At 41.9% G+C, this 71,703-nt stretch overlaps 3 protein-coding genes and 1 long non-coding RNA gene across 5 annotated transcripts; 1 reads left to right on the top strand and 3 right to left on the bottom strand.

The window, feature by feature from the left end:
- Positions 1-19,679: 19,679 nt before the first annotated feature.
- On the bottom strand, positions 19,680-24,001 carry LOC146507051 (uncharacterized). The gene is made up of 3 exons (XR_014877215.1): positions 23,439-24,001; positions 22,494-22,967; positions 19,680-21,958 (listed from the first exon to the last, which is right to left on the bottom strand). It is a non-coding gene; the product is annotated as an uncharacterized LOC146507051 (long non-coding RNA).
- A 1,100-nt stretch (positions 24,002-25,101) lies between these two features.
- Positions 25,102-27,180, top strand: LOC146507050 (dual specificity protein phosphatase 18). The gene has a single exon (XM_085180344.1). It carries the CDS (start codon positions 26,061-26,063, stop codon positions 26,604-26,606), a length of 546 nt encoding a protein of 181 aa, XP_085036470.1. The 5' UTR covers positions 25,102-26,060; the 3' UTR covers positions 26,607-27,180.
- Positions 27,181-29,520: 2,340 nt separating this feature from the next.
- On the bottom strand, positions 29,521-34,878 carry tgoln2 (trans-golgi network protein 2). Its single transcript, XM_085180343.1, has 4 exons — positions 34,654-34,878; positions 31,963-32,708; positions 31,423-31,506; positions 29,521-31,332 (listed from the first exon to the last, which is right to left on the bottom strand). The coding sequence occupies exons 1-4, from the start codon at positions 34,715-34,717 to the stop codon at positions 31,327-31,329; spliced, it is 900 nt and encodes a 299-aa protein (XP_085036469.1). The 5' UTR covers positions 34,718-34,878; the 3' UTR covers positions 29,521-31,326.
- Positions 34,879-36,287: 1,409 nt separating this feature from the next.
- On the bottom strand, positions 36,288-69,645 carry tcf7l1b (transcription factor 7 like 1b). Of its 2 annotated transcripts, none has more exons than XM_085180340.1 (12): positions 68,605-69,645; positions 68,406-68,478; positions 68,161-68,288; positions 51,169-51,252; positions 44,217-44,352; positions 43,877-43,979; positions 43,194-43,277; positions 41,288-41,428; positions 41,014-41,176; positions 40,812-40,919; positions 40,570-40,621; positions 36,288-39,956 (listed from the first exon to the last, which is right to left on the bottom strand). In XM_085180340.1, exons 1-12 carry the CDS (start codon positions 68,788-68,790, stop codon positions 39,466-39,468), a joined length of 1,749 nt encoding a protein of 582 aa, XP_085036466.1. In that variant the 5' UTR covers positions 68,791-69,645; the 3' UTR covers positions 36,288-39,465. The 2 variants fall into 2 exon arrangements, with proteins under 2 accessions (XP_085036466.1, XP_085036467.1); XM_085180341.1 differs by having other exon boundaries at positions 36,291-39,956; positions 41,014-41,173.
- Between the last annotated feature and the right edge of the window lie 2,058 nt (positions 69,646-71,703).

Genomic DNA, 71,703 nt, shown 5'->3' with positions numbered 1-71,703 from the left:
GCTGATTTCTGGAACTGTGATTGGAGGACTTGTTACTGTTAAGTTATTTCATGTAAACACATTGTGAATACGTGTAGCATTTTTCTGTTACGCTTAGTAGCTAGGTGCCAACTTCACCCATCTGCTATTTGATGCTAAGTATTGCAGTTTGCACTTTAAGGAACTGCCTTCTGCAGCTAAAGCAGTGCTCATGAAAGTAGTAAGAACAAATCACATAACTTTTCCGAAACCCAAATTAAAGAGCTGAATTTCTGAAATAATCATTAGCAGCTGTTTAACATGAGTTCAGAAATTTTAAAAACAAGAAAATCTGCAAGATAAAATGATCAGTTTGCTCCCATCCAATTTAAGATTTTATCCCCCCGAAAAAAGCCAGTAAACTCCTACTGTTCATTATTTTCTAATGTTTGTCAGTTATTACTGAACGAGCTTGAATTAAACAGGCGCTGTTATAATTGTAACTGTCGCTGTTAACTGCTCTTTTTTTCATTAAACTGTCTCACTAGTTTCAAGGCTGCTAGAAAACAATTTATGCATTAAACCGAAGTAGAAGCACGCACGCATACATACACATTGTGAAAATGATTTAGGATGCTGACTTGTTGGTCAGGTTAAATGCCCCCCTCCCCACTGTATGTTTCCCATGAAGGATATTGAAAATGGCTCGTGGAAATAAGAAGGTTTGAGGAATTCTATTATTTCTCACTCTCCCTTTCCTTCTCACGGTGATTAATGTGTGTCATGTGTGCCTGTATGAATTTCTGCCCCCACATTTCAGTGCACAGCCCTCCTTCTACAGTGGCTTCAGGCCAGCCTCTCAACAACACCATCACAGGTCGCTCCACAAGACCTGCCATGCAGGAAGTGAGATCATCACTACTGTGAAACTGTCTCATTTGCTTCAAATGCTTCAGGTTCCTCCTTCCTACTCCCCTGGACAAAGCCTTCACCTTAGGACCAGTCAACCATGAGTGGCCTCAGCTCCCTGACTCAGTCGCTAAATATAGTTTCTGCTTTTGTTCAAATGGTGGCAGGTTGGGGTGGAGGAGTTGTCAGGTGCAGCAGCTCTAAAAAAGGAAAGAGTGTACCTGGGAAATACTATGTGATGTGCTCAGAAGAATATTTTTCTCAGTCCTAGATTACATTTGCCGAGGTAATGAGACAGAACAAAAGCTGTGTAATATCAAGCTGTTCTAATGCATTCCTCGTGTACTTAACACTGCTTTTTCCAGATGTTCCTGCCCAGAGGCTGCATGAAGACTCACAGTGATTATAGTTTTCTTCTCTGAGTAACGTTGGCAAATTTGCTGTTTGTGAAGTTGCATTAAAATGACAACACCCTCCTTTATAAAATATAAGGACACTTATACTAACATGGCTAGAATACCGCAAACTGTAACTTAAAAATAACATTTTTTAATGCATCTGGACAGACAAATACTTGCTTTACTAAACAGAGAGTGGATAGAGTGATAAAATTATTATCATTAAAATGATTATTTACAATGTTTGCTCGTTTCTCCAGAGATTTTCTTTATGTATTTAGTCTGGTGAGGAAGAATAGTTCATCAAATTATTTTTATTTTATTTTTTTAATGGCTAAAGTTTGAGTGACACCAATATGAACACTTGCCATCTTGCCCTTGCTTCACGTTCCCCTCCCTGTGTGCAGCTCGCCATGCACATGGGCATGGGAGCATGGCATGAGGAGTGACATGTGTAATGGGAAGTGGCATGACAATTAGGAGGCTTATGTGGTACTGAAGGTGGGCTGGGTGTGGAAATGCAGTCTGCTGTACTACAGACTGCTATGACAGGTAACTAACAACATTTGGAACAAATTGCTTAAAATAGCAAATGAATAAACTCCATCACTAATGGCTCAGTCTGAAGTAGAAAATCTCAAAAAGGTTGTTTATCTAGATTAAAATGTTACATAAAAATTGCTTCTATTTAAAAAATCTGAACTTCAGTCAAATGTAAACTTACAACTTGCTAGCTTTGCCCTGGCTTCATTTTCATTTGTAGTTTTACTAAATTTCTCCTATGCAGGTAGTTCTTGGCACTTGCATGGTTTTCATGTTTGCATGGAGACATCTGAACTTTACCACTCTACATTTTAGCAGCCCAGCGCCCAGTTATTATTAAGACCTTTTTCTAATTTTGTTTTTCAATACTGGTTGGCAAACAGTCTGTAGGTGTATTAACACCACCACCTGCCAGTATTAGCACATGACATCCTATCAGACGATGGCAGACAAGTAAGAATATATTTATTAATATATTTAATATTTATTTGAATAAGAATGTAAGTAGTTTCTTCTTTGTCTGAACAGACAATAGGGTTAAACTGTTACTGAGATTAAGACTCTTCTAATAAAGGTATGTGAGTCTACACCTTTAGGCTTTACACCTTTAGTTTTATTTACTGTGACTGATGACTGACGGGTTTCTTGGTATTTGTTTCCAAACAGTTCTGTTTCAGCTCATCCAAACTCGAACAGGGTCAGAAGCATTACCAATGTTTCTGTTCTAGGGGACTAGGAGAGTCATGGATAATGTTGATCAAGGTTAACAATTTTCCCCCTCTATTCCTTGCAGAAATTATTTGTGCCATAAACTTAAGAATGTGTCAACATGGAGTTTTTGTCAAAGCCAGATTAAACACATCTGCTGTGGAAAAATCACTGGTTCCAACAGGATCACATGAGATAGTATATGAGAAGGTCAGGAAGTCAGATAGAGGACTGGCACAGAATCCAGTCAATTTTTAGAGTAAAAGATCTGTCCAACTTTCATAAGTTTGATCTGCAGACCAAACTTTCATAAGTTTGGTCTGCAGCTTAGATATAAACTAGCTTCAACACAGAAAACTTGCACTTTGTTCATTGAAAAAATTGGCAAAAACCTTTTTTGTTCGTCAATAACTTAGTGTAATAAAATGCTCCAAAATCGCTGCTGCTTCAATCTGCATCACACACAGATCGTTTAAATAAGATCAGCGTTTATGGGTATTTCCCACAATAAAGACTTACAGTGTAGAGACTATTTCTTGAGGTAGTGGAGCCTGTTTTCTTCCCTTAAACTAAAAATATTTGGCTGTTACAATAAGGAAAGTTACCGAAATGTTAAGAGCAAAGCAAAGACTTGATGCACAGCAGATGAGGTTTTTGCTTTGGTAATGTTACTGCTTCTGTGATTTATTTTTACATAATCTCTTCATGATTCTATTAAAATTAAAATTCTGCGGTACAAATTTGGTCTCGTAGGTTCAACATCTAGAGCTCTTGAGAAAACAACCAACGTGTCTGTTCTGGTATTACTGCTTTGAACAGATTAGATGGTTATTTAAAAATGAGTGTTGACTCGTTTAATTAATTTCATTCATTCAGTTTCATTAATTCTGATTCCCATCTAATATTTCCATGCTATTCCAATTGTGAAGAACCAAATTATTCACTGAAATAAGTGATTATTCAAAGAAAAAATGTCATTTTACAACAAACGTTCTACCAGAATGGCCCAAGACTGACCTTCAAGTGAAACCAAGTGAAAAACTGGACATACACCATTCATCAGGAAAATCTCCCCTTTTGCTCAGAGAGACGCCTACAATAAATCTGAATGACTACAAAATTTGCAGCCTTGAAAAAGTTGGAATTAGTTTTAACACAGTTTCTCTCTTCTTGATTGTTCACTGGAACATTTCATATGTGTTAATCTTTATTTGCCTTTCTATGTTAAAAGATTGAAAAATAAATTCCAGATTTCCTTTTGTAATGAAGCAAACTGTGGGAACAATTATGAGCTTCTGACCTGTAGAGCACAGGCATCACCTTCCTTCATTAGCCATGACTAAATCTATAATGTAGGTACAAGCAAATCTATTAAGGCTTTAGAATTAATGAATAAAAGTTGAAAATCAATTCTGATTCAATTTGACAAATAGCCAGTGCAGTGTAGTGAGGCTGGGGGCGATGTGGTTTTGCTTGCTATAGTAGCTGAGTTTTGAATGAGTTGGAGGCATGAGATAGACGTGTGACTGGGACCCAATTACAATAGTTCAAACATGATCAGATGAAAGGAAATAACATTTACCAAACTCCAGGCAATGTCTCAGTAAGTCAAAATAAAGAATGATGACGACATCCTCTCTAGCGTCACATCCTTTTACAGTATCTTTTAGTGCTTTTACAGATACTAATTTCATTTATTAAATGAGATAGATGTACTTTTGCATTAAGTACTCTCCAAGTTTATTTTATCAAGTAAACTTTTGTCTCACTTAATGTGCAAATATCTGTTTTTGAACAAGGTAAAGTACTTGACATCATGTACAGCAGCTTGGACAGATAACATCTGCTTCCTTGCAAATCTCTGTTTGCCTTAGAAACCAATACCACACAGCTGTGGCCCATCTAAACCTGCTCCTTGCTTTCAAAACGTTCTGCTGCATCCACAGATAATCCTTCCTTTGGGAACATGGTGTGATAAAGATGTACAAAATAGAATTAATTTTACTATTTGTCATGACCAAAATCAGCGATTAAGCCCATAAACTCAGCAGAAAAGTGGTTACAGAGGTCCCAAAAGGTTGATTCTGTTCATCTAGATGTAGCGTTTTAAGTGGGAGAAACGCTTCGTCACTCATCCAAGTGACTTCTTCAGTCTCAGCTGGCAGGCAGGTTTCCCCAACCTTATAAAAGGTTCATTCGCACAGTAACTGAACCTAGCCCACTGAATGAACAATGGGCTCTGAGGTCAGTTCTTTGATCATTAATATGGAAACTGGTTACAGAGGTCAGGACAGAAAACTGTTTTTCTATATATTTCTATAGGACCAGAAGTCTTTCTACAACCTTAACAATCACCATCTACTGGCTTTCAAACAAAGTGCTATTCTTTTTCTGCTTCAGCAAGTAAGGATAGATTAGAACTCTTGCATGTGTACCTCCTTCAGTCTCAATTAAGTTTCACTTGACTTTGCTTAGTCATTGATAACTTAGACCCACATCTTACCATCCAGAATTACTTAAACAGTCACAGTACTACTCTAAAACCATCATCTGCATACAACGTATTTTCTGCTACATGCTGTCCTGCATCATTTCACTGAATTTCTGTCCACAGTCAGCTCCACTAAAATGGTCTGAAAGTATAGTCATATGCATATATCTACATTATAAGTATAACTGAAGCATATCTGTCAACACCGAGATTAGAAAATATGAGAAAATTTCTAGTGCCTTACCCTGTGGCCATCCCACCACTCTACCAGTGGTACACTCAATAAATCTCCAAATCAGCACCAGGCAGCCAGTTTCTTTAAAAAAGAGATTGAATTAACTAGTTCCAGAGCTGGTCCTGACCCTCCTGGGGGCCTAAGCAATATTCTGCTAAGGGGCCCTCCTACCTGACCTGTGAGCCATGTAAACCATTTGCCGCTGCCTCACAGTTACACATGATAGCCCAGTCGTCTCACTGTAATCCTCACTCCTGTAAAACCGTCTCCTCTATGAGTGAGTCTCAGAATAATACAGCCATAATATCAATCCGTGTTTTGAATCTGTGGAAGTGAGAAGAAACTGAAAAGTAAAGAAAGAAAAAAAAATATTAAAAATAAAATGAATTATGTATAATTTAGTCGAAAGAAACAGCAGATTACAGTTAGTAAAGTCTCTGGACTGGTCTCCATATAGCTGCTGGAGAGCTAGCTGGAGAGCATGAACAAGTTTTCTAGCTTCAGTTTAAAAAAATACTTCTAATAATTGTATTAATTCATAATAATTTGTGATTAATTCATAACTAAAGTCTCTAAACAATAAATACCTGAGTGTTGTGCGCCGTTTACCCACTAAGTAAGCTAGGCAAAGAGTGCAAGAATAGCACATTAAGCTAACATTTGATGACATCAAACTAGAAGGAAATATGACAGAGGTTTACCAGACTGCTGTTCATGTGAGCCAACCTCGTTGTATTTGACCTGTTTTGTGACCAGAAGGGTAATTCTTCTTCCTCCTTACACCAAAGTTCATCTCACAGTGGCTCCCCTGAGTAGAAACTGTAAATAATGAGTAGCCACCATTTGCTACTAGCAAAAACTTGATTTACTTATGTATGGCACAGACGTGTGTGAATCATTCATGTTGTTATTCTTAATATCAGATAAAAAGAAATATTATTAAAGTTATATTAGAATTAATCAAAAAGAACTAATAACACAATTATTGCTGTGCTGTTTCTTCCCATTGTTGTTGTTGTTGTTGTTTTTTAAAAAGAGGTGCTTTAAATATCTTAGTTTATTTCATTTAAATTAATAATTTTATGGAAATCTGGTGAAATGAAACAGTAAAGTCTTTTTACAGCTTCTGTGGAGCACAAATCCATTATGAAGAGAAAAGTAGTAGTAGTGGAGTTGGTAACAAGCAAGCATACTAGACCAGTTTAGCCTCCCCTACTCGTCGCTGCTTGAGGCAAGTGGCTTGAGGCTACATTGGCTGCTACTCGCATAAAGTCATGTTGCAGGAAGTCTAGAAGGAATCCAGTGCTGCAGTTCGGCGATGGCCTGCTCTTTTAACATAAACTGTGATTGCAGTGGAAATTTAGCACATGAAAGATGTCTCAGATTTTATACATTTCAAAAGCCTCCACTGACTTTGCTGCAGCCATATTTCAACAAGCAACAAAGAAAATGAATACGTGGATAAAACATGGAAAATAAATGATTAAAACATTACTTGATAGGTGAGCTTGCTGTTAATGGTCAAAGGTTAAAAAATGGCATTTTTTTTAAAAGTAATATTCTACTGCCACTTAAAGCAGTTTTAATCTATCCATGTTAAAACTGTACAATATGGGGTCCATGCTGTTCTTTAGACAGCAGAGCAGAATGGGAGGTTACGGTACAAAGGCCTCACTCTAGGGGTCTAGGGTTTTGGCAGCGGTATGTGTTTACATTGTAATTAGGATTTAATTGTCCTAATTAGAATCCCCAAACCCTGATTACTCAGAGCCTTGCAACCTGCTGGGCCAAACGACCTGACTCCGCTTCAGTCGTCAACCTAGACACCCTGCATAATGCCTGCTCCTGGTGTAATATTCATATAATTTTGCAAAAAGGCTCTGATGACTGTGAAGGGACTGCTCAAGACTGCCCGGGGAGTTTTGAGAAAAATAGATTTCCTGGAAGTGTGTTTCTTGCCTTAGGGTGGGAATATGTTAGCATAGGAAACCATATGCACAGGCCTGTACACAAAAGGAAAGCCTCTGTCACAAACTGCATCCTACAGGACTTTCCTATCGATTTTTATTGAGCAGATTTTATTAAACTAGTTTTCATTCCATCACATCATCATGGCCCTTTATTGCCCTCCAAGCCATACCCTCTGTGGTTTGTTTTTCTTTCCCCTTTTCTGATTTTTCTCCAGTTTTCTGCAGAAATCAATGGCGGGGCATGTGTGTGTGCAGAGGCGGGTGAGGAGGTGGGGGCAACAAGTGGAACATAAAAACACCTGTCTCCCTCACCCTTTCTACCTGCCCTCGTGGGGCTGATGGGCAGAAGGCACCATCAGCAATCCATTTGAGCCCTGTAACCAGGACTGCCAAGCCCAGGTCCCACAGAGCACACCGGGCTGACACGCCAAAAGGTGTGCGGGGAAGCTGGGCAGCCTGGCTGGCTGCTGCTGCTGTGCTGGAAGAAAGCATGGAGCATGTCAAACCACAGCCAGTCTCTCCGGGGGTTCTGCACGGCTGGACAGGCCTGACGTTTTCAGACACAGGGGGATGCATCGATCCACAGCCAAGTCATGAGAGGCTATCCAGCGTCAATGATAGGGAGAAAGAAAGGAGCATAGCCCAGTGTGCTTGCTGCCTTTAAGGTGTCAGTTTTGAAATTCCATACGTGCTTCATACTTTTATTTTCTAAAGAACTCAGAGGTTGAAGATGCTGATTGTATCTTTAAAGTTTAGCTAAATTATAAATGTATTTTGGCTAAAAATCAATATCCTGTGTTGGTCCAAACTTGCAACAGAGAAGAAATTCCACCTTTTTTTGTATTACATGCATAAAACCGAATGTTTAGTCCCACTTATGGAAATGCAAAACATACATCTACATGGTGACTTGCTAAAATACCCTTCATTACATACATGCAAATATATTTTTTACTCAGGTGTGAAAAATGAACCCAGCTTGCAATGTCATATTCCATGCCGAGGTGTGTGAGACCAACATTTGGGCCGCTTCTCAGTGTGTGAGCTGCGCTTAGCCCACACCACTCACTCACATCATTTAATGAACCCAGTCCTCTCACTAATGAGGCTAGTAAAGGACTCAAGGGTCAAGTTTTCTGTCTCTCTCGCTCTCACACACACACACACACACACACACAGACACGCACACAGTTCCCGTTTACACTCTCTTTTGAAGCTCTATTAAAAATGTGGGGATACAAAATTTAAAGGCTCTTAGTTAATTAGTAAGGACAGGTCAGAGTGTGTTCATTTAACTCAAGTTCATTAACCTCCAATGACACCTGAATGATGAGGAGCCACTTTTATGATATTGTTGAAGGAAATCATAGACGACTCCATCTGCTTTTTTTATAATCCCATCAAGTATAAAAATGGATTGTTACATGTTTTGATGTTCGAGGCTGCTATAAAAAATATCCCCGTCATTTTAACAAACCTCTGTTGTTATTATCAATTACTCTTGTTGCTATTATGCTTCGTGATCTGCCTGGAAACATGAAGAAATTTGGCTCGTTGTTAGCGTTTTTGTCCAAATATCTGATGCTGTGCAGCCTCAAAGCAATAAGTATGAAAGTGGATTTAGACAGCCAATCAGCGTTACAGGAACTTTGTGTTGGCAGTAGTCTTGTAACTTTGAAGAAGATTATTTTGAATATAATGCAAATAAACATAGCTGTTCTGCAGTCTGAGGCAGACACTCTGGTGATGAATCTCGTATCTGTACATCTAAAGGCATCCTTCACTGAGAGGCGCACACAATCACAAGAAAATAATGCCTACATGCCCGCACACACACACGTAAGCACATGCACATGCGCGTACACACACACACAAAATCAGATTCTCCATCTCTGCAGGTGCTGTCATGGGCCCACTCTTCAGCCTCCCATCTTTCCTCCCAGCTCGCCTCTTCTTCCTTTGTTCCCAGACTGCACACCGTCATGTCCAGGTCTTGCCTCTGGGGAGTTCAGCCTGGCAGGAGGCTTGTTTTTAGAGCTTTGCTCTTTTTTTTTTTTTTTTTACTTCTCTCCTTTCTCCTTCTTGGGTTTTTCGTTTGTACCGGTGCTGGCTAATTACCGGCGCATTCTCCTCCTGCCAGCAGCGTGCTGCTGCTGTCGAAACCCCCCCCCCCCCCCAACACACACACACACACACACACTATCACTTCTAACACCACCTCCACCCCCACTCCTCTGTTTCTCTCTTCCTCCTCTTTAGGAGTGAGCGGAGGAAGGAGGCGGAGGGGAGGGCCAGGTTACAGATGTGTATTAATGAAGCAGTGAAGGGCAGGGGGTGACTCATAGAGAGGGAGAGAGCGAGGGAGTGAAAGAGGAGCAAGAGGCGATTTGCATGCAGAGACGAGATTCACCGCTTCTACAATGCCTCGCTCTCTCTCGCTCTCTCTCTCTCTCTCTCTCCTCCTCTGTCTCTGTCTGCTTCTCTCTCCCTCCAAATCCTCCTCCCATCATCCTGCATTCTCTTACTGTTTTAGCTCTCTCACCCTCTCTCTCCACTACTTCCTTGCCTCTCTCCTTTGCTCTCCGGCTTGCTGCCACTGCTGATTTGAATAATTCAGCACAAGCCGGTATTCTCCAGGGCCCCATTGTCTGCGCGCGGCAGGAGAATGAGAAGGAGAGAGATAGGGGAAGAGGGAGAGAAGAGATAGGTGGAATTGCAGGGCAGTGTGTGTGTGTGTGTGTGTGTGTGTGTGTGTGTGTGTGTGTGTGTGTGTGTGTGTGTGTGTGTGTGTGTGTGTGCGTGTGTGTGTGTGTGTAAATGGAGAGGGTGGAGGGAAGGGTGGAGGGAGGGAGGTCCACGCTGCCTTCTTTCACCTAGCTGTGGCGTAAATCAGCACTAATGAGGTAGAGGAGGAATACCGAGGCCTCGTAACACACTACAGAAGCTTCTATTTTTTTCATGCAAACGCACTAATGCACACAGGTAGACACACATTTAGCAGTCTACATGCATACAATCCCCCATAACCTTCATTGCTCTGCTGTGTTGTGGTTATTGACTTGTTGCTAACCCTCACTCCAGCGCTATCGAAAGGAGGAGGAACACAAGCAGAAAGACAGAAATGTTGTCATAAGAACACACAGGAGAAAAAATGGCATTCGTTCTTTGCGTTTGTGAGTTGGCTTCACATATCAAACACTTAAAAGCGAAACAGACCTTTTTAGTAATTGTTGTCATAAGAAAGAAACTTTCTGCCCTTTTGTTTTCAGCTGGAATGCAAAGTGTGAACAACTTGGTCCAAAGCAAATCCTGCATGTGCACAGCAGCTCTGTAATGCAGATCTGCTCTCCCTCCCTGGAGGTTTTCTGATGTAACATATTTGTCGTGATGCTGTGACCATTTGTAGTTTTTACAGCTGCTTGAGCGAGGGCAATTTAGCTTCGTTTAGTGCAAAGAGGAGGTCTGTCTGCTTATCACATACCATAATTTGACTTTTCCACCCTTCTCAGAAATAGATAATCAGCTTCTGATTGAATCCTGAAAAAGTGGAGGCTGAAACCAAATGAGCACACCAGGCACAACAGATGCTCTCACATTCTGTCTCTTTTAGCTCCCTTTAACTTTGCTTTTAAAACCTTGATCTCCACTGCACATCTCACCTCCTGCCAGCCCTCTGTCTTACCATCCACCCACGGATTCTGATTATGGGGAGTGGGCCCAGAAACTGTCCCATCCATGAGAACTTTCCCAGACAACAGGCACCACACACTGGACTGAGATCAGCTGAATGCGACAAAGCTCCAGAGATTGTAGTCTACGCTGCTGCATCTTTACACCCAACTGGTGATTTGTTCCCATAAGAAAATATGTCAGTAATAGCTCCACCTTCATGAATATGGACCAATGTGGAAGCTTTGTACTGTCTACACAGTGACTTCAGTGAAGTACCTCTCTCTTAGGAGATGACATACTAGTCCGTCAGATGTAGGGTTTTTAGTTTCTCAGAAAAAAAGAAGAAGAAGAAGAAGAAAAGAAAAAACATATAATGTCTAGACATCAAAGGAATGACGCAAATGTTATGAAAGGGCTTTCTTTTGTAAGTCTTGTGAACTCGCTGTCAGGCATGGGTAAAATGTGCATTTTAAAATGTTTGGAAGGGTAGACTCAAACCGAGTATTGCACATTATTTCTATCACATCTTCAGCTCTATATTTGGCTCCTGTGGGTGAGGAACTCAATAAAAAACAATGAGCATGGGGGAGGAACTGATTCCCTGGGTACATTTTATAACTGTAATAATATAATCTGGGGAACATTTATTGGGTTATTTATCTGAAATAACAAGCTAAAAACATGTTAGATAGGCTCAATTAAGCAGCGAATCACGAAAGCAACGTAATGCTGGTGCACTCTTTTTCTCTTATCTCAGTTTCTGCTTATTTGCTGCCCCCCCCCCCCCCCCCCCCCCCCCAGCTCAGCTATTAAAAAAGCTCAACCAATAGCTGTTTGTTAGCCATCAGGAAAAGAGGAAGATTTTTACCTCACACCGTCACGGTTGAATGAATTTACCCACATGAGTGCAATGGTCAAATAATCAGCTTCAGGAGGATGCTTAACGAGTCCAACTTTATCCCTGGAATAATTTTAGTCAATGAAGGGAGGAAGGGGAGACTTTCACAGTTTGCACCCTCTCACTTTCGCTGCGGCCCCCCATCACTAGTCTCGCCAAAAGCAATGGCTGGAGGAGGGTGGAATTCCTCAAGACTTACTGCCAATTTGGAAGGTTTGAAAAGAAGAAGAATTATAAAAAATAAAAAAAAAACAGCTGTATCAAATGTAAATGATGTTACCTTACCTGTTGTGGGGATTATGTGTGGCTATTACTGTGGCTATTATTACTATGTGAAGAGAATTACAAATGTAGTCATCATCAAGAAAGAAAGCAAAAAAGAAACAAGGAAAGAAGGAACGTATTCAACATCTGTTTTGCAGCTGGGAGTATTTCTAAGGGACACCGGGAGAAAAGGGAATTAAACACAAGAAAGGGGGAGGTGGGGGGGATCTCTGGGAAAGCTGGAAGAGAAGACAAACACGGGAACCAACATGGCTGGACTGGATTAAAATGGCTGGAGTAAAGAACACCTTTCTATTTACCCCGTTTGAACTTGCATGTCATACAGCTCTGATGTCTCTGCCATGATTAACTGGAATCTAGTGGAGAATTAGACTTCACATGCTGACCTTTACGATAAAATCCTCTCTGGAAAAATGAGGTCATTTGCACCTTGAGCAAAGTTTAACATAATAAGTACCACGTTTACGGCAAATCGGGGGGTTCGTGTCATACGCAGCTGGTGACAAATGCCAAACTACCCGCTTGATAGCCGCTTCCTAACAGCTATAAAATGGCAAAGAGCACAGACCACAAACGCCAACAGAGTGTAGCAAAGCCCCAAGCCGCTGCATCACCCCTCTACAGGGCCTGACAGTAATCAGGAGAAGAAGTGAGTGCTGAGGAAGTGTCAACAGAAACAAACCCTGTGCTTCGTTTGAGCCAGACTGAGCTGATAGCTCATTGCCAGTGGCATAATTTAGATGAATGGTGGGTGCAATCCATCAGAATCAGAGTATAGCTAGAGTTAGTGTGAGCGCGAGGAGGAAGAGGAGGGGTGCGACCCTTTCCTACGCTCGCCTGCCAGTAACGGTATCCCATTACCCTACACCTGTTAACAACACCAATCCCCTTGTATAAACAGTAAAGTGATCCACTCATTGAAGGCAGAGGGACAGAAAGAGACAGACGGTGGGATTGAGGTAGGAAGAGAATGCGGAGAATGGGACAGAAAAAAGAGGAAAGAGCAGATGAAGCAGTGGGGATAAAGAAATGTTTTCTTGTTTGATTTTAAAGAGACTAGCACCTCTGGACATGATGGATGAACCCAGGGTCTGGAGAGACAAGTCATGGACAGATGGCTCAGATGCAAACTCCAACAGCACTGCAGCAGCCTTTACAGTAAAGCAACAGGGACATCTAGTGGCACAGAGCGTAACTTCCCCCAACGCTCTCAACATCTATTTGGAACATGCACTGATTTTATCAAAGCAGCTTTAGCTTGAAACATCTTTAAAAGGCATCTGTCTGTTTTCATTGATATATGACAGGTGCAATTAAAAAGTTAGAGGCAACAAATCAAAATTAAAATCTTCATTTATAAACATAACCCTTGAAATTGTTTAAAATGTGTACCCAACATTAAGTAGGCTGCATATCTGAGTATTTTGTCTACATTTTATTGTTGATTAAAGGAGTCGATGTCAGTTTTGTCATAGCAAGGGACAGTATATTAAAAAAACAGGTTTATTTATGAATGAAAACAGCTGCTGTGTTCATTTCTTTCTTAAGTTTTTACATTCGGTTACGGCACAAGTCAACCACATTCCTCACCTACCTTTGCCACAGAGACGATCCCTCAGCAAAGAGACATTTAATGAGACACAGAGAAGAATTGTTACAGCCACCAAGTTGCCACAGTCTTCGACTGAAAGGCAACTTTTATGTGCGTTTATTTTATTGTTCCCGAATGGATGGCTCATGTGAAAAAAAAACCCTGAAAAAGTAACTTTTAGGTAAAAGCTATTGACTCAAGCGGTCGGCTAATTGCCCATTTTCAGGCAGTGAAAATAATGGGCAAAAAAATAAAGAGCCATCCAAATTTTGACTAAATTACCCTCCTATAGCTTGGGAAGGTATTTATAGTCAGAATAATAATAATAGTCAGAAAAACACAGCGCTGTGACCTGGCAGATTAGAAGGTAACCATTAGCGGTTTGATAGCTTCAGGGCAGTCGAGTATCGACCCGCGTGTAGCTGCATGCTTTTGTCATTCTTGTTCACTGTCAGCTCTCTCTCTTTTCTTTTCTTTTTTCCTTTTCTGGAGAAGGAAATAAAGCTCTTTTCATGGCAGATGGCTGTTTTTCAGCTAGTTCTTCTCGGCTACAGTTTTACACCACTGACACAGATGAGGCGAGCTGCAAACAGCACATCAGGGCTTCAGGACTGAGGTGTGGACAGGCTCGCTTTCAGTGTTTCGGGAAATGTAGGTGTCTGTGGCATTGTCTGTCACACTCATCCTTTTATGCAAAATCTATTCCCTGTTTGGCTTGTGATACTTTTATTTTGGAATACTTATCAGCAGCACAAAGCCTTATTCAGATTCCTTCACAGGGTAAATGTACAATTCAAAATAATAATGCAGCAGCTGCACTGACATGCCCAAACATGCCAAAATTTATAAAAATGCATTTCAAGGAATCTGTTGAAGATTCGATTATATCTTTGGGTCTTTGGGGAGTTTTATAAAGAAATGGCCAAACTGGGCTAAGACTAAGTCATTATTCGGCCTGTGAACTTCTACATCATCATGTGTCGTAAAACTTTCAGCAGAGTGTGCGATTGCACAAAAGCTTAAACTTGAATTGTGTGCGTCTTTGGGGTAACTTCTTAACAACAAACTCAGCGCAACTGTCTGGAGTCAAACTGTGACTTGTTCTTTAAATAGAAGCTCCAAAAAATCAGAGACAGGGAGAATTAAGGAGTGGGAAACCAGCGGGAGAGCAGGCGTTCAATCACTCCCCACGCAGAAGATATAAAAAGTCTTCAGTAAGAATTCAAATAAGTATAAATGTAACACACATTTCCAAAATGACCATCAGCTCTTTGCAGAGGGCCCAAATTTTGCATCTAAGACAAAAATGAAAAGCTGAAGAAAGTTGATAGAGAAGATGAAATGTGAGCGCAGAGCTCGCCGCCGTGTGCAACATTGTGCTTAAAGGTGATTCCTCTTTGGCTTCAGCATCGAGGCCTGCTGCCTAGTGCCTTCACACCTGGCCTTTTTGTATGCACAAACAGGATATAATGAGTAAATAAGGGTCTCGTGAGCCAGCCAAGATTTTTTTCCCTCAAGCTTACCAGCTGCTGTTTTTAGGTTTATATTTAGCGTAAAGATAAATGAGTGGTGTTAGTCTTCACTATCGCGTCACTATCAGATACCTGATAGTGGTTTCTTCCTGGTAAAAATGAGTTTGTGCTTACTCATAGGGGTTGTCGGATGGTTGGGGTTTTCTTTAAAATACTGTAGCGTGTTCACAGTACAAAGCACCTTGGACTATTTTTTTATTTTTTTTTTGTAGTTTGAATTGAAAACCTGAATTGATTTAAGTCAAATTTGATCTATTTTGCAAACAAACAAAAAACAGTCAAATTGTGCTTTTCAACATGTCAAAATACAAAACTGGTGGACTAAAAGCTTAACAGTTTGCACAGGTAGTGAAAGTGGGTTGCTTTTAAGCTAAATGTCACATTCATTAATAAAGCTATTAGAATTATTGTTATTATTTTTTATTTTATGGTGCAGTGAATGTGTAATAGCCTATTAGAGTTGATTACAAACTAGCGGGTACTCTGGGAAACTGTAACCTGCGAGGAAAATCATTCAGGAATATTTTAGCTTTAAAATGAAATATTTCCTATTCCAGCGCTAATGACAGTCCAGCTACCCCACCATCACCCCCTCCCCGCTATCAATTCATCTTATCAGTCCACAGTATCACTTATCGGTGAGTTTGTGTAAATGGCAGCGTGTGGGAGAGCAAGTGCTGCAGCTCAACTAACAGCATTCCTCCTCAAAAGAGTTTCTCCTGTCCTTCCTTCCTTCCTTCCTTCCTCCCCTCCCTCTCTCCTTTCACTCTCATATTGTGTCTCTAACGAGTCACGTCCTTCTAGCAATTATTATGAAATTAAAGCTATTTTCCACGGCCGATGTTTGCCCCGGTAATAACCACACCGAGATAGGCTTCATTCATTTAGCGTTTTAGTTCAGCTCAATTCCTGTCGCATTAGCAAGAGGAGCAAAATCAGAGTGTCACTCAGATATTCTGCTTAATGGTTTGGCGATGGCCTGGCCCCTTTTCTTTTTTTTTTTCTCCTTTTTCTTTCACGATCCCCCTAACCCTATCTCTCTGCCAATTACGCTGTTTAATCTATATGTAGATAATGGTGTCCAGGACCTCCCTGTTGAAATGTCAGGTGTGAAGAGGTTATTAGCTAACTTTTAATTACTGTCCATCATTCACCAGGCAGCAGGACAGATTGGTCTTCTCCAGCTGTCCGCTTATCTAGTCTCCGAGTTGGGTGGAGGTGTGGAAAAAGAAAGACGTTTAGGAAGCACCAGGTCTTCCACTTAATATCACCATTTTTTTTTACGTTATTAACTAGACTTAGTGTTTAGAAGGAAGACACAGGACCGAGGAGGAAATGACCAAGTAGATCATGTGTCATAGGGTTTAATAGAAGCTGTCCATGAGGTGAGTTGCTCAATGGAAGGTGACTGTGATGCTGTGCGCTGTATAATGTGCAAACATTTTGCAGAAAATGTGCAATAATTTTAGCATCAAAACAAAACAATCTCTGCTTTCCAATAATCTGAAAATAGTTGGCGCTGGTTATCAGAAATGCCGGTCTACCGACACTTTGAACAACCTGCATTCTAGTTTAAAGTGAAGCTTAATAGAGATCAGCTAGATCATAAACGTTCCAGCACAGAAATATTTTATGAACTCCCCCCAGTTCATGTGTCAAAACCTATGTTGTGCGCTGAAAGACCAACAACCCCAGAGCCACAATTGGTACCCCTGTCTTCAGCACTTGTACTTGCTCTGCTGTGTTGCTCCAGTAGGGAAGCAACAGGATGTAGTGCAGACAGATGCCAAGGAGAGTGGCTTTGGAATTGTCTGTGGAACTGGTGTCGGATATGGTGGAAGAGTTGGACTCAGCGTTTCCCAGCAAGACACAACCGCTGAAAAGACTGATTTCTGATGGTTGGTGCGAGACCATTTGATTCAAGACTGTTGCACATGTACATATAATGTATAAGTTGGACTTCTAGCCTGGTTTCAGTTTTAGTTCTCATTGTTTCTTTAATGCCCTGGGTTTGCTTTACTGCTACGAGCACTCCTTTTTTTTTTAGCTGCTCTCTACCTGATGGAAAAGGAACTCCCTCTTCCTTCTGCTTGTTCCTCTTCTTTACATGTGTAACTTGTCTGCTTCTTATCCAGACTGAACTGAATAGGAAGTCTCCGTTAACTTCCACATACATTTTTGCAAATGTATGTGGAAACAGGACACAGGTTGTAAAGGTTCTACAACACGACAACAGCGCACATACAGCAGGCCTGGAAAACACTTTTTCCCCTAAAAAATAGAAAACCTGAAGAATATTGTAACTAGATTCACGTCTTCATTCAGGAAGCAGCGACACATAAAAATACACACTTGCAGCGAGAGCGATCTCTTTTCAGTCCTTGAACTGTCTTTCAGTGGTTTTACTATTTTAAGCTCTACAGGGCAGAGCACTGCTGATTACAGTGCCACAAAGAGAAATACTTCCCGGGCTTAGGTTTTCTTCTTCTTCTTCCTCGCCATCTTTTACAGCCTACACACACATTCCGCTGGAAGTAGCGGAGCTGTTATTTCAGCAGGCATCCTCCATATGATGGAGGCTCTGGTTACAGAGGGCTGCTTCTGGATCGCACACATAATTACGCACGCACACATGAGCAGTGTGCTAAGACATTCCTTATTTTATTCAAACAAAGAAGAAAACGGAAATGGATAATTGGTAAAAACTTGCAGAAATTCTGACACAATTAGATAATTGTGGAAATTACTGATTGCTTACATCAACACACACACACACACACACACACACACAAGCTTTCGGTCTCTGCCTCTCTCTGTCTTTGGGACATAAATGTCTCTGTGGTATCCAAGCCTGTATAAACTTGAGCATTAGTGTGTTTTCAAAACTAACCATGCGCTAGAGGACATCATTAAGCCGATTAAGGCTTTTCATGCAAACATACCTGCCTTTGAACTGAGGTTTGTGTGATATTTAAGACTTTAAGTGGAGCCTCACTTTTCTGTGCGGGGTTTTGTGTGTGTTAAGACTCTGCTTTCAGAGCTCTGCGGTGAATTACCGCTGACCCATGAAGACCTCGGGCCCCCCAACTTCTGCCTGTGGAAACCCCCCTGTCATCTGGATCACATTGGGCTCAAATGGGGGGCAGAGCAGAACCCAGTGTGTCTGACCCATGCAGATCAGGAGGATGCTGGAATGAAGGTCCACTGCGGTGTGTGTTTCGCTCTTTCTGTCTCTGGCGCAGACACACAAACCTGTATGACGTGATGGATCTAATGCACACAGTGTCTGCACATAATGTTTCTTTGTACAAGAGAGTTTTAAAGGAATACACTCATATCCTACTAACATTACTAACCACGTTTGTTTCACCTTTGCGTTGTAACACACTTTGTGTATTTGTAAAATCAACATTGCTGAAAATGTGGTTTAAAAGGAATCATAAATGCAGTGTTTGAAGCAGGCCTGATGTAAATGTGAAGGAGTATCAACAGAATAGTCTGAAACATTGCGCCATCACAAATATGTGTCCGCTCGACTTAAATATAAGAAGAAACCTGTGCTAGATTTTACATCGTTTTTATCTCCCAACATGATGAGTTGCTGCCCCCTGCTGTAAGTTTGCATCCACGAAAAAAATGCAGTTATTTTAGACATGAGGAACATGGTGATCTGACTGATCAGCCAGACACATGCATAATATTTAAAATAGTTTAGCAATACAACCACTTCCCACTTTGATGCCAGCGCTTCTCTGCCATTAATGATGATTTAAAGATCCATGACATTTCTTTGAGAGATAAAATACTACAGGTATGTAAGCATTTCAAGATAAACAGAGCTTCATCATTTGACCTTAACCAGATCCTTTTTTATACCTGAGCAGCTGTCAGAAACAAATACAAAAGATAAATGTTGAATGATGTCATCCCTGTTATCAGGTTAAAAAAAGGTTATTGAATTCAGAAAGGTTGTTGAGGCACTGACACAATGAGTGTGTTGCAGTATTTATGGGTCGTAAACACATTTCGTTACACTAACACTCCTTCAGCTCCCAACAAAATGAACTAGTAGCTATTTACTTTATGCAAAATATGAAGCAATCTGGTCATTTTTTCTATACTCATTGCTAATATTATTTATGTACGTATTTACAGAATATACATGCACATATACATATATTATGCATATATATTTATTGCTGATTGTGAATTAATAATAAATAATGTTACAAATCACTAGCAATATTATTTTCATTATTTTTGATGCAATATTGTCTACTTTATGGTTTATACATAGTATTTTATATTGAATTGGAGCTGATAAGATACAATACCAATTGTGTTCTGATGGCCATTGTCTTCACATTTTAAAGCAATGTGTAACCTTGAGTGTCATTTCTGATCTGCGCTTGTTGCTTAAAACTAACTCCACGCCGTCTGTGACCGAAACAGGACAGGAAACACGGGCCCACAGCCTCATGACGAAACGCTATGTTGCAAAAAATTTTATTAACTGGATACAAAGTTTTAGAAACAAAAGTTACAACTTTACAAAAATATTCAGAAATTGTTCATGAAACAGTAAACAATAAAATCACTATCAAATTACTGTTTTTTAACTTTATCAACACATTTTCTTTGACCTCCTGCTGTTCTTATGGACATTTTGCTTGTATTGCTTTTTTGTTTTGTTCTTTTCAAAACACGATTTATGTCAGTGTAAACATTAATGAACATGCTGCTTCCACATAATACATAAACTGAGAGGTTCAAGGATTACATTTAGGCTGCAAGAGTATTTGGAGGTTTTTGCAGTGCTCACAGCCAGTTTGCAACTTGTTTGCATTTCCACACAAACACACCTCTTGTACACACTCGCTCTTCTCTCTCCCTCTCGCACACATTCAAGCACGTTGTTGAATTTCATTCTGTTAGTAAGTGACGCCCCAGCATCGATCCCCTCGATGCTGGGGCGCTTCAACAATTCTGAGCAGAGAGTTATTGATTCTAGTTAATTTTTGTTAGGTTATGTGTTCATTAGTAGGTTAGTTTGTTAGTTTGTAGAGAGCTGTTCAACACTCTTCTTTTGGGTTAGTGAATTGTTTTGATGACTGTTGATGACTGTTGTTCATAGTAGGTCTGTCCAGTGGTATTGCTGGTATTGCTGGGCATGCTTTGATTTACTCAAAGTTTAGCAAAGAACAGCAAACAAAGACATTAGTAAGATGGACATTTACAGGATCAAGACTGTTAGTATCAGCACCAATCAGGAGTTAGTACTGAGGTGTGCTCAGCTTCTGTCTGACATCACCGCCCGAGCTGACAACAAGCCAGGCACTCACCTGCAGGTTGACCGCACAGAGCACGTACAAATGCAAAGGCTGACCTCTCTGAATCTGATCACAATCGTTTTTGCGTTGATTGCTCGTAAGTGTGTGGTCAACCCAGTTTGATGTCAGCAGCTGTTCCCGCTTGTCTTTTCACCTTGAGCTTAATCGCTTTCTTTCACTTTCCAAGTCCCGAAACCCTTCTTGACATGCTCAGTGCAACATTTTTCCCGACTTTAACGATTTATTTAAACTTCTAAAAGAAGGGATGCAAAATCATGCAAAGGAAGTATATGCGCTGCAGACCGCGGGCAGAAAGCAGAGGGTTAGTCAAGTTAGGGTTAGAAATGCCAGCCAACAGCATTCTCAATACAGGTTAGTAATCCTCCAACTGTTAGCACATATATTAGTACTGTTAGAGATTAGTGAGATACTGTTAGTACAACCCAGATGTGGGTAAAAATCTATTTACGCATAATTATTAGCATTTGCTGAAATTGGCTTCAGTGTGAAATGATAGGACTGTAGGCATCGGGACAACTTAATTAATGCCAGCGGGCATCGTTTAGAAAACTACAGACCATTAATTTCCAATGGCATCCTTGTGATCTAAATCAGTATAATAACTGCTACTTCAGTGAGGTTGTAACAAATGCTAAGAACCATTTGTAAATGTTGTTTTATCCCTTATCTGGTACATCCAGTGGCTAAAAGAATATAGGCCTGTTATTGAGTGTGCAGCTGTGAAAACAAAAATCACAGTAAAGCAGCTTTTAGCTTCAGGCCCGTTACAAATACATTTCATCTGACTGATAAGAGACACATGCAGACATACGTATAGGGTACATGCAAAGAAACACGTGCACTCACGTAGACACCCCCGTAACACGCACACACACACAAGTGTGATCAACTTTAGAGGTTTCCACACAAACAAAAACATACTGTGTGAATGGCACATTGGGAACTTGTCATTTTCACACAATTTAGCAGCTTTTTTTTCAAATATCAGAGCTTTGCACAAATCTGTCAGAGTAAACTCCAGCTATGAAAAGACACAAAATATAGTCTTGGTGAAACACTGCTCGCTTTGAGTGAAGTATCTTATATAGGAAGAAACCGTCAGAGGGTTAGAAAGAGTAGAGGTCACCGCACGCGTCACTGTTTTTGAACAGCAAAATAAGGTCAGAGAACGGGCCAGGACGCGCTTTTACTTACAAAAAAAAAAAAAATCACACTGCAGCAAAATATTCTGTACAACACCCATGAAATATCTCCCTGCTAAATCTGAGCACACTGATGTTGACTACGAAGCAACAAGTGAAATACTGTTTTCACTGATTTGCAAAAGCAGAAGTCATCTCTCAGTAGGAAAACACTGGAACACGGACTCGCTCTTCTGAAGGTGCAGGGCAGGGAAAATGGCACTATGTGGTCATCACTGCAAGACAAGTCACAATAAAGGGAATTAGGATGGTATAGTGTAGTATAAAATAATATAGATATAGTGAATGATGGCATGATTACAAAGATATAGTTTTGTACTGGTTTGAAAAATATTGACAAATATTTCCTTTTCTACAAAAATCTTGAATAAAATCACCCGAGGGGCAGATTATGCTAATATGATTTGGTCACATGATCCAAATTGTGGTTTATCTCACCTCTTAACCATAATCATGAAAAAAGTACCTATATAGCAAGCATAATAATAATAATAAATGTCAGTGATTAAGCACATAACTGATCTCCCACGTTCTATCTGGTCTTCATGTATCTGTCCTCTGTGCCAGCATAGAGGCTTAACACAAACACACAGAGACACACACTCACACAAAAGCATGACTGAGTCCATAAAAAACTGGCTCTGTATTTTATATTCATCGGCACTTATATAAGAAGTCACTGTGTACAACATAAAAGTGAATGTGGAGGAATAAAAGTCAGTGGTATAAATCTGTGGCTAGATCCTGTACCAGTCCATACGCAGCACAGTAGAGGGCAATGGAGCGAAGCCACCGGGAGTACAATGAAGTCCTGTCAAGCCCCTCCATCTTTTTCCATCGATGTAACTGGAGAAGAGCACACAACACAAAGCAGCAGAAAAAAGTGGGACACAACCCAACTGTCCTCACAAGATCCCCCAGGTACTGGTTGTTCTTTCATCTTTCTTTTGTTTCTTTTTATGCTTTATATTTAGTCTCAGACACGGTGGACTGAAAAACACCCACTGTAAAAACATATGAGTCACTTAGGATAGGAGTCAGTAATATCAGTTATCTAAATGACTGAGTAATGCTATTAAATTTCCGTGTGACCTCCCTAGAGATGATAATGATGACAATCCAGTCTGTACACATAACCTGTCCTGTTGTTGGTTCCCTTCTGGATCCTCCCAGCATCCTGTGTGTCTCTGTCTGCAGCGCTGTGGATGAATCTACAGGGAGTACCTAAAAGGCAAAATACTGAGTCAAATGGACTTGTCTATATACTATAAACTATGTATATACTTCATATATACTTCATATTAGATGTGAATTTAATATTAGAAGATCAAAGTTAAGGCTGGGACTATTTGACATTGCTCTTGGCAAATCAGTGCAAAAATAATGACTACAGCTTGTTCTCTGCAGATTAAAGACATATAGGGTAGGTTGCATCCTGCTGTATTGAGAGATGTATTGAGATTAAAAATAACTACAAGATTTTTTTTTCATATTCTATGGTAAACGAGCATACACCCTACAGCCTACAAGACATATTCTCTATAATAGGCCCTCAACTGGAAGGATTAAAGGAGTCAGTGTTTGCCTAAAAACATAGATCTTATTAAAGGATTGGGAGGGATAGAGGGGGGTAAAAGTTGAATGCAACGGAAGAGCAGAATAATTGGAAATAAATTAGCTATTTTTTTTTCCTACCAGTGATCTCCGGGATCCACATCCACCTGTCACCAAACGATAGCAAAAGATCGCTCCTTCTTCGCCTTTTATCTGCTTTCTTCGTCTTCCTCTACCAGGCTGACAGCAAGCCGATCAGACGGGAAAACAGGCGTCGTGTGTGTGCGCAGTGATTGCGCCCGCACTGAAAGGCTGGTTGGATCGAGTGGCAGCACGCTACTAACACGAACCGCGGCTGTGCGTCCTCTCTATATGGCTGCCGAGCGGAGAGAAGCAGATGTGGGAGTGCCAACAACAGCTGCGCACTGACGGGAGTCCAGTCCATGGAAAACAGTATAAAGTGGAGTCGGAAGCCTCGGGACAAAGAACATGAGCGGAGGGTATTAATGAGAACAGTAACTTCTTTCACTCAGCGCGCAGACCTGAATTAATCGCTGGTCTCGGTCTCCAGCTGCTGCCACAGGTTTATGGTCTTTTGTATGCGCCCCCTTCATCCACCATCTGTGTTTCCCGGGCAACGAGAGGACTGCCTGCAGGCACCACCAGCAAGGCCTGCATGCAACCACCTCAAATCAAGGCACACTACAGTGACGTGCTGTGATTCTGCTTACTGTAACATAACCAGTGGTTGATGTTTCTTCTTTGTTAGGTGCTTTCTACACGTACACACGCATAATCTCACACCTCTTCTTTTGCCTGCTTTTCATTCACTCATCCAAACTGGTGTTTGAACAATATTTCTTATCTTCTCGGCGCTGTGATTCAACACATTCAATTTCAAATAACGGGTACTCGACTGAAAATGCCAAGTTTACGAGTAAATCTCAGCAAATAGTAAAAGCTCTTAAAAAAACTGGACAATTGCCAACTAAATACTTTTTCAGACACCTAGCTATTATCTTGATTTTAGTTCATGAGCAAAAGAGCTCACATTACTCAGATTTAAGCGAGAAATTGCCACAAACGTAGTTTAATTTAGTCTTAATTTTCAGCTATTATTAATTAAAGGGCTTAATTATTTCAGAGCAAGTCAACGGGAAAACTGGAAATAAGTTGTAAAAATCTCGTGGATAACCAGAAACTGGAACAACATCAGGCTGCGTGTTATCAATCATGAGCATAAAAGAGAATCCGATACAAGCTGTTAACCTCTGATAATTCTCAGAAAAAGAAATGAAAAGTTTCCATAAAAGAAGAAGAACAAAACCGGTGAAGTGATAAACGGATGAAACAAATAGTGTCTATCAAAGAGAAAAGCTTTAGAAAGAGGAACATATGTGGACGGGGACAAAGATCCTGACCAAAAGAATGTGGTTCTGCCAGGGGTTGGATCTCCTGGGCTGCCAGTGTAAGCGGGACACTGGCTTTTACTCTTGATTTTACTGCCAACTAAATAAAATGCTGCTTTTCTAATTATGGACCTGGAACATTCTTGACTGGCTGAGTTAATCAGCTGATCTCAGTTCAACTGGGCTGCATTCCACTTACTGAGGAGGAAGATTAGTCTGAGAGACCTGACAAGAAGCAAGAATGAGTTGCTTTCAAAATCACAGCAGTCACTTAAACACTTAAACATTTAAATAAACTTAATGATGTGATGATCCTGTTTTCTGTTCTGTATGTCTCAGTTTTCCAGGTCATGGTAGGCTAAGGAGCTTGGTGGTGGTGGTGGTGGGGGGGGGGCACCTCACTGGACTTCTTTATGTTTCGTGAAAATGTTTCACCTCTCATCCAAGAGGCTTCTTCTAAATAAAATACCCGGGACTTTGCATCATTTACCTGAAGAAGCTCTTGGATGAGAGGAAACATCTTTATGAAACGTAAAGTCCAGTTGTTTTCTGTGCCTTTAGTTCCCTGATTGCTTTAGTTGGTGAAAGGTTTATTAATCTCCATTTTGCAATCCCATTCTTGTCTCTGCATTTATCTTCTATCTCTTTGTCAAATTCATGTCTCAGTCCTGGTCTCAGTGCTGGTTATTTCCTGTCTTATTTTGATAGTCTCTCGTCGTGTGCTTTCGCTTTGATTCTATTCCCACACACTTATTATCTGTTATTAGTTTCAGCTGTCCTCACACCTGTTGCTTGTACCCTTGTTATCCTTTGTGAGTATATGTCGTCTCAGTCCTCTCTCTGAGCTGTGTTGGTGTCCTGGGTGCCTGCTTATCTTTGTGCTTTTGTTGGAGTGTAGCAATAAAGCTGTTTTTTTTTTCAGTTTTATGCCTGTTGTTCCCAGTCCTGCACTTTAGGTTCAATTACTGAGGCCACACAGCAAATCTTGATTTTTTTTTAAAAAGTCATTAACATGATAATCATAACGTTGATGATTCATTAAAACTGGGATGTTTAATGTTTGTTTGCTTGTTTTCACAGTGTAGGTTATTTGAATTGTGATCCCACTTTAAACCCACTGCATACCTGTCAGTATAAAGCTGCCTAGTACGTCACTAAGAAAGGGTATTTACATTTCATTAATACGACCATTCTATCCACCTGGTAAAACCCCCATCCAGCTGGAGGCGCCAGCTTGCGCACTCACAGATGTTTGGCCTTCCTGAGTCGCCGTACCACTGCATGTACCTCGCTGGCGCGATTTGTATCATGGAAAGGAACAAACTGTGAAGCATCGCTGAATGTGACGTTATCCATGCATCCTCCAGCTCCGTCGGCTCTCTCGGGTCTGTGCCGAGTCACCGACTGTCTTTACCTGAGTAATGCCCGAGCGGCCGGTGATCCCCGCCAGGTGACTGGCTGCGGGATAACCTGCATCATCAACGTCACTGAGAAAAAGGGCAGCGTCTCGCCCCCTCCAGGGGTGGGGTACTTCCACATCCCGGTCTCTGATACCCCGGTCTCTCGACTCAGCGATCACTTTGACGAGGTGGCGGATAAAATCCAGGTTACAGCGGAGAGCAGCGGCCGCACGCTGGTGCACTGCAACGCCGGGGTGAGCCGCTCCGCAGCCCTGTGCATGGCTTACCTAATGAAGCACCGCGGTGTGAGCCTCCTAGAGGCCCACGGCTGGGTCAGGACCTGTCGCCCTGTCGTGAGACCCAATAACGGGTTCTGGAAACAGCTCATCCAGTATGAGGGGGAGCTTCGTGGTTGCAACTCTGTCCGCATGGTGTCCTCATCCATGGGAGAGATACCTGACATTTATGAAGAGGAGGCCAGGAATATGATGCCACTGTGAGGGAAGCACGCTTCTTTGTGTGTGGTGGGAAAGTGGGACATAATTTCACAGTGATCTGCAGTGTGCTGGCCTTAACTGTAAAATCATGTGCAGCCTTGAAAGGAAGCATAAACAGTGAACGCGTTCCCTCCAGGCCCTCATAATAATGGGCAGTTGTGCAGAGTAACTGAGCTACTGTATAATTTATGCCTGCTGTGGTTTTTCCATGGTGCATTTGGCCACCTCTTGCTTGATTATGTGAGATTTTTGGTGAGCTCAGGAACCGCTGGCAGATATGAACCCTCCATCATTCTGCAAAATGCTCAAACATCCAGGAGGAGTGAGATTTACCACAACACATTTGTCATGAATGGGAGCTCTAAAGATAGGCTAGGCTTCTACTCAATGTGACTAAATGCTGCTCCACTATCTTTCAGATCAATGTGTACTTTTTATACCACAACATTTATCTGAAAAATTACAGGATGTCATATTAAAGGATTGAAAGCTTATAAAATACAACAGAATGAGTGATTGTTATTCTACATAAAATTAACCAAATCCCTCAATAAGGCAAATAGTATCATCTGCACTATTAACACTGATCGAAGAAAAATGGCAGCCACGAAATTCTCTTGAGTCATAAGGAATCATTGCTGGAAGATGATCCTAGTATCAAAATTGTGGCTCAAAGAGCCACAAGAGGGGGGGGGGGGGGGGTGATGATGAGTTATCAGAAAAACATCCAGGTTATCGGTTCTTGTTTCTGTTATTCTGCGTCACTGTAATAATAAAAATATTTTGGCTTTAGAGTGCAACACTGATTTGAAAATAGTTTGGTTGTGGTCTTGGATCTGACCTTAACCTCCTAGGACCTGGCGTCCACATATGTGGACATCACATTTTGGGTTATTTAGACCAAAATACTCAATTTTGCTCTACAGGGGCCTGATATCCACTTACGAGGACATTATACTGCCACTGTTCTATCGAAATTTTAAACAAATATCCTCATATGTGGCTCTCATTTTTCTTAGAAACAAAAATCTGATAAAAAAATAAATAAATAAATCTGGTAATTCTTTGTTTTTATAATTTCATTGGGTCCCAATATGCCCAAATATCAAAGAGAAATTAAAAATGCATGCCGTGGTTCAGGTCTTAGGAGGTTAAATATGTTTTTCAACCCTGAAAGTTTAATGTGGCCATCTTATGTATGGTTATGAGGGATCAAAAGTGCTGGGAAACTCGTGTCAGATATCAGATTATGTACTTTGAGACCCTGTAACTCTGAATGTTCATAATTAGTGATGGGCAGATGAAGCTTCATGAAGCACTGAAGCTTTTCATCCAATTGGTTCACCCCAGCGCAAAGCTTCTTGAAGCTTCATTTGCTCTAGTAGGACATCTACTGGACGTAAAAATATTAGTTGGCATGAATTTGAAGAGTGTGGCCTTTTGCACACAGCCTGTAAATGTCAACAACAAAAGGAGTGTGTAAAACATCTATATTGTAGTGATGGCAGTATACTTTGTATATTTATGCTGGCAGTATGGAAAATGATCATTTGGAAATGCTTAAAATGGAAATGATCATTTACTGTGAGGTGAGGTGTGGTTGGGGTGTGGACAGTGGTTGTGCTTTTGTAACGTTCAGGTATGGACAGCTACACACTGAGGCTTTGAGCCTCAGTCCTGCCCACATTTTATTCTGTAAAAACTAAATTTTCACTGCTTTTATGACGTTTTTAGTGGGGAGAACATAGCTAGGATTTAATGATTTAACAAATCTTTTAAATCCTTTGTCCTCCACAATGCTAAATGGCTGGGAGTCCTCAATCACCATGCTAACCAGGTCTTCATCTATTTGAGATTGTTCTCCTGAGGAAAGACAACAAAAACAAAGCACAAATATAAATATTACACACGTCAATTATTGCATTGTATAATATTGTTATATCATTTAGTAACATTACTGCATGCTATATTATCATGGCATTTGATGGTTCACCTGGTCTTGCTCCACAATCGGTGTTCCCCCTATTCTCATGCAAAGCTCTGTAGTGCCTAAGCATGGATGAGGTGTTGTTGTTATATCCCAGCTCCCTGGCACATAGCAAACACTTCACCTTGTACAAATGTAAAGACAGCTTAACATATGTTTTATTGCACCATCAGTATTATGAAAATACATCTTCTGTAGAAATTTACATAACTTGTTGGGAGGAATAAAATCAAAATGTTCCCACACAGGGGAGGACATCCTCCTCTTCTTAGCTGGCTCCATTCTCTCCTGACTTTCTCTCCTCACTCTCATAAACCTCCAAACTCTCTCCAAACTGTCTCTAACTCTCACTAACCGCAACTCTCCATCAAACACCTACATTTTTGAATGAAGTCTGAGGGGTTCATATCGCTGTCATATCTCGCGGCAAAGTTTGAACCGCTTCATGAACCAGTCACGTGGTACAGCCGGGCAGCGAGGCTTCGGACGTCATCATTTTCAGCTCCTCCCATAAATGAAGCAAGCCTCGATACGCGCTTCGCGGAAACGTCCCCTCAATTACTCGACACACGCTTCGAAGCCTCGATACAGAACGTCACATCACTATTCATAATAATAATAACAATAATAATAATATAGAAAGTTTATGCATGAAAAACAAAATCAGCTGACTCTGAGGGCTCAGGTGGAAGCTGATTCAACACTCACTTTGCTTTTAAAATTGTCCAGAAACTCCAATAAACTCTTTGTATACTTTTTATGTGGATCAATTGTACATTTAGATAAAAGTTAAAGTCCCGCATTCACAGCGTTGCTAACTGAACTATTTTTTAACATTAATGCTTTGATACTTTTTACTCTCAAAGTCAAAATAAGAGCTGTGAGCTGTGTGTGAAGGCTGTTAACAAGTCCGACTCAACTGAGACAAGACAGTAGAAAAAGCATTTATTTTCCAATAACCATACAACTGAGCTGGCTCACCTCTCACTCTAATGAGCAAGAAAGCTTTTTTTTTCTTGTTTTTTTTTTATTTTTTTATTTTTTTAAATGGACAGTCAGTCCTTACAACAGAGAAATAAAGTCTACATGGCCATGATGTTTTCTAGCCAATTACGGTGCTTCATTAAAACAAAAAAAAGATAATTTCACTTAATTCTTTGATAAAAATATACATTTTCATACCATAATATGGGATTCCTTAAGCCAAAAGAAAACAGCTCTATTTCTTACACAATTAGCTTTACATGCCCGCCACCTGCAACGAACAGCGAGGAAACTGAGGAAAACGGGTACAATATCAGAGCGACGCCACGGATCACAGTAAAACTCATTCACAACTTGGCACAAGTCTGTCGTTTCTTTTAAACATAAACACACATCTGTTACAGAGGAAATGTGAAATCTTTATATTTAAGTGGTCATCCCCGAGACACACATCTAGTGGTACAACGTAAAAGTATTCTTCTAAACCACAGACATGATGGATAGTTTTCAGATCTTTAAACGCCACTTTGAAAAAGACTGGTCGTCTTGACATACTGTCTGAAATAAGAGATTAACATGCGCACCCAGTAAACCTAAGACAAGTCTCAATTTTTAAAAAGGAGTAGTCGGCCATCATACGGTTGCTCCCTTTATGCCACGAGTTTGCATCACAGCATTGACAGTACGTTCATATCTGCATCCAACACAAACCTACAGCCAGCTTAGTGTTAATAAATATAGATTCCAGTCTTAAGCAGCGCATCGCTAAATGTGCATTTATGTAGTCTTGAACAAATGGAAAAAGTTCACGCGAACGCCCGCTTAGAAAGTCTTACAAACAAAAACGAAACAAAAGATGGTTTTAATTTTTTTTTTTTTAATTAACCATCAAAGTGTCTTTTTTAACGTTCAAATGTCAGATTGTGTTCTGCAATCAGTTTATTGTAAACATTGTAATATTGTACAGGTGCATCAATGAGCTGCTGCCCACGTAGGGTGATTTAGTGTAGGTAGAATAGTTATTAATAAGGAGCAACCTCTAATCACAAGTCTGGTAATGAAGTTATATTTGGGAAACTGCTATAAAACACTGTTTACACAATCCCTGTACACTAACTTTGTAGTCCTCATCGATTCTACATTCACAAATATTGGAAAGCAAAGATGTGCTTTCCAATATTTGTGCCAGGCTGTGGCTGTATTTAGCATGCAGATATGAGAGCAGTGACTTTTCCTTCTTCCATGGGTATATTTAAGCCATTACCTCCTTCTGGATTACGGTTGTTACTACATTCACACGGCCTACACTGCAGAGTCTGACCTCCAATATGACACTTTTACATCTTAATGAAATCTTGATGTATTTTTTTTTTAAATCTAAAAGACATTTTTAACAACCGCAAATAAAAAGCACATTACAGTATTTTACAAAGATTCCAATGGCTTATTTAGGAGTAAGGCTGGAATTTGCTACTTCAACATCCTGAGCAAGGACCTTTGTCAGGCCAAACTACAAGTGAAATAATGACACAAGTGCAAAAACGGCATGCCTATTTTACCTTCATTGCACTTCCCCCATTCCCTCAATAAGGCAAATCGTGTCACCTGCATAGTCATGCAATAAACATCTAAAAAGGTCCAAAATAGAAGAATGTTCATTTAACCCGAGGTGTAACCCAGAGTACTTCAGTAATATATCGAACACCGGTATCTGCGCTCCTTCATTTCAAACAGCCAACAGCTGGCTTGAGATCAAATCTGAAAGAAAAGAAAGAAAGAATTGAAAAGTTACAACATTTCTTGAAAAAGAGCCGCAGAGAAATGTATTTCTTTATACAAGCCACTCACCTGCTGTTGCAATTTTTGGTATTCTGTGGACTTAGGTCGACGTGCACCTCTGGACTGCTTTCCTTCCAAAACAAAGGCGATTATCTGGCGGGGGAAAAAAACGATTAGGCAAGACTGGTTTGGACTGCTGTAAGAAGTCTGATTTTCAAAATAAGGATAGCTAAGCTAGCCAATGTTAGAACTGAGTGTGCTACACATAAATGGACAACTAGGTTTAAAAAAAAAAAAAAAGCTTTAGCTAATGTAAAAGTGCTTTTCAGCATTAAACCAGAACAGCTGAGAAATGCGTTTCTTTCCTTAAGCTCAGTGGAGATATTTACACAACTCTCAACTGAATTGTTGTGTGTGTTCTACACAGGAAATGACCTGCGCCTCAAAAGGCAACCACAAGTGCCAAATATATTTTAGGCTCAAAGTGCAGTTTATCTTAGTTTAAGCACCAGAGTCAAACTTTAAAGTGAAATTTTAAAAAAATATTTTTCTATGTGTGTATTTGGGTACAAGACTTGGGACATCAAGCCGGTCTAACAGCAAAAGTACCTTGCGCTTGTTGTGGTAAGTGATGTAGAGCACTGCCACCAGCACAGCTGCGGAAACGAGGTAGGCAAAGAAATGGCTGCTTTCCCCGTTTTCCATCATTTTGGATGGGACGTATGGAGCTTTCGCCTCTTTTCTTTTAGTCGGCTCCACACCATCCTTTCCTTGCTCTTCGCCATTAGCGGGGTTTGGAGTTTCCTCATTGTCATCTATCGGATCGTCACCAAGCCCTTCATCATCATCCTCATCTACATCATCTGCTTGGATTTTCTCTATGGTGTTCAATTCATCTTTAGGTTTCTCTGTGGATGTGCTTTCGATTGCCGTTTTTTTAGCATTGTTTTCTGTAGGAGCTTTGTCTTGTGGACTTGCTTTTTCTTTGTCTTTGGTTTCAGGCTCCGCTTGGTTGGATTGCACATGTGTCTTATTGGGCAGATTGTTTTTCCCTTGGGTTTGCTGACCAGAATCCTGTTTTCCATCGTGCTTATCATTTCCATCCTCCTGTTGCTTTTCAGTTTGACTCTGTGTATCTGTTTCAATTACAGCACTTTCCGGATTTTTCTCGACTGCCTTGGACTGTTCAGCTGATGTAGTCACACCCTTCTTAGTTGAGCTGGGTGACTCTTCATGTTTTGATGCGTTAACCGCCTTTCCGGTGTCGTTACCAGACACGCTTGACTGAGATTGATCTGTTCCATTTGTATCATTTACTGGTGGGCTTTTTGCATCTGTGGAGACTTCACCCTGTGCTGAATACAAAAACAAGAGCAATCGAATGTAAAATGTGTTAACTGGGATTTTGAATTAACTATTTATTACATGCACATCTGCTTGTTTATCCTCACTACTTATTTCTTCCTCTGAAATATTATTTAATCTATTTTTCTCTTCTCTCCCGATATCTTTGTAACATTATTTATTTTTCTTGTCAGCTTCCTCCAAGTGATTACATTAAATGGGATTACTCAATTACATAATCGAATCATGTCTGCCATGAAAAAGATTGGCAGCAAAACATTCCAGAAATCAAAGGACAATATAGCAGACGTGGATAATACTAGACTGTGACAGTGACCACTGACACTTTGAGTGTATTTGCTTACATATATGACATACTGCGTAGACCTACTACTATAGGACTAATACACCAGTTATCAAGGCTGGATTACCCACCATGCAAAGCAAAAGGTCAGTGGGCTACAATATGTCAGCTGACCTCATTAATTTGTTAGGTTGACTACAAAATCAACTAGGGCTATGTGCATATTCCTTAAAACAGTTGTAGTAATTTCTTTGCAGTTAATAGTTTCACACATAAATCATACAAAAACACAAAAAAATAAGCAACACGCACTAGGAATCCAGTATTTTTTATCATCCTGATTTTCAACTGGGCCAATAATCAGCAGAGTGAACAGTATATGCCATTAGTATGTGGTCACATGACTTGTGTGGATCAGTGGTGCAGACCATAATTAATACATAAATAATGCTGAGATTTTTTTTTTTTGCTAAAAGAATGTAGATCTGTACAATAAGTTATAACTCATGAGTAATTTTCTTAACATTATGCTACGGAAAAAATGATCCAATAGTGTCCACAGTTTTATCCAGCAGGTTTGAAAATGTATGTAGTAGAGACCAACTGATTTATTGGTGGGTCGATATTATCAGCCGATACTGGCGCTCCACCTATCCTGTTATAAAGGTTGATTAAAGAAAGTAAAGAAGAAAAAGGTAGAAACACCCTTTAATCGTGTTATGAGTCTTAATGTTGCATTGTTTGCGAACTAAAGGGCAGTCTACAACTTCCCTGTTGGCAACAGGTACCACAAAATCAACAAGCAACGCCAGGCAGAGCTTAGGCGAGTAAACAAGTAAGTGCATAACAAATGTCAGGGAAATCTCTTTAAGTTTCATGTGTCTGAAAAATAAACTATATATATTGGCCAATATATCCGAATATTGTCGGGGTTTTTAATCATAACTAAATATTGGTATGGATATATCGCCTGTGTCAGTTGGCCTCCAGTTGGGAGGAATTATGCCAGATTACGGTGAAAACCTCGTGTGAATCCATATTTTGCTATATTCACTGTAAAGACAGGGAATATTATGATTATGCACAGGTGTGTATAGTAGAGTACAGCACAAGTACACATTCCCCTGCAAGAGATCACAATAAGTTAATTATATCGCAAAAGTGAAGCGGTGAAGGAAAAGGAGACTGGATGAACGCAATCCCTCCCAAGCTCTTAAGAAGCAGAAGGATATCCTATTCACGTAGCACCTGCGAGCCAACCTGTTAAACCGGGTCGACTGCTCAAGGAGGATGCGGAAAAAGTCAAGATTATTAAAATAACAGAAAAAGCTCAAATGAAAAACTAAACAGACTAAATAGCACCTATTATGCAATCGCCACCATCCACCCCTAATCAAAAACAAAATTAAAAAATAGCTTCATCAAATAAAACATTAGAATTTATTTAGCTTTTATTGTTTTATTATTCTTTTTATTTATTTATTTCTGCAGTGGTGTAAATCAGTCTATTCTCCTTTCTCCATTAAAAAAAAAGGGACTGTTTTGACATATATCGCCTATCGTCTTTATCAGGGATTGTGGGGAATCCCATAATTGCTCAACCAACGCAGGCCTAAAGCCAAATAAAAACGCAAAAACAAAACTTGACTCACCTCCGATGGAGCTGAAACACAGGAATATTGCAGATATTGTGAGCAGCAGCAAAGCCGTCCTCATCGTGTCGGCTGTGTCCACACGCCAAAGAAACGCAACCCGAATCCGTCTAATTTCAGCTGCGGCTCCTCAGAGCTCACGACGCAATCCGAGCTGACAAACGCAGGCCGACAGGTTCAAGAGGTTTGACAGGTCCTGCTTCCGTGTACGAGCTGGCATTTCTCTTCTTCTGCGATTGTAAACACGTGAGTGAAGTTTAGTGCCACCTAGAGGCTACATGCTTTTATAACAAGAACGTGCTGACGGAGAAAGCGTGGCGATTGTGGTTTCATTACTTTCATGTCCTATATGCTGTGCAAGACAACATACGAAATCAAAATTGAAGGGAAGAACATTATCACTTATTTTGAAACTAAAGAAAAAAAATATGTGCCATTGTCAATCTTTATATCTTATTAGGGAAATTCCATATACATAAATGTAAATTTCAAAACTCAACCCCATCATTTAATTTGTTTTTGATTGAAATTGAATATTACTTAAACTCTCTTAAATTAACTTCCAATGAAAAAGGTTTGTCATTGATTGAAATTCATTCAGAAATGTTTAACGAATGAGCTGTCACAACTTTCAAGTACAAAGTTGTTATGAAGTCTGTCACATTCCCCCCCCCCCCCACACCTTTTTTTTCCTTTTTTTCTTTCCTTTATTTATTTATCCTTTTTATTTCATTGTACTGTATATTGTTACTCTTATTTGCCTTGTATGTCTACTGTACAAACTGAACTGGAATGGCTGAGTGTTCGCTTTATAATTTCAATAAAGTTTGAAAAAAAATTACTTTCATATCCTTCTTATTGTGCAGTTTTATCATTTCAGCTGCCCAGCTCAGCCTGTGACACCGCTGAATCTCTAGAGCACATCTATGGTAGTATACTGCACGAAATCATTATGCTTTTGTATTTTTTTGAGTCAATATTATGATTTATTTTTATTTCGTCTCAGTTCACTACCAAAGTGGATCTGCTTGTTTAAGTTGGGTTTGTTTGTTTGTTTGTTTGTTTGTTTGTTTTTGCGGGGGTGGGGTAGTTGTGGGGCGAGATTTGACACGTTCAAATGAGGTGTTACAATAGAAAAACCTTTCAGTGTCATCAAACATGTGCACTAATACCTCGCCTTGCTTCTTTTGTTGGAACGCCATATTAACAGACACTAACACTAATCTGTAGTTCTCTCTATTTTCAAGTCAATCCGTCTATTTTCTTCCACTTATGGAGTTCAGGGTCGCAGGGTGGGCGGGGCCAATCTTTTGTATGGCTAACACACAAGCACAGAAAAGCATTCACATTGCCTATGGGCAATTTTAAATGACTAATTAACCTAATCCCATGCATGTCTTTAGACTGTTAGGGGAAGCCAGAGTACCGAGAGGTAGATAACTTTGGTGCTTAAATTATGATAAAGACGTGTCACTATAGGTTAAGGGACAGTTTTTCATGTCCTGCTCCCAGTCATAGTGTATCACCATTGTTGTAACAATGTTTCCTCCAACGTTTCCTCCAAATATGCCTGCAGGTATTACTGTATTTAATTCCATATATGAGTAAAGACAGGGATGTTCGAGGCAGCTCTGCCTTTACCCGACTTAGTTTAATTTAAAAGCTATGTGGAAACCCCTAAAATTACACACATTACACAAATTTAGGGCACGCCTATTTGACCTCATGAAAAAAAGTTGTGTTTATTATTCTCAATGTCTTTTATCCACCATAGAAGAAGAGATGGGGGTCTCATTTGTGTTATACTGCCACACACGGGTTAAGTGTAGGCATTGTTGATATTTTTCCTTCACGCTTGTCATTTCACCTTATCAGCAGATGGCAGTATTGGCATGTAGTGCAATTAAAAAAACACTTTACTTGTGCCATTATCTATGTAGGTTAACTTTGCTTTGTTACATTAAACCAAACGTAAAGGGTATGGAAAAGCATTTCTTCTAGTAAGCAATGGCCAAAATAAAACACCACAAAAAAAGCCATGACAATACCAATATCGCTGGCCTTGGAGCTGAACATGTTCAGCAGTTTCAGAGATAATGATCTAAATGTTAATTAGAGGTGTTTTACATCTCAGTTGGGTGCAGGAGACCTTCAGGCTCTTGTAATGAATTTGTCTTAATTGTGGCAGGCTATTTGACATTTGAAAAGTCCGATGATCCCTCTCATTCTTGACACCCATTTGCATTTCCATCTTTAAGGTCAAATGGGTATGAATAATACATTACGGAGGTTCTTAAGCTCACAGCCAGCCATACCTGTCTTCACAAACGAGCCAGCTGAGGCTTGCTCAGCTCAGTGAATGCTACAGAAACAATCAATTAATATCACTTTGGGAAACCGCATGTGAAGCATCCTGTAATTAGTAGGAATATAAGGTCACAGAGTCAATGGCAGATATAGGTTCAGCTTTTTTTTCTCCTGATTATGCTCATGCATAAACACTGGCCTTGCCTTAAATGTGCTGCAGCTCACAGTTTAAGTGACTTCTCAGATAAGAGATCTGGAGGCAGCATTACGCAAGTAAGGTATCAAACGGTTAACCTGGAATAAATTTAAGATCAAAGGAAGGCCCAAAAAAGGAACCTTGGCAAGAGATTGGAGGAATTTAATGAGCAAAAATTAACATGTATTAAATCTGACCTCGTGCTTTACATGGCAGATGTTGAGCAGAGCAGCATCCAGACACGTTACTCGAGATAAACAGCCGTGTGTTACATGCTGACTGCAAGATAGCCTCTGTTTGGTTTCAAGTGGATGGTGTGATTAAATAAAAAATATTTCTTTCAATATAGCAAGACCAATTTAGCATTTAAAAAATAATAATAATAAACAGGCACGGGTATGGAAATGTATTTACCTGCACATATGAACTTATTCACTTAGAGACTGGGCTTCATAATAGGGGTACTGTCTTTGGAGAATTGAACGCCGGGCTGGATGCATGGCCTCGAGGAGACAGATTTGCTGACTGTTTTGACAACTCATTACCTGTAATTTCACTGATGGATTGGTGAGGTGGCTCAGAGCAGGCAGCCGTGGCATCAGAGCACGAGCGGTTTGTGTCTGGAATGATGTAAGATAGAATGGCAAACAAGCAAATGCTTATTGTGCCTAATGATTGCTTAAAACAGAGCAGGGCACACTTGACAGTTTGGTGCCTCTACTATATAAGGCCCCAAACAGAAACGCATCCTCAGTCCCGCCGCTCTGCAGTTTTAGAACAATGTTTAAAGTGAATTTTAAAAATATATGTGACACAGACCACCTTTTTTTTTGCTGGCGGCAAATGGATGATGCCTCTCTGACAATGTCATTGATTATTTATGTTTCATCTGAATGTAGAAAATCAGCTAAGACAGACAGATCGTTCTCTGTATCATCGTTAAGTCTTTATATGTAAATGCATGTGAAAAAGTAACATTTCCCAGCTCCCTGCGTCTCTCCCAGCAGGTAACATCTTGCTTAAGTTAAATTGGTAGATAGAGGGGTTGTAAGTGATCTCGTCCTGGCCGGCCTCCCCCCCCCTCTGCTCCCACATAATTGGTCCATCCCTGGCACTACTACTCATCTCCAAAGCCACCAAAAACTGTAACCTACCTTGTGTATTTTTTCACTAATTGAAATGCCTAATGAGGTCCCAAGGGCTCCATCCCATTACCTCTGAGTTAATTAAAGCCTAAGCAGTGTGCCAAACGGTGAATAAAGATGCAGCAAAAGTGCAAAAGGAAAAAAGGGGAGCCCGAGTAGGGTACGGTGCACTGGGATGGAGGGTTGACCTGCTTTTTTTTTTTTTTTGTCATTGTTGAGGGATGCCACATTCCAAGAATGAGCAGATGTCTATTATTTTTTTATTTGCGCCTATACCGGGCTTGAAATTTCCATTACCCTGGCTCATGCACTCATTTTCCAGTGTGGTTAGCCTAATTCTGCTTTATTAAACATTAAAGTCTTTGCCACCGTCAGGAGGGTTTTGCTGAAGACGTTCTCACGTTAGCGCTGAAGGATAATGCAGGCATAAAAAAAATGACAGCTGTGTTTGTTTTTTGTTTGGCTGCCCCCTCCAGTTTAAATGCAGCCCTGATAAAATCATACTTGTCTTTAAATGTGATTTTTCTACATCTACAGTGTCATGCCCTGTGGTCACTTTTTATAGGAACGCTAATTCAAACCACATCACCTTGTTAAAGCAATTTCTCCTTGTTAAACGACCAGAAACAGCATTGAAAAGACAGACTTGAGATATTTCTTTTAAGAAACAATTTCAAATGTTTATTTAACATGTCAAAGAAGGGGCACACACTCGTGAATTTAAAAAAAAAAAGAGGGGTTGGGGGGGAGAAGGGGGTTGCAATTATTGGCCAGTACTAAGACTTAAACTTCATACTAACATTAATCAGGTTTTGGCTAAAGTAAAAGTGTGTTTTTTGTTTCTTTTTTGCTTTTATAAAAGAAACTATGTACATTGGTTCATTTATACAAGAGGTTCATTGGATAAATGCATCAAAAACAAAAACAAAACAACAAACCAAAACAAAAAAAAAAGAAACCAGTTCTGCAGTAAACTTTACAAAAAATACATTTTTGTTTTCATTGAGAGGTGTAGAAAAGGAGACGGTCAAATATTGACCAATAATATTTCATCCTTTTCATTATTTAGAAAAAAAGTTGTTCTAATAACTATTTTTTTTTAAAGAAAAGCAATCAATATACAGCACAATAAATGGGGAGGAAAGAAAAATTGCCTTTGTGAATTCATTCAGTTGGTTTGGTAACCAAGGAGAGGGGCTGCGACTGGAACAGGGCATGATGGGAATGAAGGGCCTGGTGGAAGGGCGAAGGGGGAGACAGCATGGAGGGGTGCAGAGAGGTGAAGGGGATTGGCCGGGTGAGGATGGGTGTGTTTGACTGGCTACCTGAAGTACCAACGGGGATGGAGATGGTGGGTTGGGAGGAGGAAGAGGACGGGGTGGAGGAAGAGGAGGATGAGGAAGAGGAGGATGTGGACCCGGAAGCTTTCCCGGGTATTGAGAAGTGGTGTTGCATGCGCCCCTCCGGTTTGGTGGTGAGCGATAGCGGCTGGGCCTGTTCGGAGTGAGTGGCAGCGGGGGCGGCGGGGGAGGCCAAGGCCGCGGAGGGAGTCGCCGGTGAGTCCAGCATGCTTCCGTGAGACGACGCGGGGCTGTCGCACATCTTCTCCGAGGTCAGGTACTGCACGCACTGCTTCTTGCTTCTTATCGAGAAGTCTGCGGGGAAACGAGGAAAAGTGAGCAAACTGAATTATGGATCCGCCGCTGACTTCAAATCTGGTGCAAGTCCCTTTATGCCACGTCCGACAGAAGTGAATGAGTGATTATTTAAGCAATGAAGCACGATGTTAAAGTTAGAAACAAGACCTTTTTTTAAACTGACAACAAGAAGACTGAAACAGGATGTTCACAGCATAATACGAATGGTATGTGTGTATGGGTCAAAAGAGGAACAACACAAAATGTACACAAAATGCGCACTAAAGAGTGGAAAGCTCCCTTTTTTGGCCAATTTGCCATGGTAACTTGATTGCACAATAGCAGACATACCTACCACTATTAGCAATGAACCTCATAAGCTGCTTGTCAAAGTATAAAAGCAGGGAAAGGAGTTAGTTAGAGCCAGCGAAGGACAAAATTCACGCAGAAACAAAAAAAAGGGGGAAAGAAAATAACAGAAGAAATGTGCAGTGTCAGGTTGGGCTTGAGCTCTGCAAGAAAAATAAAGCCCTCGCTGTTAGTTCCTACAATTTTTCTTTCTTCTCTAATGTGAGGGGGGGGGGGGGGGGGGAACGAAATAAAGCCAGTCAGGAAGAAAATGGCCCCTTACCCTCTGGTTTTGAGTCTGGTTTATTCTCTCTCTTCCTCTTTTTCCGTTTTCCCTGCACACATGAAACAATGCTGTTAAAAACAGTTTTTTTCATAGCGAAAGCAAAGAAAATTCACCAACTTCACTTCAAAGATTAAAAGGGCAGTTTCTATAGTCATAGCTGGACTGAACTTTAAAGGGAAATGAATTTAAACATCATCCAGTCACGATATGAGACCTGAGAACAGAAATGTGCCACTCACATAGTTATCTCGTGCTGACCATCCCGGATAGAGCTGGGAGTGAAGTTGCCTCTCTTTCCTGGCCAGCTCATAGTATTTGGCTTGCTCCTCTCTTGACAGGGAATGCCACTGTGGACAGAGTATATCAAAGGACCTTTAAACACTCTCACACACACACATATATGTATGTATAAACTCCAATGCCTTTGTCTGCACTGCTTACCCGTCTTCCAAGGATCTGGTTGATGGCCGCGCTCTCTTTCAGAGTGCACTCTGCCACCACTTTGGCTCTCATCTCCTTCATATACAGCATAAAAGCATTCAGAGGCTTCTTGATATGAGGCTTCTTGTCCTCTTCTTTCTTGGCAGGAACGGGGGACTTTCTGCTAATCCAAAACAAGAATGAAAGTAGCCGTGTGAATGACCAAGTAAGCACGAGTAGATTTTAGCATAACGAGGGGCAGCAACGAAGGCAGGTTTTTGCTGAATCGTCTTACGCGTGCATCGAGGGGCTGATGTCACCGCTGGGCTCCTGCTTGATGGCCGGGGAAACTATGGCCGGATGAGGAATGCCGGTCTGGTGGAGGCTGTGCGGAGGTGGGGTGACCATGTGAGGGGAGAAACGGCTGGACACCAAGCTGGGAGGGCAAAAAGGGGGCAACGTTTTAACAGCGGGATGTAACAGCGCACCTCTCTCAGCTTGACAAGGCATAAAAAAAAAAAAGTTCAGCTAACCTGGCACATAACCGCCCTGCCTCACCCTCGGGGTGAAATTCACTGTGCCTACTGCCTCCGTCTAGACTAAATTCATACACACAATGAGTAACATGCTTTCTTTTTTGTTCAAATAAAGACGTTTTCAAAAGGCCTTTTATTCACCAAAGGCTGAAGAAAAGTGGAGTGTGTTGTTACCATGGCAATGGCAGGGCTGTGACACCTGAAACCTCTTTCCTTACCACGTCCCAGACCGCGGAGAGCGCTCTGACAGCCGTCCACACAGAACACCTTTACAAAGTGTCTCTCTCAATTTCCAGTAGTTAATACAAAGGAGCATTGTAACAGACAAGAGGGGGAATTAAGCTCCACAGGCCAGGATCAGTCACTCTAGTTAATGTTAAGACTGGAACATTCACCTCTTTTAAGTGTTTTAGCATGTTACACAGGCTGTCGTTAGTGACAGCACACATATGTATTATATATGTGCCTTATTAACCTACATATGTGATGATTTCTAACCGTCACACTCAGCAACATGTGTTCAAACCAAACTTCTTGTCTTATAAAAAGCCTAAAAACAACTCAGTAAACAGGAGCTAATTCTCAGTTCATGTTTTATTTTCCCTTTTTTTCCCCCTCGTCTTTGATATTCTTAATAATTTATACTGCATAAACAAACAGGACCCTTATGACTCCCCTGGTAATAAACCTTTACCAGCTATCCTTGTAAACATCCTACTTATTCCCCAGTGAATAACTCAAGCTGCTCCGAGTGATGGCATGCAGTCAAGCTCTGTATTTTGAAGATATTGCTTCCATTAGTGTTCATCATTGTTGCCATAAATTTTTATTCACGCTTTACACTTACGCTTTAAACGTATATCTTACTGATACTGTCGAAAGTGTTTCGTGTAACGTCTTCGTTTCAGCGGGTTTCTTCCTGGGTCAGAGAGCCTCACCGCGAGTTTATTTCAAATCTCCACGAAAGCAGAAATTTTGCCACAATATTTGGCACACAGTGCGTCTGGTGCATTAAATAACCTTGTGTGAGGCGTGCTTTGATTGTTGCGAGTTCATTTCAGGATGGAGTTACACATGCTATCGATCACAGAGAACCCTCTGAATATTTCATCTCATACTAACACCGGAAGGCTCGCTACAAATCTTTCCAATTTTGACAGAGGGTCAGAGAGTTTAGTCTGAAGGGACGTGTTGGCTCAGATGAGCTTTGATTTGTCCTAATCGATTCTCAGCCCTTTCATCTCTTCGGTGTGTGTGTGTGTGTGTGTGCGCGCGCGCACATGTGGAGTGGCTCAGAACACTGGCCTGACCACAGAAGTTTAGCTCTCAAAGAAAAGACAGGAGAGAAGCCCTGAATGCCAATAATGCATTTGCTCTATTTAAGAAGCTGAACCTGTCTCCAATAGACTTAGACCTTACATCCCTTTGTAGTCCTGACACCGCTGCCTGTCCACCGTCTGACAGTGTTTTCTCCAAGCGGATATACTGCATTTTTTCTTTACATTCCTATAAATAAAGCAACATCCACTCCAAATAACATTTACAGTATTAACCACTGAAGTTAATACTGCAGGAAAAATGTGAACAGAGCATGCCACAGAGGCAACAGATATTAGATGTCTCCCTTCGGGAGGGCTGGGGTGTTACTGAACGTGATCCACTCACCTGGACATGGATGGATTCATTGCTAGCGCTGGATAGGGGTGACGGAATCCCCCCGGAGGGATGGAGTACATGTGCTGGCCCTGCCTGGGAGACAGAGGTACACAGAGTGAGCGAAGGCTGCAAAGTGAGGTGGATCAAATACAGCTGACAGCTAACCCATCAGCACTAATCCTCCCCTCATCAACTCAAATCCCCCGCTTGTGGAACCCCACCGCTGCAATTGATTACAGGACCCATGGCAAAACCAATAAATGCTCATAAATTCCTCTTGTCATGATACTGTCATGATATAGTTCTATGCTGCATTAAAACCTGGGTGTAGCAATCAAAAAATTTCTGGACAAGAAATACTATTTTTTTTCTTGCTTGACTTGAATTTTATGAATCATTTATTGCGCTTTTTTAAATTTTAGATCAGGGAGAAGCGGTCTAAAGTTGGCCACTAAGCCAGCGCAGCTAATTAGCTAACATCTCTGGTGGTCTGTTAATATGCATCATCACAGCAGGTGGACGCGCCCACAAAGCGAACTCATTCCAAGAAAGTGACGCAAGATGGTCGTCAAAAAAACTATTTTTTTTAGGCGAGCACATGTAACTGCAGCCAGTTAAAAGAGATATGATATGTATAAATAACTAAGTAATACATCTGGCTATGCAAACAGATCACAATGAAAGGAACTTACTGTGGCATGAGCCAGCTGAGAGGGTGTGCAATGGAACCGACTGCACCAGGAGACAGGGGGTAGTATGGAGACAGTTCTGATGGGTGAGGTGTCCGAGGAATACCTGCGGAGGCCACAGAAAGATCCGTTTAATAGAAAGAAAAAAGTATATCAAACTTGCACAATATATGCCAAATTTATGTGTCACAAAAAACTTTTAAGCCAATAAGATGTGCACTTATCTGTGCACATTTCAGTGCTTAATTTCATATTATTATAACACAACAACTCTAGTTTTATCGCCACTTTTCCTTGCAAAAAGATTCCATGTGAAGGTTAGTGCGTCCATCAGATGCTTTACCTGTCTTTGGGTCGAGGATCTCTGGGGAGAGGTGCGATGGCGGCGTGCCAGGGGAGAAGTGTTCATTGCTGTAGGTGATGAGGGGCGTCAGCGGGTGGACATGGTGAGCATGCTGTACCACTGGGACTTTATTGGACTGAAGGAGACACAGAGAGCTGAAGGTGAGCAACAACTGCCTGACATCATGTTTGAAGAGAGTGACACTAATGTGTTTTTCTGTACTAGTGTTTTATTTACACATCAAAGAATTATTTAGATTTGCATCTGAAGCAAACATTTTGTCTCCCATAAGTGCATGATTCACGCTGGCTATTGTACAACAGAAATGCACGCCATAAATAGGCCATAATTTGTGAATGCCCTCCATGGTAAACATCACAGTTTATGCGTGTGACTGGCCCTGTGATGCAATCTGGACCGGCACCAAGAAGCAGTAAAAAGGCCTCGCGGACACATGCCAAGATCATTACGGCCATTTAGCTGAGGAGAGAACTGTTTGTTCAGTCCAAGAAGAAAAAAACAACGGTGCCACCGAGTCCAAAAGTCGCACCAGCAAGCCGCAAATAAACACAATGGGGCTAAGGTAAACGAAACGACCATAAACATGTGGAGCCATCATCTCCCACTCCGTCTGACAGCAACCACCACGGGCGGATTACAAATGCTGCTAATGTTGGAAAACCACTTAAAATTCTGTATAACTTCAGATAAGTGGTGACGAGCAGAAAGGCCAGCAACACGCAGAGTATGTCTTTCCCTTATTTCCACAATACTTCACACACTGTGAAAAAACAAGAAAGCACACATCCTCTGTGAGATCTGACCAGCATTAAGAAAGGGATGATGAAGACAATAATAATAACCAGCGTCTCTACTTTCATTAGGCAGCACTCAGCCTAGCAGTCATTTCCCCTGGCTGCAGGGCTGAATAGAGCACTTGTTGGCTCAACTTGTCACAAGGGAGGGTCAAGGGGTGGGAGGGGAGAAAGAAGTCTTGTTCCTCCAGGCTAACCTTTCTTCAATATCCCTCCCCACCCCCTTCCCAACCTCTGTCTCTCTCTCTAACGTGGTCTGCCAGGGAACAAGGTTTGCATTGAGAGTCCTGTATGCTCTCTTGCTTCACGCTGCTAAGAATTGTTCCAAATGTTAGCTTTTTCTCTGCAGCTTTTTTTTTTTTTTTTTTAAGAAAAAGGAAGGTCCAACCTTTTCCTCTTTTAAAAAAAAAAGTCTTTAGCAAAGTGGTTTCTCCTGTTTAAAGCAGGCTTTGATTCAGGTAATGCCAGATGGAGTGGGGAAAATATTTACTGGTGTTAAACATGGCTATATTAAGATCACTTTCCACAAGAGTTCTCTTTTTTTTAAAATGTCTCCAGACTTGGAGGACGCGAGGTAAATGCATACGGAGAACGGAGGGCTTTAGATCGTGGTAGAGATGGTGTTGACTTAGTAGGTTAAAATCCTCGGTCCCACATGTCATGTATATTTGAGTTGTGCTTTGTTGTTCCACTTCATGTACAATATGCCGACTTATGAATTTCCCTATATTGTGAGAGCTGTTTGAGACCTCTAGACCTGGGTGCCAACACATTTTGGGAAGCAGTTCAGTGAGAATTTGAAATGATGCCCATTAATAATTCATATCTTGGAATACATGAATCGTGCGCTCCAAACATATTTCTAAGTTTGAAGGCACTAGTTTCAAATCCAGGCTGCTTTTTCCGTTCGGCAACCTGACAAAATGCAGAGAGAAATGCCGTGTGCAGCTTCCATGGACGCAAAACTATTCTGACTTACATGCTACCTGTTAGAGCTTCTCTGTTAGAGATGAAAATGGATACTTGAGCTAGCAAATTCCTTTTTTATTTCTACATATATTTTTAATTAAATGAATAGAAATCAGCATAATTGTAAGCTAGTTTAAATTAATTAAATTCCCCAGAACTCAGACATCATAACTCAAAAGCAAACAACTTGTTTATCGGTGCCTTTTTTGGCTCGCTTTATGTCCGGGGTAATATTCCTCAAGCCCGTGAAAACCATCATAGGCGTAGTATTATTATCCACGAGCCAAGTGTAAGAGGAAAACCGCAGGAGTCGTGAGCCACGTTTTAAATACAAACAACACGTACAGACGCTGTCTACGCCAGAAAGATACAAATCTTTACATAGATGTGCTTGTTCCAAACATGCCTGCAATGGTGCATAACGCTCATCTATCCAAGTAAAAACACTCAGAGCTGCTCATCTGAAATAGTAACAGGAAGGTTTAAGAGAGAGAGAGATGGGGGGAAAACAAAAAACAAAAAAGCCAGAGCAGAAAGTTTCGGAGCCGGTGCAGAGAAAAGATGTCTGTCTCTGAAGAGGGCTTAAAGCTAAAAAGGCCGAGGTGGCAGCACCTAGCCTGGCTGTCCAACTTGGAACGGTGCTAAGAAAAGCACAGTCCTTGGTCAGTGTGGGTGGAGGAGTGGATTTCATTCAAGCAAACATGTTTTTGGATCCTGCACATCTGAATTGAATTACTAGGCAAACAGCCGATGGGGAAGAGAGCTTAGAACAAACTGAATAACCCCGCAGCTTTGTGTGTCTTTATGCTCGGCGATTCTGGGTGGGAGGCTCAGAGGCCTTTCAAAACTCGAGGAAAGACGGCGTGAAAAGAATGCCTGGCATGCTGAGAAATCCGAGCCCTGTTTGTCAACGCCAACAGGAAGTGAAAGGGGACTGACCGTGTCGTACGGTTGTGTGTCTTTAAAATCAGCCACTCCAAAAAGTATGCCATTCATCACAGGCAATGTGCACTTTTGCGACTGGTCATCGCCTCTGACAAGGTCAACGGCATTATAATTCTAGGTTAGAATAATACGGCATCAGATTACTGGAGTGAACATCCTCAGCGGTCATTAAATAAATGAAGAGAGCTAGCAAAGTCAGCACCATAAATATGGCTGTAAACACGGACAGATCTCTCTGGAGCCTAACCAGCGATAAATATTTGTAAATTATCAGACAGTAACATTACTTTCTGGTGAATCGGCCACTAATAAACAGTATCTTTTCACTCAAGAATTCAGTCTGCAGCACTCGATCTGAGTACGCTCCTCTAAAGAGTTCGACTGGAATCAAAGCACTGGTTCCTCATCACATTTCTGAAGAGGATCCTGTCTCTGCAGTGGCCCAGCAGGACTGCAGACCTTAGATCAGTATTCAGTACAGTCCTCCCAAAGCCTTTGATTTCATGGATCTCGGTTGTTCGCTGCCTAATGCAAAACGAGAAAATCTCACCGGACTCCCAGTGAAAGGTCTGTTAAAAGAATATAGGTCGAAGGCAAATATGTGTATCGCTTTGGGGAGGGAAAAAAATGTATCGTTTTTATTTGATATTTCTTCTTAAAATGTCTTAAGAGCCCATAGATGTAGAAATTACACCAGACGCATGTGGGAAGACAAAAAGGCATCGACAAAAAGGCATCTCTGGAATCTTGCTCTCTACCTTGCCACTTTGATTCATTTAAACAATTCGGTGACTAAGTAGCTTGTGATACGCTGACAGGATCAGGCCCCTTGGTGCCGTGATTACTCCATACCATATTGAAACAAAGAGGGCGATTCTGTCAAGCGCAGATCGGCCCATATTTGACGACTGAGTGTGCTGTAATCCAGTAAGCATCTGAGGGACAGACAGCCAGTTCTGTCTGATTAACGAGTCACAGCTTCTCTGTAAAACAGATTAACAAAACTATTCAGTAATGAGACAGACAACAGGTCTAATGGATGAATTACTGCAAGTAAGTACGGCAAGGCTTGTGATCACTATTAGCAAAGTGGGAATCGATATATTATAGAAGATTCCTCTCCTCTCCTCCAGCTGGGTCACTACTGATGGGCTGACAAGTTCTCCATACTGCATCACCTGGCCCTGCAGCGCCTTTGATGCGTTATTCATGAGGCAAGCCTCTGAACACAGGAGCTGAAATGGGGGTTTTTGGGGTTCACTCGAGTGTGCATGTGTGTGTGTGTGTGTGTGTGCACGAAAGACACGCTGTGGTATGTTCATGAAAAAAAAGCTTGTTCCCTTCTTCCCAGTCCTCCAACCCCACCATGATCATTACTACCAAAAGCAATACCAACTGAATGCTAAACAAACCTGTCTGTTGAATAATTGAGGATCTCGGGCAAGAGCAGGCTCCGATTAGCATACAGGCCTTATGGACCCAATCTGTGGCAAGATGGTCTTTCCCCGGACTTCACGTACCCACCGAACACAATTTCTATTCACCAACATCTTTTCTTGTTTCACGCCAACAGAATCGTCAGAAATGGCAAAGCAATTTTGCTCTGGCAACACCGATTGGTCTCTGTAGGCAAAGGTAGAAATTTGAGAACGCATATGCCACATATCAACATGTGGCAACTCGCTAAAAGTTATTAATGTGCAGAAGAGCCTGACTGAGCAGGCCTCTCCATGACAGACTGCAAAAACCTTATCAGTGGACCCAGTTGTCGACATGCTTTTAAAATGCATGAATACGCATATCCCTATAAGCAGGCCCCAACAGATAATCCAAACTGTGGCGGTCCATCTTCACATAAAAAAAAAAAAAAAGCAACAATGTCAAATCTAACACACGCAGGGAACAGGTCCGCTTCAGGAGTCCCTGCTGGGGTCTCCTCACCGTCTCCTTGGGTCTCTCTCTCTGGCTCCTCTTGGCCCTGGGCAGTAATCCCTGGCCCCCCGTGTGTGCCCATCCGCTCCCCCTGCTCTCATTAGTGCAGTGTTGGGGCCTAGGGAGCCTGCAGGCCTGGGGAGCCAGCCTGCTGCTCCCCTCCCACTCTCCTTCTCTCTCCTCGGCTGGAGTAATGAGCACATAATCAGCCTGGCTCCCTGTCAGCAGCAGCACACCAGAGGAGTATGTGGGCACCTGGCCCAGAAGGGGGGGGATGGGGGGTGCGGGTGGGGGTGGTAAGGGCACAGCGGGGTGTTTCACTTTTTATCCTCAGTGCCCGCAGTGCGCCGTACCCAGCGTTCGATCTACCCACCTCACATCAAATAACCCTGTGGTCACAGGTCACAAGATAGAGCGTAGCAACTTGCTCATCTAGATGACAAAATGAAAGCAGTTACACTTTCAGTGAACTTCCCCATCACTGACACTGATTTAGCGCAAAAAAAAGCATAATTGTTTTTTCCGCAAGTGTTTCATACGTGACATTTGACAGCGTGCCACCCGTGCATTACAGCCGTCTTAACAGTATTAGCATTAACAACGCCAACACCAGTACAGAGCTTGTACAGATGTTGAATTTAAAGGCAATTTCCAAGTTCTGCTGTGCATATACAAAAACATTTTTTTAAACATTTAAGTGCATAAGAAAAGAGAACACATGTTCCAAACTTCCAAAGAGAAATACACAAAAACAAATGATACTTTGTATTCAGACTGTTTTTGCCAGAAAACGATCCCTCGCATTCTCAGACTTCTACATTGTTTCTTTCTGTACTAGCTTTTCTGGTTTAATGACATTCAAAGACATGAAGGCCACAAGACACAATAGAGTCACATAAAAAGTAGCAACAGCTACTGAAGGACAGAACAGAAACAATCCAACCGCAGAACTAAACCTCAGTCAACGTTCTTTAATTTCCTTTAATCCAACTACCGTCATCGCATTCATTTCTGTGAATTATTGCTCTCTACAATGGGGATTCAGACAATTTTATAGTGTTCAGTACTGGCTAAACAGCAAAACTTCACCAAGCAGCTGCTTCGAGTCTAAAAGAAAACCAAAAAGGGTCACTGATAGGTCAACATTTTTTCTAATAGAATATCTTTAATTGAGACATAAAGTCAGGACTGCAGTCCCATGAGCAAACTCTGTTTTCTTCACAATTTCCCATTAACTGCTCTCAATGAGGACTTTGTCAAATGCATCAGTGCAATTATAGGATTCAGAGGATCAACCGCAAACACAGCAAGCATGTCTAGTCAGGATTTAAGGTCAAGGGGGCTGAGTCACGGCGACTGTTTTCGACTACAGAGCAGTGACAATGGCTTCCTACTCTCTGCACTGTTTAAAAATGGGCTTCCTGAACCAGAAAACGCCCCGATACAATCATGCAGGTGAGATGCTAGATAGTCAACTTCAGGCTCCACGTTATCTTGTGTTTTCCATCTGAAAAAACACACACATCCCTCAGTGAAGCCACAAACCAAACAGGTCTGCTGAGACCCCGCATTGTCTAACCCGAGTGAGACACCATCATGATTAGCTCACACCTGTGTGGGAAAGCTGAGGAATGGCAGGGAAGATCAAACTTGAGAGATTTATGCTGCAGACTGAGTTATTGTGGTAAAGACAGACAGGCTGCTGAGCAGCTGGACTGCGGGTGTTGCAGGCTGTGGTGGGAAGCTGCACATGGATGGGTGGGAACCGGCAGATTTGCATGCACACGATAACTTCATTATCGTGAATAATCGCATTACGCTCATGGTCTGATTAAAGCATTTATACGGCTCGCAGTAAATTGATTCCCTCAATACATTTATATGATTTGTCTGATAATTGGGTTAATGTCTTGTAGGATGCAGCCGGGAGGAAGCATCTTATTAGCGCCACAAAAATAAGGGAGGGTAAATAGTGGGACTCTGCTGGTGTGCACATTAATAGATTCGCTGAGCTGAGTTGTGCAGTGTGTGAAATTCTACTCTGTGTTTATTTCTTCCCTCATGCAAGCTGTTCTGCTGCTTGTCAAGCAAGCACTTAACTTATTCCACAATCTTTCTGACGCACGCACTGAAGCAAACCTGCGGAAGACGTCCGACACTTGCAGCGTGCACGTGCAGCAATCCAAAGTGTTTGTCAGTGATCGGTAATGCCAAGAATTCGGAGTCGAACCCCGCTTGCACATCTTATCGTTGTCTGGCTTGAATTTTGTTCTGTTTTGAGATTTACTTACTAAATGGCCAGGTGTCGGAGAGCGAGAATCCTTTAGTCCTGCAGATCCGGGGACATCTAGAAGTGGCCATTTCATCTGCAAGTACTGCAAGTGAGAAAAAAAAAAGAAGCAGCATTGAACCACAGCAAGTACACACTACAGGGAAAGGGGGTTACAAAAAACAACCAAAAAACTGAAAAGAAAATATATGGATTTAACAAAACGCATTCAAAAATAGAGTCTCATGTGCAAAAGTCACTCTCTAATGTGAGTGTAGGCAGACCAATCTTTTTTTCTGCACAGTGCAAAAGTGGCATAAAATGGTGTCAAACCCACAGAGATCTCCAGCAGACACCTGTACGAGACCCGCAGTGCTGCTGGAGTCTGACAGTGAGTTCTGGCACAGCGGAGAGTAGGAAGAGCGATGTGAACACAGCGGACTGGTGGAGGACTGTGAAATTGCCGTTTGTCAGGGAAAAACAAGAGGCCAGCTGTGGGCGCCCATCGCTGAGCGGGTGGGAAGAGACAGCTGGAAGGAAGAGGAAGAACCATCTAAAGATCAGCAAAAGACTCCTGACTACCCACCTCAATCTTTTGACCTGATCGCAGCCCCTGCTCGTGTCTTTCTTCTCCACACTTTTTTTAAATATGAAAGTAATCACACTCTTTTTTTCCTGGCATTTGCTAGACAGAAATCTGCAACTGCTCGTCAGATTATTGCTGTTCTTCTCTCCCTTTGTGAGAAGTGCGCTCAAGAAGAGGTTTTACTGCTCGATGCAACAAACTGAGCATTTTTTGTCCCACAGCAATGAAGATAGCATGAAGCCCGAGAGCTCCAACCATCTGGTTTATGAATCAGCTTAAATACCGGATACAGCAGCTTGTCATGCATGTGGATTTTCTCCCTGGTACAATTTAAAAATAATCAAGAGTTTTATTTTATAGGTAGTGTTGTTTGTTTTTCATTCGTGCCCATGTCGAGTTGACACATAAAGCCTTCGCAAGTCATTGTTTCGGTAGCGTTATAAATTCTGTCACATGTTGTTGCGCAATTTCCCCCATGCATCCACTGTTATCAGTCTGCAGTGAACTAGCATTGTTTTATAAATAAGACTCCACGTATGACTTCCAGTGCAAAAAAAAGTCCGTCCACTGGAAACATCTTGCTAATAAAGAAGGTCATTAATAGTACCCGTGACTTAAATACATTTTAAAAAAAAAAAATTTTAAAGCTGGAAAAAATCAGCTAAAGAATATATGCAAAGCTTTGTCCATTTTCTAAAAGTCGGTGCAGGATAAATGATGACAAAGAGGCAAACTAGAGGAGTCATGCATTCAGGTTTTGATTTTTAAAACTCCATTCATCACTCCGGGTTTGTAAGGAGGAAGGAAGCTTGGATGGCTGTGGGTTAAAAATGGAAAAGACATTATGGCAGGAGAGGGAAAAGGGAGAGGAGGGAAGAAAAAAAAACATTTTCAGGAATTAGTTTGTCGGAGCAGGCAGAGGGTATTGTTTCCTGACAGCTGGGGTCCAACAGAGCACTAAGGTAGGGGGAGGGGACCTTTTTTTTCCCCCTTCGAAAAGGGGGGAAATTCTTGGAGTTGACATCAGCCCTCTTCATTTTCACTATACTGCTCAAGGCTGAATCGTAGGTTCCAACTAATGGGCCCAAGTCCATACAACTGTCAGGAGGCAGTTGCTTTTAAAGGCTGCTAGCTCCCTATTGAAACTTTACTCTGCTGTGTGCATAGTGCCTAATGAATGCTACTCTCCGGAGAGAAAATCCAAAACAATGCAGTTTTCTCTGTCTAATCTATGTCAATCATGAGTCCTTCCACAAATGAAACGAGCGCTATTGTGAGCGTTTGGTCTGGCCCGGCCGTGCCCACCCCAGCTCTCCCACCCAATCCATCCCTTATTTGACAGCTTCTGCCAGGACTGAGGAACATGCCCCTGGGCACTTTTTTCTGAGCACCTACTTTTCTTTTAATTGCCAGTGTGCCCTGTGTAGCGACTGTTCACACACTCCCCGAAACATCCAGCCAGGTAATGCCAGCCGCACACTGTCACATTAGCTCCAGTCCACACTTTGAGCTACACACCGCTCACTCATACATGAGAGGGAGAGAGGGAGGGTGTTCGAGTCTGTGAGTTGCCTCTGGAAACAAAAGGTGAGGAATTGGGGGCCATGCTGCTTAGCAAAAACTTTCTCTGTGTTGCAGTGCAGAAGGAAAGAGAAAAAAAAAAACAGGTAAAGTGTCAGAAGAAAGTTTGCACTGCAGAATAGGAGCCAGCATTTTTTTTTAAGTGGCTGATTCAAATACCGTGGCTTAAGCGGTACTAGATGTTTGTAAAAGAGTGAAACAGGAGATAACCTAATATAAATTAAACTGCAAGACATTTGGAAATGCTTTACACGTGCCCTTATTTTATTAGAAACAAACGTAGCCATATGGTTGAGGTCTCATAGCAATGCCTGTTTCAGCATGGGAGCTGGAAGCTCTGGTAAACACACTCGGACAGAGTACTGAAAGAAGTGTGTAACTAAAGTGAAGTTTAGCTGATCCATTTTCGTAACTCTCTAATTGTCTTCCAGCCTTCCCTGCTGCCTCCAACACTCAGAATAGACATCAGTAGAATGTGCTACTTTTACAGGACCCAGATGCAACAAAGGTGGCAGTGATGCCACTGAAATTTTCCAAAAAAGCTGCACTGGAGGCGTTTGGGTTTTTGAACACAGAGAATACAACATATGCTCGGGGGCATGTGGCCTGCCAGAGCTGGGTTCTAATTGTTACATTGCTCTCACAGAGCAGAGGAAAACACAGCCAAGAGTCTTTGTCATCTCTGAAGTGTGTGCTGCCATACTCCAGGCCAACAGCGGAGCACGGAGAAGAGACAGATGTCTGGACATTTGCTGTCAAACTAAGTCAGACAGTCTGCCAAAGGGACAGAAAAAAATCCAAACTTTTGCTAACAACTATCTGTCAACTTAAAGATCGCACTGAGGAGTCGTGTTAAGCGTAAATCTAGGTAATGTTAATTTTGCTATATTATCTCAAACCGATTACAGGATTGGTGGCGGTGGATCAGGAAGTGGTTCAATACATGGACCCCCACCCACACCAAATGTTACTTAGTTATAAAGGGCATAAAATGAAGCGCTGTTTGAATGTGCGCGAATGGGCAAATGTGGCTTGTGGCAAAAAGCGCTTTGAGTGGTCAGCTGGAGTAGAAAAGAATTATATCAGCACAATTCCATTTACCATTTAGCATGATATGCTCAATTGGATTAACTCACTCAAATCAACAGAAAAACAGTCAGACAGGCAACAAATAAAGGAGCGAATATGCATAAAGTGGCAGCTCAGACGCGGCCTGGTGCTTGTAAAAGCGGCTTCGCCCAACTTGCAGTGAATAGGCGAGCAGCAGGAATGCCTCCATGGATCACCCGGGCAGATAATGTCAATCACCTACTGTGTGGAGAACTCCTCCCCATTGTTTTCTTTTAACCCTCCTCCCCAACAGAAAACAAATGGGCCACACAGCTTGCTGTTTGGCTGAGGTGTTAATTACCGTCCCCCTGGCCCATATGAACAGCAACTTCAGACAATAACCCTGTCAGGCTCCCGGCAGGAACTGTCCCTCCCAGGTTTTCTCTGCTGATATCACCTGCTCCACGCGGGGCTATTGACACCTAAACCTGATCTATGCATGAAACACAATTAAAGACTTTAAGGCACAAAGGAAAGTGCGATAGGTAGCACAGAGTTTGCATTAAGCGCCATTGTTTGTCGACATTAAGGACAATTACGCAGACAATTGTTAAGCAAACCTTGGAAGTCATTGTGCTAATTAGCGTGTAATTGATGGGGAAATGACAAGCAGTTCAGCTGGTAATACCCGCAATACCGTCTGCGAATGAGGCTACTGCCTGCACTGAATGTGGACTTTTCAACTGGTCCACTATGAGGTAAGTATGCATTAGTAGCGGTGGTAGGGAGGTTGTTAATTAGAGGAAGATGAAAAAAACCTAGTTTGGTGAGAGTGTAAGTTATGATGATATTTCTATTGCAGAGTACATGGAGTATAAATACAGTTACATTAGGCACCCATAAAAAACTTTTGGGGTTGAAGCCTGTCCTCTTGGTTTATACTACATTAACCGTGAGAAGCCCGTGTTGCTGCACTGGAAATAGCATGCTGCTAATGGCTACCACATTTCAAGTGTCCATTAGCCCACAGAGGAATGAAGTTAAGTGACTATGACAGGGCACTCCCTCGGTTTGCCAGGCTTCTATTGTGACCTGGTTGGTCGTCCTGCACTCTTATTCACAGCCAGTAGAAAAACTGGGTCAAAGGTCAGACATCCAGAGTGCTGTGGTTTCTATGGCGACGTGGCCTATTAAGGCCAGGCTCATTGGCCTCTTAACATGCTCTTGTACACAAAAGAACTATTAGTGCAAAAAAAAAGGGGAGCGAGGAGACCGATGAGGGGAGGCAGCGCCGGGGAGGTCCTGACAGCGCAGCGTCAAGCTTCTTCCGACATTTCCAAGACGGTTCGTGCAGGATACGCACTGTATGTCGGACGTACGCAGCGATGACGTGCTGCTCTTCCGAAAACAGGCAAGATACGTGGGTTTGCGCTTTTCTCAAAAGGTCTCAGCTTTAAATTACTCAATGAGCGATGCCGTCATATGACTACCTCATGTGTATTCTGCACAAGGCCAAACTCACCAGCAAACCGGGTTTATTTGAAAAGTCCTTGGAGTGAATTTATTGCTGTTTCAGTAATAAAACAGCATTAACAGAATACAAGGCCAAGACAAACCCCCATAAAAAGCTTCTTTAACATTCTGTCTCAGTGAGTGAGCTGCAACTTCAGCAGGCGTTTGCATTTCTGCAACTCAAGCAATTATTTGTTTCATGAGGCTACTCTTTCTTTTTTTTGTCTTCCTTGAGCATGACATGGTCCTGAGTTATTACTTCCTGCATCTAGAGTGTAACCAACGTTAACTGCAATGTGTGCGTTAGAATGAAGCCGCCATTGTTCTCCTCCTTGGGTTTCAGGTAATTTTAATCAGCCGTTTAAAGCTAAAGTGAGGGTACAGTCAGGAATAAGTGAGTAATTTTGTTACAGAGCACAACAGCAGGTCACATAAAAACTCACTGTGTAATTAGACGCAGGAGAAAATAATTATACATCTGGTAAGAGCAAGGCCATCTCATAAAGACAGAGAGTAGGGTGCAAAGCTATTCAAAGTTAATTATGTGAAGTCAGTTATGTGGTTTTCTGCACCTTTGGAGATCTGCTTTCGATTGTCACAAACGTCTCCCTGCTAATGTCACAATGATCCAATGTCAAGACAGGCTAGCCCTCTAATGTCCAAGATATCCTTTCTGCTCAACGACCCGCGGCATTGTTTGTCCAGTCGCGCAGGAACGCAACGTTTTTATTGTTTGGGGAGTAGCCTCGTTTCATTGAAATTCACAGCTGTAAACGTCTGTATAATTAACTCCAGAACACGACGTGGTTACCAGCAGTCGGCTGGTTGTTTACAGTAAAGCTCGACTTAGAAATCAAATCTAGGTGTGTGTGTGTGTGTCAACACTACGCCAATGACACACAAGTGAGACCTGAATTTTTCATTTATGACCAAACACAAATTGACCGGAGACAGCGTGGGTTACCAATATAATGCTGCGTTTTCTTGCCAAGGCGTTTAGGAGGCAATAATAAGTTGTGCGTGCACCCCCACCCGCTCGCGCTGAACGGGGCAAATACCACAGCGTGGTAATCACTCCCAAATACACAGGGAAGACATAAAAATAACCCCTCTCTCTTCTTTTTCCAGAAATTGCAAATAAATATTTACCCCCAACCTCCGAGAGTAAACACACGTACGTCTAAAAATGCACCTTTTTTTTCTCACTGACAGAGCACAATTGTTTTTCTCTCTCTTTTTTTTTAACTTCCCAAGAGTAGCTGACAGGGCTAGAGGAGAGGCAGCAAAGCGTCGTGAAGGGGGGGGGAGTCAGTTTTGAAAAACTAAGGTGGGCATAAGTGGGTGTAGTGGAGAAGGCAAGCGAGAGAGAGAAGGAGGAAAAAAAGAGCCTAAATTAAACACATTTGTTTCTGCTCTCACATACCACAAGTCTTATGAAAACAGAGGGCTGATTGTGTTCACTCTGCAAGTCCTACCCCCCTCCCCTCTGTCTCTTCACCACCACCCAGCTCCACTCCCCCAACCCCCTGTCCTGAGCAGCAGCAGCCCCTAACACCCCGCCGCCCCCCAACACACACACACACACACACAGCTGCCTGCAGATGCCTCCTGTGTTTGCTCTCTTGAGTGCTAAAGCGCAAATCTCCAGGCCCCGCAGACTTCTGGGCCCTGCCTCATCTCAGTTTTTACTACCTGACATCCCTATCACCCCACTGCAAACTCCACTCCCTCCACTCTCCTCCAGCTCTCTGCTACTCACACACACACACGTTCAAATGCCACAGGTATGTTTCAGCCACAGTCAGTCCTCAAACACAGGGGACCCAGAGAGGGACTGAGGCCATATAATTTAAGGTGGCAAAGCTGTGGAATCAGTCGCTTTGACGTGGAATCAATTCATTTCCATCTATATGTCGCTGTTTTTAAGCTCTAACAGTCATGCAAACTATATTCAAAAATCATGTGGCACAAAAGAAAGAAATTTGCTACATGTGCTACAATGTAGCTTTTGAATCGAACAGTAAAAGCAATCTCAAACCTCCACAATGTGTGACACAGCACAAAATTGCCATGACATTCCCCGGGATTAGTTATGCGTACTGTCAGCAGACTGCAGGGAGGTCTGGAGGACTGCCAGCGGGTTTTTTGTTTTGTTTTTTTTAATACCTGAAACATTTGTAAAAGTCATTTCCTTACAGTCTGCAGGCTTCGTTTTCATCGTGCTGATATTGAGTGCTAAATCACGATTTAGCAATAGGCTTGTCTATAACTTTGTCCCCGTGCAGGGCTCTTCTTACATCTCTGAAACTCTGAAAAGCCTGAAACCCGTCAGACAAAACCTACACGTTCACGGTGTGAAGAAAAGCCTATAGAGGAATCACAAGGCGGGATGAGGATGGGTCATTAGGTCCTTTACCTCTTCAAGGTTCAGCAGGTCTCTTGAAAGCAAAACAATGAAGCAGGAACATAAGCAGAGCACCATCAATTGCCTGAGAATATCTGTTTATTTTAATATTGACTAAATCACTTTTTACATATTTTGGGAAAACATGTCCAGTTTTGAGCAACTAATATTAATTCATACAGGCTGTCACAACTTTGTATAGAAAAGAATCTTCATGACATTAACCAGACCACTGAGACCTCGAGGCTGGACATGCTACTTAAAACAATACAGCTGCTGCTATCTTTCACTTTCAATGCAATCTAATGAGAGGGGCAAGGTGATTATGATCAGGGGCTGCTGTAAATATCAGATTCCCTGGGACAGGGTTGAGGAGAGGCCCCCTTACAATTACATAGTATTCAGGAATGCAGAGCATGAACCACGGTAACAGGGAGCTGAAGACAAAAACGCTCACATCCCATTCTGAACGTTTAGCTCACACCACGCGACAGGAAAACAAAGGGGGTTTTTACAAACAGCCTTTAAAAAAGTAGGAAAGTTTATCTTTCATGGAGAACTGTTTCTGCGATACTGTGCCACAATGCAACAAGCTTCCACTCAATCCAAGCTGCACACTTCTGCAAACAATTAAATGTTAACCCAAGGACTGTAAGCTGCTCAGAGAGAGAGAGAGGGAGAGAATAGGAGGGGGTGACTGGAGAGAGAGAGAGAGAGAGAGAGGAGGGGGGGGTGCTTGTGCACAATTACAGCAGGGATTTATGGCCTGAGAAACAATTTATAAATCACAGCGCCTGAGCTAATGTGCTCCAGATTGTTCTCCATGCAGCTGCAATTTTGGTCTGCGTGAAACGGCATAATAAACCTGGCTGGAGGACATGTTTGGGTGGTGGCGGTGGTGGGGCAGGGAGAAAAGTTGAGATTGTGGGTGGGGGCTGAAAGTTTTGAGGTGTTTTGAACAAAGAAACTGAGAAGTTTTTTTTAAATTATTATTATTATTATTATTATTTGAGGCCGCGTGAGATTGTGCTGAGGTGTGTTCTTAATTGAGAAAGGCTAAGAAGGTCTTAACAGAAATGTTCAAATTATGAAAATAATCCCAGTTAAAGATTGGTGGGAGGTTTGGGGGGTAATAATGGACAAAACAGGAAAAGCAGCGAAACTTCAAAACAAGCACAGTAACTTTGTATTCTCCCCCCGCAAAAACCGTGAATGGCACTCTTTTAATTACACTTCTGACATGAGTCGAAAATCATTCGGGTAATGAAAAGGAAAGACAAATGCAGCAAACTGATCCCTTCATTGTGGCTGCTGGGCTGATGTAGAGGAAGGGATCGGATATGCCGAGGGGAAGCCTGAGCTTTCGCGGCCACTCAGCCAACTGGCCCTGAACCTTGACCTCTAACCCTTCACCCAGGGGGGCAAACAAAGCTCTGAGTGACATCTGAAACTAGACACTCTGTGGGGAGAGAGTGTCTGGACAGGACTCAAATAACCCCATTAACTCTGCAGAAAAGATTTATGGCTATTTATTCTCCCCCTGCAAATTTCGAAAGCTGAAGAGTCACACAGATCTGTCAAAAATAATCGAGCGATTAAGAGGTGCGCAGCGAGTTTTATCCCGTTTACTTGCCAATATCTCCATGTTGCATGAGGATAGGCAAAAATGCGCCATAATTAACAACTCTGAGTGGAGCTGTGATTAGCAGTGGTACACACATATGCCAACAGTTAGTCTGCAGCAAAATAAATTCTGCTTAATATGAACAGCATGAGTCCGTCTTCAGGCAGTTTTAAAGAGAGTCACTGATGCATATTCACCCGCACCTCTGATGGATTTCGGTACAATGGATTACGTAAACAACTCTGGCATTGGTTTACTGTAAACAAAAACAGAGGGAAAAGTTGATGGTAAATGTGCTGCGGTGAATGCGAGCGCTCCGTCGCCAGAATGCTGAAAGCCACTGTAGTATTTAAATCAGGCAAGGAGGGAGGAAGACTGGGCCAAGCATTCTGTAGCTCAGCTGTGAGGCTCTAAGCCGTTGCCCTAGGGTCTTTGTCCTGCCTTTCAGGGCAAGTCTGAGGTAGTCAAAGACCCTATTCATGACCGGCGCTCCCCCTGCCAACACACCCATACAGCCCCAGTCAAGTCAGCCGAGAGCTATAGAGCCTTCCCATTTCACACGAGAATCAGACCTGCCCCTAAAGCCTGCTTCAGGGATTTCCAATAGCCAGCTCCTCTAACCCATGTACAAATCAAACAAAAGGGCTCCTTGGCCTATTCCATGTCATATAGGCTTGATTAGATCTTTTTTTTTTCTAATGTAGCTACTCTACATTTGAAGCAAATAAGTCAGTCAAATATGTAGGGAATTGTTCCGATGGAGATCCTGACCCTACCCCACATCCATGATTATCATCTGATACAAGATCAACCTCATGCCAACACTTACTTCTTTAAAGAAGCACCCAAGCTGAGTATATCAAATGATAAACTCTCAACACAAAGCAACCTAATCATGCTGATTATCTGAGGGCAGGCGTTAGGGGAATCCCGCTATCTGTAAAGAGTGTCTTATGTCTGCTGAGCACAAGGCCCTCAATCACATCCCTTACTCATAACTAATCAAGAACATTACCTCATAATTTTAAATTGAGCAGATAAGGTCAGGGAAGAGGGATATCCTGTGGCTGAGGGCGATGCGAACAGCTCAGGCCATCAGACGCTCCTGCTGCTCCTGCTGTTTATTCTAACAGGATCCACAAGTCTGGACCGAGATAAGGAGGCTACACATTTTCGATGACTTGTGCCTTTGCCCGGCTTTAATCTAATTTGCTGCTCCGCAGAACATTGTGACTTCTTAACAAGTACAATTGGTTTATGAGGCTAACGGGGAAAGAGAAGGGCACCCAAAGGTTACGTTAATACCAATATCAGGACAGGCAGCCTGATCTCATGGGAAAAGTGTCAATGTGTGATATTTAACAAACGCATTCACATTAAATGCACTTCTTTATGGGGTTTCCTGGTTGTTGTTTTTTAGATATCTAAGATCGGCGTGCCCTCATGAACATTTTGTAAACTTCACTTAAAAAACACTGTTGCAATGCATAAATTCTTTTACAAATACTGTTGCAGACAGTTTTTAATGATAAAATGCAAACCACTAAAGATTACACGGACACGTTCCAATAGCGGCTTAAACAACAGAGTGAAATAAGGCTTCTGTGACATACATTTACCCCAGGCTAATATGCGTGTGTCTAAATAAATGTATTAAACACGTGACACTAGCTCTCCGTCTTTATTTATACAGTTACATATACGATCCATTACTTACGAGCTACCAGAGCTAAATTCAGTTTGCAGATGGCGCGTCAGTCTTATCGGTTACAGCGATGGCTCTATAGTCAAGCGCGTGCAAGTTTTGGTCTATTTCAATACAACAACGTGCAAGAAATCATCACGCGGCAACTTAAAATGTGTGACAAAGTGAGAGATGCATTTGCTTTATGGGTAAAGTGAAAATCTGCACGGGTTGAACCAACTCTTAAAATGTCAGTGCGGAACAGGTCAGAGGTTGTGTACGGGTGCAACGTGCGGATGTGTGACATGTATCTGTCAGTGGGCTACGAGCTCCAACAGCACTCCCAAACCTGCTCCACCATTTAACTCGGTGGGAAGCGGCATTGCTGATTTATAACCTCAACCAGAAGAACAGCTGCTCTGCTTGCAGTCAACTAACCTCATTCTGGAAGGATGTCCATCCACTTCTTAATTTAGTATGACACTACAGCCTCACTGGTACAACGCATACGCATGCCTTTATTGGGCCGCACAGAGCACTTCCGTGTCCTGCATATGAACCGAAGCGAGGCCTGGTGTAAATCTCAGTAGTACTGATGCTACATGCACATGATCTGATATCCTCCTGCTGTTGTTGACTGGGTTGTGACTTTAAGGTAATGGTAAGGCATTGTGGTCTACGAAGAAGAAGCTGTGCTCTGTGGGAGACAGAATCCCTCAGATAAGTGAGTGCCTCAAGGTCTGGAAGGCAGCCCACCACAGGATAACAGGCAAAGGAATAGCAGCACCCGTATCTGCCCCAGTTTATGCTTCTACCACCACATCTCATCAACAATCTCTCCTCATGCCTGCTCCCTCTCCCTCTGCTGCTGCCTGCAGTGCTTAAACTGAAAACAGCTGCTTGGAATACCAGACTGATGAAACCCTGTTTAGAGCTTTTTTTTTGTCTTCCTGCTGTACAATCACATTTTACTAGCAAGAAGTTTAAGGTACAATTATAGAGGGAAAACATTTCTTTATGCGACCTAAACAGTAGTGGTTATGGGTATGCATGGGCATACAAACACTTATATAAGGAAACAGTCACTCTACCCTTATCTACCAGTTAGACTGCTGTGGTAGGGATCACTATCATTATGATTTTATCTGCAGTTTTCACTGAGAAGCAGTGTACTGGAGGTGAAAAGACTAATTAACTGATAAGACTAATTTAACCAATCCAGACATAAAAATCACAAGTTCATCTTTTTACACAAGCGATTACACAGTTAATCCACCTTCATTCAACTGGCTGGATCATAAACATAATTATGGTTAGATGCAGGCATAATTAAGGCCCGACCGATATATCATCCGACATTTGTCTAGCACAGGTAATTTAGTCATTTAAAAATGGTATCCGACAGAGTTGCTCCAACTCCAACTCTGACAAACTGTATTAAGAATAAAACTCCTTCTCCGTTTCTATGAGGACAGAGACACGCACACGATTCATGCGAGCTTTAATTTGCACTAAGAACAGCTTTTTTTTAATATGTAACAGTTTAACCAAAAAAATGAGTGACAAAGAAAGCAAGCTTTGGTTTTCCATTGCTTCTAACTAAACTATATTTGAGTCTCACAATAGATTCATGATGCAGAGATTATCCGCTAAGCATTGCAATTGTTTGAGCGCAGAGTAAGGACATGTGTAGACATGACTCTCTATTTGTTCACAGGAACGCCTATCGCCTATATTTAACTCTTCAACGCGAGTTTTGTGTTCCGAGACTAGAACAGCGGAGACATCAGCGTGCGCTCCGAAGCGCTAGACGTGTTCACCTGTTTGGCCAAATGTATCTCGACTTAAACACAAGTTCTCCCATTTTTTGTTTGGTTTTTTTAAAGGAGAAAAAGCAGTGTACCAAACTGAGCAGCAGTTCTGGCCAAACGCAGCAAACGAGAAAAACACATAAATTGATTTAAAAAAAACAAAAAAAAAAAACACTCGCACACATATTCATCTTGGCACATCAAAGGGATTCATTGATGTCACTGAACATGGGGAGTCTGCGGCTGGAGAGGGGAGATGTTGGTTATCCTTTCCTCAAAGGGTGCTGAGATGCTCCTGATGGGCCCCGCGCTCGAGAAGCCAGAGAACGCTATAAACAGAATTTCTAATGTCAGGCGGGCGAGTGGGTGGGTTAGGTAGTGAACCAGCAGGCTATGGGGTAGCGGGAGGAATTGACGCCAGCTCATGCTTTCCACAGAGATTAGAGAGAGAAGGATAGAGACCAGGACTGACACCATTTCACACAGTTGTGTGTGAGGGATGGTAGGAAGAAAGCATCCGTGGGCAGAAAATCAAATGCCAGATGCATGCATTCCCCCCCCCCCCCCCCCCCCCCCCCCCCCCCCCCCCAAGATTTGCATGTGACGCTGCTGGAGATGATATAAAGTTATAACATCTACTGATTTGTTGGTTAGTTGCTGTGTAAATTGGAACATTTGCAACATATTATTAGCTGCACTGGTTTGTGTTGCACTAATTAGAACTGACCTTGATTACCCCTGTGCAATATAAAAGCTAACTGCTGAGATATACAGCCGTGAAATATGTACCAATTCACACATTATGTGGAAACTGAGAATGTAAACATCTCTCCCCTTCTTCTGCAACTAAATCATGATTGTTTTTCAATTCCTTTAAGTCCGAGCAGAGGGTTCATTATCAAAATGACTCCAGGCGAGAGCTCCCAGCCAGTGATGGCATTTCTGCGGGCGATCGAGATCTCCTTCTAATTGGATAGTGCCACCAAATTGATGTAGATGTGTTTGCCTTTGAAGGGGAAAAAATCCTTTAAAAACTATAAACCTAGTCAAAAATGTTAGCTGTGTTGACACAGCGCTTGGGTATAAAAATATTTGCACGCCGACATTCAGGAATACAACACTGAGCGTTGTGAGAATGTGAGCGCCCCGTACACTGTTCCCTCTGTTGCAAAATATCCACACAGCCTCACCTGAACGCCCCCACTCCCCCAACCCTCCTGACGCTCACAGGCTCTGCACAGACAAACGTGCAGCACGCATGGTTGCATGTTTGCTCATTCACACACACACACACACACACATGCAGCAAGGTGAGTGAAATGCCAAGTGAGCCACCTGATGAAAAGACATCTCCACACAAACAGGCTTTGCTTATGCAGGGAGAGGCCCTTTTATTCAGCGGGACAATGTCTGTGTTGACTTTTCTTTGTCTGGACATTTTAAGCACCAAAAGCACCAGAAAGAATTGAGGGGGGGTGGCGGTGGTGGTGAGAGCCAATGCGGCGTGCAATCGTAGCCACTGACATGTCCAGACTTATACAAGCTCTCCATTCATATCTCGATCTCAAACCATTTTCTATTCAACAATCGTGCTCGGGAGTTCGAGTGTCCCACCGTGTATTTGATGAAGATATGTTTGAGCGGCTAACCTCGCTCACACTCTCTCGCCACCTCTCACACACAAGAGGCATTTCGCTCGTCGGCGAGGATGATGGTGATGTAGTGGCCGAGTTATCTAAAAGTGCTGATGAAGGCAACAAGGGGCGGTGGCGTGGAGCGGAGTGCGTGTTTCGCCAAGTTAAATCTGACAGTCTTCGATCACAATGCAAATCAGTGAATTGGCAAACATTTAGCTGGATTTGTGCTGCTAACTTTGACAAAGAGGGGGGAAAAAACAAAACAAACATTTTAAAAAAATGCTCCGGTCCTGCGCCCCACAGCAGGCAGAGGTCTGGTGGAACATCTCTGCAAACATAAAACCTCCTCCTCAGCTCTCAGTGGATTACAGCGGAATGTCAGCTCAGAGCAGGCTTTAAATCAGTTATGCTTGGCCCTCAGGGGAACTCTGTGCTGATCCCATGTAGGCCTGTCTCTCATTGCTCATGATAGGGTTGCCACATCCCAATTTTTTTTTTCTTTAAGTTAGGGGCTCAAAACCTTCAAGACTGCAGAGTAAAATTACTGCATGACAACTCTTGAGCAACACCTCACATCTATTATATGCACTGAATGCACATGCAGCATTACTACACAAAAGCAGCTGGTTGGGAGAGCACAAGTAGGAGTTATAAATAGTTTCATGCAAATCTTGCATACATACAAAACTAAAAAAAAAAACATTTACATTACGCTCAAAGGTATCAAGCTGCCTAGTCTGCACCAGGAAATGGAAACAGTGGATTTTGTTGCCTGGCACTAATCACACGATCTGTGTGAGAGACACAACTTTAATGCGTCTCATGCAGCACAAGTACAACCGCATACTGCTGCGCGCTTATAAAACAAATGTGGCAGTTCCAGCAGCAGGGCGTTCCAAGCTGCACAACATCATAAAAGTATTTGCGGGCACCAGGATGGTTTTTATGTCAAGACGGGAGAGGTGACAAAACAAATTCATTTACCCAAGGAAGAAATTTAATCTCACTAGCCTATCTGCATATTCCACAGAATGATGATTCGTGATAAACTTTACTGCAGAGCTCATCATGTGTGTATGTGTGTATGCAGGCTACTGATAAATATTATTCTGTAAGCCTATCTGCACTAAACTTGATCCACAGGTGTAAATAAACCGGACTCTCGCAATGAGAGGTGAAAAAAAAGAAAAATGTTGAGCCTTTCCCCAATCACATTCACGACATTTAAGCCACAAAGCCAGTCCAAAGCCCAGTACAATATGGCGACCTTAAGACGACCACTAAGTATGCCAGCTATTGTCTGCCTGCTTGTTTTCTGCCACAGTGATGATTGACACAGTCAGCCCACTTTGTCCTATTGACCCCATTCTTTTTTTTTTCCTTCAAATATAGAGGATTATACCTGAGAATTTAAAATCCCCTGTAATTATTTGTTACTTTGCCACAAGCAATAAGCTGTATTAATTTTCAGCTCTTGTTTTCCTAGAGAAAATACCAGGAAGAGAGAGGCATTCATACCAGACACGCATGACAAAACAAAGCAAGGGACGAGATAACAGAGTTGAAGCCATTAGGTTTGTTTCTTAATTACACCAAATACATCTACCACAGTTTCCTTTGGGGGGAATAAACGTATTCTAATGCACTTCTATTCGAGCGCGTTTATCTCTTGGGTTGTGACGTCACTCCTCGGAAAGTCTGGTGGCCAAAACCAACAACATAGACAAACTACAAGGTAGCGTGCATCACATGGAGTAGCCATTTAGTTAATGAGCCCCAATGGAGACCTCCAATGAAGCCATCAAGACTGCTCAGAATAACAATGGTCAACTAACGCCTTTCTAATTGAATGGAAGGTACAGGGAGGCAAGGGGAGTGGGCAAGGAACAGTGAAAAGGATAAAGGGGGAGGGGAGAGGGGCTGGGTCTTTTCAGTCAGATGCCTGCCAGGCCTTAACGAAAGTACTTGTTTTGTTTTTTTTCCTTTTTTGGGGGTGGGGGGGGGGGGGTGACATGGCTTGGGGGATGGACAATCTCAAGAAAAACAGAGCTCACAAGCAGAGATTATTTCAAGGAAGTTTGTGCAGCACCAATTACATTGCATTTAACAGTCTCCCGATTCCAAATATTAAACTACCTAAAATGTGTGTCTGTTTGACCTTAAGAGTCCACAGCATTACTAACTGGCTACGCACTGCTGTGTGAAAATGTCATGTTTGATGCCAAGCACTGCAAAAAAGAAAAGTTGCAACAACAACAAAAAAGCAGCAACCAAACCAATAATGAGTATTAAACACTATAAAGTGTTTACAACTTCACAAGCTGGGAATGCCTCAATGCAACAAGTTAAATGACACACTCCAAACTCTGCATCAGCAACACTTGCTTAAGACTGTCAACCTTATCTGGACATTTAAAGTCTCTGGACAGCGTCTGTCGGGGGACACGGTGCAGTGAAATGCCTCCCGTGTGTGTCAGAGTGAGGTATTACATTGTTGTTACTGTAGGATATGACCTGACCAACAGCCTTTTCCCCCCTTTTGCAGAGTAGCTTTTAATATGCAGGCCAACAGAAGAAGTTAGCCTGCCTATCAAAAGAAATGCCACTGAAGCTAAAAACATTAGAAAGAAACGTGGTGCAAGCAAAAGCAACATGAGAATATCTTGCGATTCTAAAATGGCATTTTTGAAAGGAACAGCAGCCTCTGCACTGCAAAATACAAGTCCCTGGAATAACAGCACTTTAGATAACATCAGCTTTAGTAAGGCGAGGCCACTATTAAGTATATAATGAAGACCCAGTGTGAAGCTGCAGCACAGTTTTTGTAAGGGGCTGTCAAAGTTGCTCCTTATTTTCAAAAAGACTGAGCAACGTGTCTGAGGTTTCCATCTGAATAAGAAGTTCTCATATGCGAGCCTTTGCGAGGGGTGGGTGGCAGGGAGAATTTTATATCCCCAAAAAGAACAAAGAAGTAGTTAGTACTCCTTGAGAGGCCACTCGGAGGGAATATGGCGGTCTGAGTTGTGCACAAGGAACTTTTACGCACGGCCAAAGTTTTTTGCAGAGTAAGAGGGAACAAAGAAAAGAGAGCAAGGGGAGGGAAACACATCCGCAGAGACACTTACTGTTCTTGCACTGGGAGACAGCGAACCATTAGAAAGGTATGGATTGGTGAGGTCTGGGATCATGAGAAACGGGTAGCCAGGATAGTGTGGACTCTTAAAAAAGCCACCATCTTGCTGTCTTCTCAGTGCTGCAGGGATAAAGAAAATGGTTAAGCAAGACACAACAATTACCAGTTACACTATGCAAAAGACCCAGAGTTCCTATTTATTATTATCGTCATTATTATTATTACTGTTATCATTACCTTCGCTGAAGTAGTCTCTTGTTTTCTCATAACTTTCTGAGTCGGGTCTGGTTTGGGGGCGCCTCTCTGCTTGCTACAACGGACATTAGACACAGACGGAGGAGGAGGGGGAAACTAGTGAAACTTTCAGCGCTATTAAATCCCATTTCTATTAATGCTGAGCCCCGCGGAGAGCACTTAAAATGTGCTCTGCACTTACCTCCGAGTCTGATGAGCTGCTGTTGTTTTCCGACTCGTTCACTAAGGAGGATTTCACATCATCCAAATCCCTTTCCGCTGACACATTTTCGGAGATCTTTTCCTCCTGCTCCCCTTCGTCTTTAAACGATATCATTTCATCGTTGGCCCCCAAATCGTCCCCACCACCTCCGTTTAACTGTGGCATTTTTGCAGACGAGTGGAGAGTATCAAGGAGGACGAAAAACAAACGCAACAATTGACCTTTTCTTCTTTTTTTCCTTTCTTTAACTGATCAGCGTAGTCCAAGCGAACCACTGGAGCAGTAAACTACAAGAAAATGTTCATATTTTAAAACTCCTTTTTCATCCTCTGAACTTGATCCCGTGCTCCATGTCGAGCCTTGAGTTAATAATCCACAATTAAAAGTTTGCAACGGCGACAGAAAAAAATCGATGAAAGCTTGGCGTCGGTGGCCGGATGCGCCGCAAACTTGGCAAAGTTTCGTCTCCTTCGCAGGTTGTGGACAACTTACGGTTCCTGTGTGTCTCTACTTTTTGTGCCGCTGAGGAATGGGACTTTCTTTCCTCCTACAAGAGTCCGGAGACCACATAAACTACAGCACGCGCGACAGCGAGGTTATTCAAGAACGAGCAACACGTCCGATTTCATCTCCTAATATCCATGCGTAAGAGAACAACTGCTCAAGTTTTTTTTTAAAAAAAGAAGAAAAAAATGAGGAAAGAAAAAGGGAAAAAAACAACAACGACACGGGCTGCAGTTTTCTCCACTTCGGACTCGCTTGCTTTCCCCGAGAACCGACAATTTGTTATGTGGGCCCCCGACGTAAACAAAGTTCATAACTAGAAAAAGAGAAATAACAAAAGACGTGCAAAAGTATAAAAAATAAAAGGTTCAGCTGGACGTGCTCGCCCTTTCCCTCCACATTGCTGCCGGGGAATGCGCTCTGAAAACTACTTGGTTGTTCAAGTGGAAGAAAAGCGCAAGCCCGTCCGTAGAGGAGGAGTTTGCGCTGAAAACCGACACTTCATTCACCGCCGTGTAGGCTACATCAGCTATTCTTAACCCTAAAGCCACCAATGCGCAGTCTCCATACAGACCATGAAGTGATGAGGGAGGGGGGGATATTTTAACTGGAGGGCTGCGTGACCACAAATACATCACCACCCCAATATATTATTATTATTATTATTATTATTATTATTATTATTATTATTATTATTATTATTATTATTATTATTGTAGACAAATTGCGATGTGGACTCGCTTTGTTTTAAACATGCGAATAAAGCACAAACAGCGCGTCACCCTAATCGCCTTTTAATAGTTTAAGTAAACAACAGCAGCAGTCTATCGTATGACGTGACCAGATGATATTCCCAGTATTGTTCAGGTAAGCAGCAGAGACCACGCCGCCTCCATCGGGGAGGGAGGAAATAACAGGCCAGCTTTTAGTGACAAACTCGTAATTACACGTTTCTATTTAAATTGCACGTCTGCGCTGCCCTGAAACAATAAAGCGCAATAACACCCGGGATAAAGCACGGCCTATTACGGCACAGCTACCAGGCATGACAGTGAGGCAACAAGGCTCTGAACATCCAGGCCTCCTGTGACATGCCTGGCTCACTTCTCTCTCTCTCTCTCTCTCTCTCTCAAGCACATTGCCCCATTGTTGATTTGAGGAACAGGACTGGAGCCTGGTTTTGCAAGCTTTGGAAGAACAAGGGAAGTGGTTACATTTTTTTTAACAGATATGAAGTAACCTCCTCATAAATCTCAAACACGGGGATGAATTTTAAATCCAAGACAAATTAAATGAGCTGAGTTTGTTTTGTTTTTCTCGCAAAGTATGGAGAGTTGCTAAAGTTATCCAGAGGTGCAACACGCTTAGGAAAGTGGTTTTATTCTTCAGCAGCTTTTTCTTTCTTTATGCCTCACGTTATCTTGGCATTTCTTATTCCAAGTCCAGCGGACCTCAGACTTTTCCTGACTTCTGATGCAATTCAACATTCTTCGCTTGCTTGTGAAAAGCAGTCACTGATGTTGTTGACTGTGTGTCAGCAAGCTGAAGGCTGACTGACAATTCAGCAGTGTTGTCTCCACGGGCCTCATTAGATCCCCAGATTCCTACTGAGTGTTTGTGTATGTGCTTGTCAGTGTGTGTGTGTCGTGTGTGCGTGTGTGTGTGTATTTGTATTCGGTTAAAAGCAACATATACTGTAGTTGCATACTGCACCTAGTGCACTTGCACACACACACACACAGGTGAGTATTTGCCCTCAGGGCTACAGATCCTTGCTGTTTTTTAAAGGGGTGGAAAATGTAGGAGGCTACAGTATGCAGAAAAAAAGTATGAGTAAATTTTCCAAATTGTGCTTCGGTTAGTTGATGATTTTGTTTATCCGAAGTCTGTTTCGCAGCCTTTTAGTCACACCCTTTGTTTCTGGTGTGCATATTTCTATACCCCTTCTCAAAAAAAAAAAAAAAAACTAAAGTGGAGGAAAAATACAGATTTCTCCCCCTTAAAGATATTACGTGTCAAAGATGCAATAGACTATGCATGTCCCAGCAGGTGTAATTACAATAATTCAACACTTGTGCCCCATAGCCTTATGAATGATTAATAAAGAAATCAAATATTAAAACAAGTCAACACAGAAAAATAATAATGACATGCATAAGCAGTTGCCCAACAGGAGTATCTCTTAAATAATGACAACCTTACACACACACACACACACACACACAATAGTTGAAGCAAGCATGATAATAAAGCAAACTCGGTCAGTCTGTGGACAGCATCGAGTATATTTGCAAGATGATAAACGTCAGCTATCTTTAATATGTTTTATGATAGTGCCAAGGCCTTCATGCTGATTTGTTCACCACTATCTCTCTTTTTGTTCTTTTTTTGCGAAATTCTAACAATCCAGCTTTGATAAAAATTAATTTCTTCACACCCTCAGCACCTGAAAGCAGATTTAATCTCTCTGACTTTAACCTACGGATCCCCGTTTCTCCGTACGACTGCCTCGTTGGAGCGGGATCGGTTTTAACTGAGAGCTGATGAGGGGTCAGGAGAGATGCGAACAGCCAC

Source organism: Neolamprologus multifasciatus, chromosome 12, assembly GCF_963576455.1.
Source record: "Neolamprologus multifasciatus chromosome 12, fNeoMul1.2, whole genome shotgun sequence".
NCBI lineage: Eukaryota > Metazoa > Chordata > Actinopteri > Cichliformes > Cichlidae > Neolamprologus > Neolamprologus multifasciatus.
Note: the sequence above shows the minus strand (reverse complement) of the source record. Positions and strands in the feature narration are given on the sequence as shown.

What these genes read in the sequence shown, in the direction of transcription:
- LOC146507050 (XM_085180344.1), top strand. Translation starts at nt 26,061, where the DNA reads ATGCATCCTCCAGCTCCGTCGGCTCTCTCGGGTCTGTGCCGAGTCACC.
- tgoln2 (XM_085180343.1), bottom strand. Translation starts at nt 34,717, where the DNA reads ATGAGGACGGCTTTGCTGCTGCTCACAATATCTGCAATATTCCTGTGT. An exon ending in GTGTTTCAGCTCCATCGGAG is followed by an intron (nt 32,709 to 34,653) that starts GTGAGTCAAGTT and finishes TTTTGTATTCAG; the next exon opens with CACAGGGTGAAGTCTCCACA. An exon ending in CTTACCACAACAAGCGCAAG is followed by an intron (nt 31,507 to 31,962) that starts GTACTTTTGCTG and finishes TTCCCCCGCCAG; the next exon opens with ATAATCGCCTTTGTTTTGGA.
- tcf7l1b (XM_085180340.1), bottom strand. Translation starts at nt 68,790, where the DNA reads ATGCCACAGTTAAACGGAGGTGGTGGGGACGATTTGGGGGCCAACGAT. An exon ending in GATCCTCGACCCAAAGACAG is followed by an intron (nt 43,980 to 44,216) that starts GTAAAGCATCTG and finishes TGGCCTCCGCAG; the next exon opens with GTATTCCTCGGACACCTCAC. An exon ending in CTCAGCTGGCTCATGCCACA is followed by an intron (nt 43,278 to 43,876) that starts GTAAGTTCCTTT and finishes TCTGTCTCCCAG; the next exon opens with GCAGGGCCAGCACATGTACT.